The following is a 72,089-nucleotide window of genomic DNA, read 5'->3' on the forward strand; positions in this document are numbered from 1 at the left end:
ATCTTGTATGTCATGATTTTGCATGCTATCTTTGGCCCATGAGCAATCTGTTTTTGAGCATGTTATAAACTGATATAAGGCTTATTTTGAGCCCCTCTTCAATATTGGAGAAGGGCTCAACATTGTTTGGTGACTCCATGTGTCACTTGTAGTTATACCCCTCTTTTCTTCCCCTTTCTTACATGCAATGGCAGCCTACCATGCTTAGGTTTTTGGCCATTTTACAGTTCTGAAAAGGTCCTTGTTTTGGTCCATTCTTCATGTTTTGTTTAGGGTCTTTCATGTTTTGGGACCTCCATAAGCCACTTCATGTTATATCTCACTTTCGGTTCGTTTTCTTGCATGTTTTGTTAGCCTACCATGCTTAGGTTTTTGGCCATTTTACAGTTCTTGAAAAGTTCTTATTTTGGTTCATTCTACATAGTTTATCAAGGGTCTTTGGCTGTTTGGTGATTATTTTGCATACTTCATGTTATGGCACCTTTTGAGCCTTGTTTTGCATCATATTTTTAGCATATTTGTATACTGATTTTGAGGCTTCCATATACTGTAAATGTTCATATTTTTGGTCCATCTTCAGTGTTGTAGAAGGAAATTTTCCAGTTTGGGTTTTGTTTATATCACTTGCTTCATTACCTCTTGAAAATACCGTATTCTTGCATGCTATTTTTCCCTACCTATATTTGCTGTTTGGCCATTTTTATAACTGTGAAAGTGCATCTTTTGGGACTGTCTAGCTTCTGTCTTTGTATTGCATGTCCATATTGTGCATGTTTGGCATGGCTATAGGCCATTTCGGATGCCTAATGTTGCATTTCGGGACGTTTCCTTGCATTTCATGTCATTTCGCTTCATTTCGGGACTGTTTTCCCCCATATTTTAGTGCTGAAATTCCATTAGTATGCTTACATATCATTTTTGCCACATTCGCATCGCTTTTGCATCGCCTCGGTTTGCGTGCCCGTGTGCACGCATTTCGAGGCACTTCATTTTCTGCCATCGGCATCTTATGTGAGTGTGGCTGAGGCTCTCTCATGTTGGTATAAGTCCATGTTACATTTTCCATGTCATTCGCATCATTTTAGCGTCGCCTCGGTTTGCGTGCCCGTGTGCACGCATTTCGAGGCACTTCATTTTCATCAACCGGCATCCTATGTGAGCGTGGCTGAGGCTCACTCATGTTGGTATAAGCCCATTTGTCATTTCATCATATTTTTGCATCACCTCGGTTTGCGTGCCCGTGTGCACGCATTTCGAGGCACCTCATTTTCTGCTATCGGCATCCGATGTGAGTGTGGCTGAGGCTCACTCATGTTGGTATAAGCCCATTTGTCATTTCATCACATTTTATCAGTGCCTCGGTTTGCGTGCCCGCGTGCACGCATTTCGAGGCACTCCATTTTTATCCGCCGGCATCCGATGTGAGTGTGGCTGAGGCTCACTCATGTTGGTATAAGCCCATTTGTCATTTCATCACATTTTATCATTGCCTCGGTTTGCGTGCCCGCGTGCACGCATTTCGAGGCACTCCATTTTTATCCGCCGGCATCCGATGTGAGTGTGGCTGAGGCTCACTCATGTTGGTATAAGCCCACTTGTCATTTCCATGTCATTACATTGCATTCCGTCATCGCCTCGGTTTGCTTGCCGGCGCGCGCGCATTTCGAGACACATATCATTTTCTCGGTTTGCGTGCCCGTGTTCACGCACTCTGAGGCATTTCATTTTCATAGCATTCTGCCATTTTCTCGGTTTGCGTGCCCGTGTGCACGCATTTCGAGGCATCTCATTTTCATAGCTTTGAGTATGTTAGGATTGTATCTTAGTTGCATTTCATGCATATCATGCATATTGCATCATGTCCGGAATAGGAGTTAGCCCGGGCACGGGAAGCGAGGTACATTTCGTACTCCGAGTGACGGAATGTGTCTCAATTCCCCAGTCACCGACACTCCGGATTATCCATGATGGAGTTAGGTTTTAGCTGTAGTTTCATGTGCATTCATCCTATATTGAGTTGTGCATTTCGACTCCTCGGCCATCATGCCTCGGTATGCGTGATTGGTGGCACGAGGATCGAGACATGCATATATTTGTGCAAATACATTGCTATGCCCCTTTCCTGCTCTCTGTTGCAGCAAAACCAGGACTCAGCAACTTTTCGGGACTTGACACGCTTTTCAAGAATAACAGGTGTAAACAGAGGCTAATTGGGGCATTCCGGTGGATTTCCGCGCAAGACAGTCCGGACATGCATCATCCACCAGAAGCAAGGCAGTCCCTGGCTTGCACGCCAGTTTATTTGCTTTCTAGTTAATTCATTAATTAATTAGAATTCTGTAATATTTTGGACTGTAATATTCTTTTATTTTGGGGACTGTAATATTTGGACTGTATATTTATTCGGACCCTCCGAGTGAGGGCACAACTGTAATAAGTGTGCGTGAGTGTGTTGTATGTCTTCCAACCCCACGTCTTTCTCCCTTTTATTTATCCGCTTATGATGGTTAGATTAGGGCATGTTTAAATTAGCATACAGTATGACAGCATGTTTGCATTCATTCATCTGTATTGCATGCACCGGGCTTGGCGCATCATACTAACTGCATCGTACTTTCAATTCCAAATTGAATACATGATAGTTGTAGCATTTCATGTACCATCTTAGAATAGCCGAGCCTGCTATAGTTGCATTTTGCATGCGTTGCATTAGGCATTTCTGTATACTTAGGATCATGCATGATTTCTAATACAGTTTTTGTTTTGGCTTGGAGTACCCGGTAAGCTTTATGCTTTAGCATCCTTGCATGCGTGTGAATGTTGCCATGAAATAGCAGGCTTACCATGAGGCTATGTGCTTATATGATATAACTGCCTGATTGACTGTGGGTGAAGGTTGGATTATCTGAATTGGAATAAATCATCAATTGTTTCAAGCCTACCTGTGGGTAGCAAACCATTTTAAAAAACAAGCATGAGATGTTTTGTTCTAATTCAGATGACCCGGTCTATACTTGTATGCTGTGAGCATCACATAGTAACCTAGGCTAATAACCGGAATAAGAACTCACAATGTTTTCAAAAATTGATATCATGGTTAGTAGAGGCCGGTCTATGACCGGGCGAGCGAGGGTGCTCACGAAGTGACCTTCCCCAATCGTACCCAAGTTCCCGAGCCGAGGCAACTTTGGTGATGACGGACACGTGGCCTTTCGGCATCGAGTCAGGGTTTCCTAAATTTCCCAAAATAAAATATTTAGGTGGCGACTCTGTATCTGGCAAAGCAGTCCATGTTTGGCACTACTTTTTTCAAAAAAATCTGTTTCTCAAAACAATTTGCCGGATTTTGACTCTTTGGTTCAGACTTAGAACCATGACAACAAAGTCGAGTCCGAGCTGTAGCGAGGTCCCCTGCGGGCTTGTTACAGATCTCAACCTAGATAGTTAGGTCCGAGAAGAGAAGAGCTCAGCCTAAATAAGTAGATCCTAGATTTCAGAAGATAAGATCTCGGCCTAAATGATTAAGTTCAAGAAGAAAAGAGTTTGGCTTGAGTAAGCAGATCCCAGGTTCCAGAAAATAAGATCTCGGCCTAGATGATTAGGTCCGAGAAGAGAATAGCTCAATCTAAGTAAGCAGATCCTAGATCCCAGAAGACAAGAAGGAAGCACATAAGATCAGACTGAAGTTGGTCAGGTTCTACCTGTTGGCAGAAGGCCATCTATACAAAAGGGTTTTTACTGGACCTCTATTACGATATGTACATCCTTTCCAGGTTGAAGACTTTTTATACAAGGTCCACAAAAGAGTATGTGGAGGCTATGCAGAGGGCAGATCTCTTGCCCACAGAGCTATATCACAGGAATTCTTGTGGCCCTACATGCAAAAGGATGCTGAAGCCTATGTAAAAAAAGTGTGAAAATGTTGTTGAAATCACGATTATGCGATAAAACCAAAAAGTCTTATGATGATTTTTCCCTGGCGAACATGATGAATAACTTAGACTTGTCGAGATGGTAGAGTTGAACTAAGTTTGCGATGTTTCAGTATGAAACATGACGAATAACTTAGACTTACCATATAGTAGAGTTGAACTCAACTTGCATATGGTAGAGTTGAACTAAGTTGGCGATGTTTCCAAATGAAACATGACAAATAACTTAGACTTACCATATGGTAGAGTAGAACTCAATTTGCCTATGGTAGAGTTGAACTAAGTTGGCGATATTTCTGAATAAAATATAACGAATAACTTAGACTTACCATATGGTAGAGTTGAACTCAATTGGCCTATGGTAGAGTTGAACTAAGTTGGCAATGTTTCTGAATGAAACATAATGAATAACTTAGACTTGCCATAACGACAGAGTTGAACTAAGTTTGATCTAGTCAGATTAACAGAGACACCGAGGTAGAAAACCTAGGTTAAGATTTGTTTGAATTAGACTTTGACAAAATTGAAGATGCATGCTTAATGTGAACATAAGTGAAACTTAGGTTCACATTAAAGGGCAGGAAGCAGGAATAAGGAATAGGTTTGACACTTGTTGAAATTTACAAGTTAGAGTCAATCGAGGTATCTAGATGAAGGAAGCATGAATAGGCTTGACACTTGTTGAAATTTTTGAAAAAATTTACAAGTTGGAGTCAGCTGAGGTATCCAGATAAGGGGACATTCGAGTTGTTGGTTACCCGAGATCACCAACCAGGTCGTCAAACCTAGAAATGTTAGAAGGGTGAAGTCTTGATAAAAGACAACAAGTACAAGGAATCAATACTTGTTGAATGTTATTCAAAAAAGTTTTTTAAAGTGCCTGTTGGCTGAAATCACAATGAAAGGTGAACTCTGAGGTAAGTTGGACCGAGGTGACCAACTAAGGGTGCACCCGAGATAAAGTGGATCCGAGGTGGTACATGTCAAATGTGTTCTAACCCGAAGTGATTACACAGTTAAAGTATACTTAGGAGAAGTACAAAAATATTCTAAGTATGGAATCATACAAGACAGTAAAGACAGAGATAAGCATTCAACACTTAGTCAAAAAGAGGACTTGCATTTAAAAAGACAACTTGTTCAGATACAAAAGAAGGCACCATGGCCCGAAGCAAAACAAGATGTCAAGATGGAATTTGACTCCACCCTTAATGATAGATACTATAGGAAAGGACATATATGTCTCTCTAGGCATCATGGAATCCTTCTTCCTAGCCAACCTTAGATGAACGTCGGCTAGAATGGAGAATTCCTGACAGAAGTATTCTAGTTTATTGGAGGAGTCTACCCTCCATCTGAACATCCCCATGACCTCAGCTATGGCAATTTTGGCAAGAAAGGTTGTACTATGTGGGTTAAAGACCTTGGCAAAACCCTAAGGACTGTTGGGTTATCAGTTTCAGGGTTCTGAGGAAGGTTTGGGGGCAAAATTTGTTTCAGTTTTCCTAAGTGTGGATTCTAGCAAATCCCAAACCTAAGTCTATGCAAATGTACAAGATTCAAATGCAGAAATCTACTAGCAAGCAAGAACAGACAGAAGAAACAGGTCTCAAAAACATGAAACAGTGATCAAAGATTCAAAAATACAAGAAAAATAGAGCATTGATAGATCCAGGGTATGAACAAAATTGATGGAATTCGGTGACAGTGTGCCAGAAGTTATGTGTCAAATACAGAAAATGTGAAGATAGGCTTAAGAACATGAAGGACAAAATATGAGTCAAAGCAAGTGAAGGCATACAGAACAATGAGATTCGAATATGAATACAAGATAGCAATGTAGATGTAGATACAGATATCGATACCGTGTGTGATGTGTTACTGTCACGCCCCGTATTTTATTACTTGGATAACATTATCAATATTCATTAATCAAGTCCATTTACAAATGTCAATACATCATTTGATGAAATGATGAATAATTAAATATACATATTCCCTCTCGTGATACAACAATAACATTTTCATACAAATAAAAGAAATGCCCTGAGGCTTACAATAAAAGAGATGACACTACTCTTTACAAAAAAAAAAAGCACTCAGCCAAACAAACAAATGAAGTAGTACAATCCATCACTAAATTACACTTATGAAATGGTAAAACCCACTGTTTGATCTTCAAATCCGAAAAGCATTCCCTGTACACATATACAGGCAGGGGGTAAGCAACCACCAGTTCATCAAGCAATTTCATATTAAAACATTAGAAGATATGCGGGTAGCAAAATACTCATACATATACGTGAAATCATATCATGTCAAAATCATATGATTTTATTAAATAATCTCTTAAATCCAATTTATTTAATTAACCACAACAAGTTAACTTAAATAAATAAACATGTTTCAATAGCAACATGACATCCTTTTCAATTCATTTAATTATCTCATTATCAATTGAATCAAATAATTAAACAATTCATCAAATCCATTTTATACAGTCTTATGAGATGAATGCATATGCCATGTCATGCTCAAAATATTTTTCTCATCTTTTGAAAATTTTACGCACAATGCCAATTTGAAAACACATTAATCCAACAATTTCAATAAAATTCCAAGATGGTAAATACGACTCAGGTAATCCCTAGGTTGGTGTCTACAAGTAGACTATACAAGTACTACAAATTTGTCATTTTTACCAGTGTTAACTAGAAGGCTTGACACCTATCATCTACACCACATTTCAATCCCTAGGCTGGTGTCTGCAAGTAGACTATACAAGTACTACCAATTTGTCATTTTTACCAGTATTAACTGGAAGGCTCGACACCTATCATCTACACCACCTTTCAAGACTTACCACCGTATTTACCCCAAAATCATTTCATGAAAACTTGTTTCCCAATATTCCTTTTTCAATGCAAAGTTTTCAAATCATATTTCAAAGCTCATCATTCTCAAATGAATTAATATGCCAATGCAATGATTAATAATACAATACAATATTTCTTTCACTTTCAATACTTCCACACAATATTCCCATTGTGACCAAAATTCTCATTTCTCATTTCAATATAATTTCTCAAGATGAATATAAATACTTTTATTCCAATTCATCCATGGGACAACAAAATTCTCATACTTAGAGTAATCTCAACTATTTAGTCACTTCAAGACTATATCAACATTTTGAACAACAATTTCCAAAACTTCAACAATTCTCATATTCCATGAAAACCATCATTTGTATGTAAACAAATAAATAAATTTTCAAACATTATTTATTTTGGCACACAAAATAAATATAACATCTTCAAAGATTGTCAACATCTTTCTTAAAAACCCTCAATTTCTAGATTTTCTTACCAAAATCACTCATCTTCATTTATTGAAAAGTCACCAAAAACATCTCTCTTCAATCCTTATAGTTCAAAATCCTCAATTTCTATTTTAAAAGGAACAAGAAAGTAAACCCACTTTAAAAAAAAAAAAAATCCCTCATCTTCTTAAATCAACAATCAATTTTTAAAACAAATCAAAGGATGATTTCGAAAATCATCTGGATCTTGCAAAAACATATATATAACTCAAAGGAAATTCCTACTTATTAAATATTACCATTTCCATACTACTATGTCAAAAGTTATGGTATAATCTTAATAACACACTTTTAACTATAATAGATAAAACCTTTTAACCAAAATTAATTTAATCCACTAAATTAGTAAGTTTATTATATTCAAAAATTTTCAAATTAATAATATCAAACCTAACGTCATATGCCTCATCCCTCAAACATAACTATATTTCAACATAACCATTTTTCATGCCAAGCTATTTAAAGATGTAATATTTTTACCAAATTCTCTACCAATAACAATTTCACAACTTTTTCTAAAATTACTTAACCAACATGATATTTACATAAAAAATTATGAAATATGCCCAATAGTAACATTTTCAAGGTTATGAGTTTGAAAATCCACATTTCACATTTTTATTTTCATAAAAATGTACACAACTTAATCATCAACATATCATCTTTTATAAAATATCATGAACATAACACTTTTAGAGTTTTTAATCCCAAAACATCTCTATCATTCCTACTTAAGCATTTACTCCATATTCCTCAACATTAATTTATTTTTCTCAAAAATAAATTCCAAATCAAAGATAAAAAAAAAATAAATTCAACTTTATATTTCTCAAAATAAATCATTTAATCATATTATGATGTAGATACAATCCATACAACTATTAAATTCTATTTTCGGATTTCTTTCACAAAATTAACAATACAAAATGATTTTTTCAAAGTCAATCTTAAAATACCAACATTCTTAACATTTCAACATAATTTTTCTTCCAAAAATTACCAAACAAAAATCTGAAAATATATCTATATGCAATACCTCTTATAATGATATATTTTCTCAAAATAACCCTAACATAGCTTTAATGTAAAAATATGAAGAAAGACCCTACCTCAAATATGAAGAAAAACAAATCTGAAAATGTAAACATCGCCTGATCATGAATCCAAGATCACCATTGCGAAGATCACGATGAGCTCTTCGACTTTCATTTATAAAACTTTTGCAAAATTTTTCTCTAAAGACTCCCACTCTAACCTCAAAGCTTGAGCAAAAATGAAAAAAAGAGAAAGGGAGAGAGGGACGGAGAGAGAGAGAGAAAGAGAGAGGGTGAGGTGAAAGAGAGCAGAGCTCTCTGCTCAAAACAAAAAATGAAAAGTAAAAGTAGAAGAAATGAGTAGCAAGCAAGCCAGGGCCAATAGCACATGGGTTGTCACCCACCACACAGTTGTATTATTTAAAATTTGTAATAATATCTCAAAATTTTATAATATAAAATATAAAATGATATAATTTTTCTCACCACAAAATATAATATTTTTGTACACCATAAAATATAATATTTTGATCACTACGAAATATACACATTTTCATTCTTTATAAAATATATAATTTTTCGCCATATGGTACACACCATAAAATTAACTATCAAATATTTATTATAATCCTATATAATAAATAATAACAACTCCTAAAGCGGTTACTACCAAACATCTAATTAAAAAGGACCAAACAGTTAAATATGAGTCATTAAACAAATTCAAATTAAATTAAGTCTAAATCATGGGTCTTACTGATAAGTCAAACATGGTCCAATTATATACCAAAATAATCCCAACAAATTTATCTCAAATCCTGGTCCGAACACCCAAAACTCAATTTCAAATTCTGCTATAAATCAAACTGAATACCAATTAGTCCGTGAATTTTCATAAAATAAATACTCATCATTTAATTTTGAAATTTTTATCCGACGTGCTAGTCTCATATGGGAACAACATATAAAAATTTCATAATTTTCTGAGATCGGGAACTATTTTTAAAAAATACAAAACCGAACTGTTTTCGCATAGAATTTACACAGCAATCAAATTCAAAAATTTGCTCAATTAAATTATGCATTGGCTATTTTAAAAAAAAAATTGGGTAATTACAGTTACAATCCACAGAAGGAATATATTTGAAAACAGTGGTGAACTGAAGTTAAAATAAAATAAATCAAGGACTTAAAAAGCAGAGCCGAGGAAGTAAATGTCGAAATGGGATTCGCCGAAGTCAGACAATGCTCTGATCGGAACGAAACTGCTGAGTGCGCGCCAGAAGTGGTGACCAAAGTTGTAATAGGAAAAGCTTTGAAGGAATGGCAATGGAGACTTCTAGAGAGAGAGTGAACGAAATTTTGTCAAAAATATGAAAAGGCGACAAAGGCATAATGAGCTACCTTGGACGACGTGCTTGTTAGGCGGCGTGGGCAGGAATGATATGCTCTGATAGCGCATGTCGGGTATGAACCAATAGAGGAAGGACACGTATATGAAATGGTTGGAAAGACTGTGCGTGACAGCTCATGGACAATTAAGAGCTCTTGAACTTTTCGATTAATGAAACAGTAACCTCGGCTAGAGGAGCGATCTCGGCTGACATGCAAAAAGAAATCGATCCTTGATTCTTGGTTCTAGATAGAATGGGCAACTAATTCTAAGTTACATGAAGCCAACGAGTCATGATCTCAGTCAGAGAGAATAATGAATTTTAGCCGACATGCTATATTGATAAATGGTGTAAGTTCCATTACCTCAGGTTACCGAGGTAATAGAACCTAGGGGCAGTTGTGGTGACGTATTTTGTGAATGACAGCACGTGACTAAGGTGACGCCGAAGTGTTAGCCGAGGTGCCACGTGGCTTGCTCATGCGCTGAGGTGATCTCGGCTAGGCTGAGGTTATCTGCGAAGATACCAGAATTTGGGATGAGCGGATAAGGGACAAGAGTCCTACAACATGGGAGGATCTCAGTCTGGATAAAGATAAGGCTCAAGAAGAGTTTATCTCTATCTAGATGAAGGTCCAGGATGAGCATTGAGCTTGAGTTCATTGAAGTGAGGCTTCTAATGGGATTAGGTCACTGCTAGTTATAAAAGTAAGGCATCCCCGTGGGTCTAAGGAAAGTTCTTTCTTGTGAGTTTAAGTACAATTTGCTATCTTTAAGAGATATTGATTACTGACTTGATCGTCGGAGTGCCCCCGGGTGGACGAACCACCACCGGATTCTCATCTTCTTGTGCAGGTTGTTGGGCTTAATCTATTTTGTCGATACTCTCCAACTGAGTTCCCCGTTTGGTTGTGTCGTCAGAAATCAACACCCACAATAATTGATACATACCTTTTTTGTTCCTTATGTTTTGGAGGTGATTCAAGTATTTTTTGTAGTGCCTCTTGTAATCCATTATTCAAGCAAACAATTGGGTTAATCAGAAATTGATAACCACATGTTTGAATAATATTTATTTTTTTAAAAAATAAATAGTATATTATCAAAAACAATTAAATTTTTTAAGATAAATATAATCAAAGTATGTAATTACTGTAAAATGTATAGCTCAAACAACTTGATTTTTGCATCAACAATTAATTGAGAGAAATAAAAAATGAATAGTGACCCCCTCTGCTGTGCCTAAAACGGCACAGTTTCACCCCTCCCTTTTTTTTTTTCATGTTCACACTATGTTTTTTGGTATGATAAATTACACTTTGCCCCTATATTTGGTCACTTTTTTACTTTAATTCTTAATTTTTTATTTTATTTTATTTTATTTTATTTTATTTTTAGAGTTTAGGGTTTAGGAAAAAATGTAATTTATTATGCCAAAAAACATAGTGAGAACATGGAGGGAAAAAAAAAAAAAGAGAGGGTAAAACTGTGCCGTTTTAGGCACAACAAGGAGCATAGCAAGGAGGTCACAGCAGTGACCCTATGTCCATAAAAAATGTACAGACCCAAAGCAGACCTGAAATGCTCCATAATGCTCCTAACAAGACCCTTTGAAGTGAAGGAAAGCCTCCTTCAAATGTGAATTCGAACAATCTGGTTCAACTCCTTTCATTTGGTCCATTTTTTTTTTCCTAATTGGTTTATTTAGTCTTAATTGATACACGTGATTGAATTATAGTATAGATCCAAAGTTTACTCTACAAAAGTGAGTCCAATAGGCAATGATCAAACACACACACAAATGTAGCACTTTGACTGTACAGGTTTTTCAAAAGGGACAAGGCAGCAGCTGTTTTTTAAATGGGTTAGCTTTGTCACTACTGGAGGATGTTATTCAACCTCTTATAGCTCGTCATAGAAAGTCCATTTTGATCATTTGAACTGTTTATTTTGTTGAGTTTTATGTGTAGATTATTTATAAAAAAATCAAATTGATTTGATAATAATAATAACTATATATTTTTATTATATATGTTTTCAGAAAATAAACAATAATCATAATTTTAAAAATAGATGTTTTACTTTTTATAGGCAAACATAATAAAATTATATAGACATAATTATCAAGATGATTTACTTTTTTATTTTTTGTAATGATCTATACATAAAAATAGTGCTCAATTTTATGAGACCAAAGGATCAGGTCTTACTTTGCCTTGAGAGCAGAAAATTGTGAATTGATGCAAATTGTTTCGTTTATGTACAAGTTGAAATCTGTGTACCACTGTTCACATATGGTATATTAGGAAAATGTCTCGTAGCTCAAATTTTGTGGCTCAAATGGCCAAAACGACGTCGTTTTGGCCATTTTTATGTTGTTCTGTACTCAAAACGACGTCGTTTTGACCATTTGAGCCACTTTTGAGCCACAAAATTTGAGCTACGTAGCATTGTCGTGGTATATTATGTATGTTTTACCTCGAAAGTGCTAAATTTGTGTTTGAAAGGAATGGCTGGAGTTAGGCTTCAAGTTCTTATGTTGACCTAATGAGAAAAGAGTGCATGGATTACTTGTCTATATATATATATATATTTATAAAAAAAAAAGAAAAGGAAAAACTAGTGCATGGATTATTGCATTGTGCACAATTGTGTGGTTCTGTTTAGGGGGCCATTAGTTTAGTGGTTAAAACTCAGCCTATCAACTTTTAGGTTGTGAGTTCAAATATTAGGGTTATAATAATGCCAAAAGTTAGGTCTATACTTAATTTATCCCTCCTAGACCCCCATCTAAGGGGAATTAAACTGGGTGTACTTTGTTTTTTCTTGTTTGGTTCTGTTTAGTCAACTAGAATGGTTATTTAGATGAATCAAAAAGTAATGCTTGTTCTGTGAAACATATGAAACTTGATAAACTATTGGAATGAAATTCTCCACGAGTTGGTCTTTAATTGGGCAAATTAATCCTAGTCATAGGACTCATATTATAATGTCTATTGCCATATCTGGCTAGTTATATGGAAGCTTAGCCTCTAGAAAATGTAGAAATGTTTATATTGAATCATGGTAGTATAAATAAGGTTGAATTGCAGGTCCATGCTTTTTGAATATATTATTTTTCTTTCTTTTTTCTTTGGTCTGTTGCTTTTCTAGTACGTGGCTTTGGTGCTTGCTTCCTTTTTCACTTACGAAAACTTATTTGAGATTTTCATGTGAGATGCATGAAATTGTTGTGCTGCCTGACATGCAGGTGCCATAGACAAGTGCCCCACTCCTTACGAGTCCGGATCTTTTGCCGTAGTTTCTGTGGCGTCCCCTGCCATGCTCCAAAACAACGTGGTTTTGGTTAAATTTTTTTTTTTCCCGTCTCCTTTCCTCCTTTTCTTTCTACCTCATTTGCTTGAACCTACCCGTTGACAGAGGCTGAGAGGTGAAACAGAGTAGTAGGTGCAAGCATCGACTGCAACGCGAGGCGACGAGTCAGCTACGACTAAGTACATCCATTTGGGTCCCCTGCTTCGTATTCTTCGCTGAATTTTGCATCTTCTGTTTTGGGGTTTCTTCAAAAGCAAAGATCAGAAATGGGTTTTTGGTTTGTGCTTCCAAGGGCTCGGACAGTCGGCCTCTAATTGGTGTATTGTTCGAGCCATTTGAAGAGGTGAAAGAGCTCACACTCGGCCCTACTCTCCCCCACTCTTCCATTGCTCGCCCGAAATATTCCGATGAATGCGAAGATTGAAAATGCGTTTCTAGGTTTTTGGTTTACTCTCATTTTTTTTAAAAAAAAAATTTGATTGATATTCATCAGAAATACTCCAAAAAAAGAAAATAAACCCAATTTGAGACAAACCCTCTGTTGTTGTTTGGTTTGAAATCTGGGTTTGTATTTTTGATTGAAAATAATTGTTTCATTTTGTTTTGTTTTTTTATTTTTTGTGTTTGTGTGTTCCGCTGAAATAAATTGCATTCTTCTTCCCTCAAAACAGGTTGCAATCTGAATTGATGGCCTTAATGGTAAGAATCAGTCACAGAATGTCAATTTTTTTGAGCGTTGACTAGTTTCTTCGAAGTGTCCTCTGATAAACTCTCTTTCTTTTCGCAATGTAAAGATGATTGGTGATTCGCTTTCACTTCTTCTTCTTCTAGTTTGTTTTGTATTTAGGTTTCATTATTGGTTCAGATGAGAGCTCACAAACCCTTGAGAGGTCAGGGGAAAAAAAAAAAAAAAACATCAAAACGACGTCGTTTTTTAGCATGGCAGGAACCACTGCAGAGAACCATAGCAGAGGATCTGGACTCCACTCCCTACTGCTGCCCCGCAAATTCCTGCAGCGACCTTGGCAGCGTGAGTTTGAGTCATTGCATAATATGTGCAAACAATGCACCTGCACCTGCACCTGCACCTGTACCTGCTGCTGCTCCTATCTCGACAGTTACTGCCATGTGAGTATTTTTCTTCTTTGGTTAACTTGTGAAGACTGAAGAGCGTGATTTTTATTGTCTGTTTATTTAATTTGGACAATCCTTATACTGGTACCTTTGTTAATCCAATAATGTGTGTTCAACCAGACCAGAGTCTAATGTCTATGGTCAAGCGGCATCGAATTTGGTTGCTGGAAGTAACCTTGATGGAGCGGTCCAGCAAATTCTAGATATGGGTGGAGGGACTTGGGATAGAGATACTGTTCTTCGAGCTCTTCGTGCTGCTTACAACAACCCAGAAAGAGCTGTTGAATATTTATATTCTGTCAGTGTCTTCACTTGTACTTGATCTCTTTTGTGAATTTATTTTTCAAATGGGAAGTGCAGTTTGCACATCCATCAGTTGGGGAATTATTATGTCATAAAGTTGCAGTTTGGGTTCATATATCGTATACTAAATTGGGAACATGAGGTCAGGCTATTTATTTTTTGTATATGGAACACAATTGAAATCGGGGTTCACTTCTTGTTTACTGAATTTTAGTATAACATTTGCCCATCTGAATTAGAAGTGTATCAGATAAGATATTTTTATCTTGTTGCTTATGAACTCCTTTGATGTCCTTGACAATAAGATTAGAGATTCTAGGTTAGTGATTTTGCATTTAGATTGTAACTAATTTTCACATTCTATATTTATATCAGGGTATCCCCGAGCAAGCTGAAGTGCCTCTTGTGGCCCCAGCCCCAGCCCCAGCGAGTGGGCTGGCTACAAATTCTCTGGCTCAGCCTGCACAACCAGCACCTGTTCCTTCAACTGGACCATCCATTAGATCTTTTCCCCCAGGTAGCTGGTCCATAATTATTGCTAAATCAAATTTGGTGTAAATTATTTGGTGGAAAAAGGGCACTCCAATGGGAAGGTCAAAATTTGTTGTAAATTCTTTCGGTGCTGACTTATATTTTTTTTCTGACAACAGGGCCTGCCAAACATGTGTTCGAACACCGCTGGTGTAGGCACGCTGGATTTTCTTCTCAACAGTCAACAAGTATCCATGTGTGTGTCTCCCCCCTCCCCTTCCGGCCTCACTTCATAAGCATTTCAATTCAATTTCCTATTTCAGTTCCAAGCTTTGCGAGCTATGATGCAGGCCAATCCACAAATTTTGCAGGTTCTTATCCGCCACTTTGCAGCCTGTCTTTTTGTTTGTCCATCTACCATTTAAAAATGTGAACATTTTATTTTTCTTTTTTCTTCTGAAAAAAAAAACCCCACCCTAAACAGCCTTAGTTGCTCTGTTATTATTGACAGCCCATGCTTCAGGAGCTAGGGAAGGAAAACCCTCACCTGATGAGGCTTATTCAGGAGCACCAGGCTGATAGTTATGAATGTTCACGGTGTTAATTTGCTGTTAACATGTTATCAGTAATGTACTGGGACAGCTTGCCGCAGCAATGCCAGTCTGTAACAGTTACACCTAAGGAGCGTGAAGCCATAGAACGTGTAAGTATTGCCTTTTCCAAATTTTGATTTGAATTTAGATGTGTTTAGTGTGGTGGCCTTGAAATGATCTTTTGATAGGGTTTTTTTCCCAATACCTATGAAATCTATTGGATCCATAACTATACATTGGAAGACTCCTTTGGGTCTCATAGAAATATAGCCATCCCTGACCCCTCACATCAATTCCATGAGCCTCTTAATCTTCTCATTTGAGTCCAATATCTGTTGGAATTGATACTTTGGATCCAGCTAGATAATATTTTGTAAATTTTAATTTTTTGTCAATCGTCCTTTATTTAAGCCACTTCATTTATTTGCATTTTTTGGTCAAACTCATATTTTTTTTTGGTTCAAAAGTTTGGCTTTTGTATTAAATGCTTGGTCTGTTATTAGAATCTTGCGGTTTGCGATTCAGTTCACAATTCGATTTGCAATTCATGCATATATTGATACGAATCTATCGGTGAATCTTTATGAGATAGAATCTATCTTGAGAGCAGTGTTTATAGACATACGAGCCTTGCTTGGAGGTTAAGTTGTGACTGACTCATTGGAAGAATTGTGACACGTCCCAAGGGGACCTGCTTTCCCTCTCTCTACATTCAGGTTGAGTTCAGACCATGTTGACCCAACCTCAATCTGGTTGAGGTGAATCTGATTTTAAGTTGTGACTGACTCATTATTATATTTTTAGCAATGAAAATTGAACATAAGTGATTAAAACCGTACATTTAGAGCCAAATTGACACTACAAGAATTTTCACTTTTGGCGACTAAATTTTTAGTCGCCAAAAGTCAGTATTTAGTCGCCGAAGGCTTTTAGCGACAAAAATATTTGGTCGCAAGATTAGTTGTGGAAGAATTGTCGGGAAAGATCATTGGCGACTAAAATTATTTTAGTCGCCAAATGTACTACATTGCCGACTAAGTTTTTAGTCGCCAAAAGGTTTGAAATAAAATTAAATATCATATTTTTGGCAACTAATTTTTTTGTCGCTAAAAGTTCAATTATTTTTAACGGCTAAGCAATTAGTGGCGGAAAAGAGTTTTAGTTACTAAATATATTAGTGGCCATAAGTAAATAACAATGTTTTGGCTACTAAGATGTTAGTCGCCTAAAGTCAAACTTTTTTTTTGCCTAGTAAAGGTTTAGTCGCCTAAAACCTTATGTTTTTAGCTACTAAGATTTTAGTCGGCAAACATTTTGTGTTTTGGCTACTAAACATTTGGTCTCCTAAAGTCTCAAATTTTTTTTCTACTAAAGTTTTAGTCGCCAAAAGTTTTTTTATTTCTTCAGCTTATTTTTTTAGCTACGACATATTTTAGTCGCCATATGTTTGATTGTTTTTTGCTACAAAATATTTTAGTCTCCAAATGTTCGATTTTTTTTTTTTTTTTTTTTTTTGTGGCTACTAAACTTTTAGTAGCCAAAACTATTTTCTGAATTTTTTTTTAGCTACTATCAATTTAGGCGCCAAAAACATGATCTTATGTTTCATCGCAAAATTATAATTTATTCACGACCTGCCTATATTCCATACAACCTGTAATACATATATAAACAAAACAACACGTATACTATCCATCATTTCACATCTGCATCCGTATACAAAAAATGAATAACATTAAATGTCAAAGTCCATACAAACCAACTATTGTCCAAACCAAAATAATAATTCTATAAAAAATATAGAATCATACAAAAATCAAGCTCTCTGTATACAAAAAAAAACATGTACTAGCATGCGAAATAGCCATTTGGCATGGTACAAATTACCATCGTAATTTGTACCATGACAAAAGGTAATATATGTACCATGACAAAAGATGATATATGTACCATGACAGAAGGTGATGTATGTACCACGGCAGGTACTACCAGTTGGTTTCCAAAAGTTTTCTGTATCAGTAATAGTCAACTACACAAAAGCCGAGGATGACAAAAGTATTATTTGTATACAAAAGTGTAATTTCTTGTCCATACACCAAAATGGATTATTCACAAGTCCATGCAAACATCTACAAAATAAAGATAGCAATTGGTTACAAAATATCAATTGATCTAGACATAGAGAAAGGTTGTAACATGCATTTAAGGTAGAAAAATCTATAAATGCCTTCTTGGAAATAAAAGCATATATATATATATATATATATATATCATGTAATATTTATTCCAACCAATTGCACAAAAAATCTTTTCTATAATATCATCGGCCTATAAATATACAAGGGCAATTATTAGAATTTGTGGATGTTATTTTCATAAAGTTGTCAGTCTTTAAACAACAGTTGGTGAGGTTTCCTTTTTATCTACATGCCATAGTTGTGGTTGTAAATTGTAGTGGTTGTAAACATATTCTACATCATGGAGAAGCAGTTTTCCTTTGTCGTACCATTTTGAGGTTTTCCTTCTAAGCTTCATATTGTTATTTTCATAGATGACTAATGTCTCGAAACATCATATTGTTATTTTTATCTGACAGAAAATGAAAGAAATAATCTTGCTTCAATATTAAGATTATCTACGTTACTAAAGTCGGTGCCTTAGACGCATACAATATGTAATTTGTTATGTTTGACTTTGAGAGGCCAATCATCATATCATGAGGTGAACTCCTATAATGAAACCACAGAAAAGTTAAACACGTAGCAACATGCTTTTGATCAGTTTGTCATCTGGCACTTCTTGTACCTTTACAAGATGTAGCGGTGAGCACCCAACCTACGCACATTATTTACATTCCGTCTGATGTCACAGGTTCTATTTGTGATGGGGAAGCTGTTCATGACAGCCACACGGTGGTTTGGGGGTTGTTTCATAGTTTCGCACCCTTAACGCCATTTTCTAGTTAAGTTTGAGGCGTTTTTTGCTCTAACTCCCAACCTACAAGAGCAAATTACATTTCGTCTATTGTCACAGGTCCTATTTGTGATGAAGAAACTGTTCATGACAGCCACATGATGGTTTGGGGGCTATTTCATAATTTCGCCCCCTTAAAGCCCTTTTTCGGTTAAGTTTGAGATGTTTTTGGCTTTGACTCCCAACCTACAAGTGCAAATTATATTCCGTCTATTGTCACAGGTCCTATTTGTGATGGAGAAGCTGTTCGTGACAACCATATAGTGGTTCGGGGGCTGTTTCATAGTTTCGCCCCCTTAACGGTTAAGTTTGAGGTGTTTTTGGCTCTAACTCCCAGCCTACACGTGCAAATCACATTTTGTCTGTTGTCACAGGTCCTATTTGTGATGGGAAAGCTGTTCGTGACAGCCACACGGTGGTTCGGGGGCTGTTTCATAGTTGCGCTCCCTTAACGCCCTTTTTTAGTTAAGTTTGAGGCGTTTTTGGCTCTAACTCCCAATCTACAAGAGCAAATTACATTTTGTCTGTTGTCACAGGTCCTATTTGTGAATGAGAGGTTGTTTGTGACAGGTGCACGGTGGTTCAGAGGCTGTTTCATAGTTCCCCCCTCAACGCTCCTTTTTTCGGTTAAGTTTGAGGTGTTTTTGGCTCTAACTCCCAACCTACAAGCGTAAATTATATTTCGTCTGTTGTCACAGGTCCTATTTGTGATAGGGAAGCTTTTCGTGATAGGCACACGATGGTTCGGGGGATGTTTTATAGTTTTGCCTCCTTAATGCCCTTTTTCGGTTAAGTTTGAGGCGTTTTTTGCTCTAACTCCCAACCTACAAGTGCAAATTACATTTCGTTTGTTGTCACAGGTCCTATTTATGATGGGGAATCTGTTCGTGATAGCCACACTGTGGTTTGGGGGCTATTTCATAGTTTCGCCCCCTTAACACCCTTTTTCGGTTAAGTTTGAGGTGTTTTTTGCTCTAACTCGCAACCTACAAGTGCAAATTACATTCTGTCTGTTGTCACAGGTCCTATTTGTGATGGGGAAGCTATTTGTGATAGCCACATGATGGTTCGGGGGCTGTTTCATAGTTTCGCCCCCTTAACGCCCTCTTTCGGTTAAGTTTGAGGCGTTTTTGGCTCTGACTCCTAACCTACAAGTGCAAATTATATTTTGTTTGTTGTCACATGTCTTATTTATGATGGGGCAGCTGTTCGTGACAACCACATAGTGGTTTGGGGGCTGTTTCATAGTTTTGCCCTCTTAACGCCTTTTTTCAGTTAAGTTTGAGCTGTTTTTGGCTCTAACTCCCAACCGACGAGTAAAAATTATATTCTGTCTGTTGTCACAGGTCCTATTTGTGATGGGAAGCTATTTGTGATAGCAACATGGTGGTTCAGGGGCTGTTTCATAGTTTTGCCCCCTTGACTCCCTTTTTCGGTTAAGTTTGAGGCGTTTTTTGCTCTAACTCCCAACCTACAAGTGAAAATTACATTTTGTCTGCTGCATAGGTCCTATTTGTTATGGGGAAACTGTTTGTGATAGCCACACGGTGGTTTTGGGGTTGTTTTTATAGTTTTGCCCCTTAACGCCCCCTTTTTCGGTTAAGTTTGAGGTGTTTTTGGCTCTAACTCCCAACTTACAATTGCAAATTACATTCTATCTGTTGTCACAGGTTCTATTTGTGATGGGGAAGCTGTTTGTGATAGCTACATGGTAGTTCGAGGGCTGTTTCAAATTTCGCTCCCTTAACGCCCTTTTTCGGTTAAATTTGAGGCTCTAACTTCCAAATTACAAGTGTAAATTATATTTCATCTGTTGTCACATGTCTTATTTGTGATGGGAAAGCTGTTTGTAATAGCCACACGGTGGTTCGGGAGCTGTTTCATAGTTTCGTGCCCTTAACGCCATTTTTTGGTTAAGTTTGAGGTGTTTTTAGCTCTAACTCCCAACCTACAAGTGAAAATTATATTCCGTCTGTTGTCACATGTACTATTTGTGATGGGGAAGCTATTTGTGATAGCAACACGGTGGTTCAGGGGCTGTTTCATAGTTTCGTCCCCTTAACGCCCTTTTTCAGTTAAGTTTGAGGCGTTTTTGGCTCTAACTCCCAACCTACAAGTGAAAATTACATTTCGTTTGTTGTTGCAGGTTCTATTTGTGATGAGGAAGATGTTTGTGATAGCCATAAGGTGGTTCGGGGACTGTTTCATAGTTTCGCCCCTTAACGCCCTTTTTCGATTAAGTTTGAGGCATTTTTTGCTCTAACTCCCAACCTATAAGTGCAAATTACATTCCGTCTATTGTCATAGGTCCTATTTGTGATAAGGAAGTTGTTCGTGGCAGCCACACGGTGGTTCGAGGGCTCTTTCATAGTTTTGCCCCCCTTTGCGCCCTTTTTCGGTTAAGTTTGAGGTATTTTTTGCTCCAACTCCCAACCTATAAATGTAAATTACATTTCGTCTGTTGTCACAGGTCCTATTTGTGATGGGGAAGCTATTCGTGACAGCCACGCGTTGGTTCGGGGTCTATTTCATAGTTTCGCCCCCTTAACGCCATTTTTCAGTTAAATTTGAGGTGTTTTAGGCTCTGACTCCCAACCTACAACACCACGGCTCACCGATATCAGCCCAAGATTTTTGAGACCTCAGCCTAAACATCAAAATGAGTCGTCATCTTCTTAGGCGTTTGAAAATCTGGAACCTTTGGTAACAAGAACCTTTGGTAACTTTTTTTTATATGAGTTGAAATTCTTTTAAGTTTTTGACTTTTTGAATGACTTTGACAATTGTTTTTACTAAAACAGCCCGTTGTCAAAGCAGATTCTAACTTTTAAGTATATTTTTTTAAAACAAATTATTTATTTTTAAATAAATACATATAAGAAGAATAAAATCGACTATTTAAACCACTGGAATAAGATTTGTGATGAGCTCTATCGGCCCAATTGCACATTCAATCCACATGAAAATGGATTCCAAAGAAGCTTGTTTCATGTGAATATAATTGATTTTTTTAATAGGAAATATAAAAATAAAAATAAAAAGTTTGTTTAACTTTTATCCCATAAATTATTATTATTATTATTATTATTATTATTATTATTATTATTATTTCACCCTTAAGTTATCACTTTCATTTATTTATTTATTAGTATTTTTTATGTCAACTTATGTGGTACAATTGAAGACAACTATCTAAATTAGTAACTTTTAAAGCTTAATTTTACAAACAAAAAAGTCCTTGTAAAATTTGAACAATACGTAAATGATAGTAGAGAAAGAGTAGGACTTGGTAAAATTCAAATCTAAGGATTCATACTTCCCAGTTAATGAGGATGAGGTAAATTACATTTCACTTTAATTTTCGTAATTTCAATTAGAACTATTTAAACCTCATACTTTCAATTTTAGTGCAATGTGATTAGATCATTATGTGTTGTTAACATTTTTGAAAGGGAAAATATCACATAAGGGTGCAACTTGGGCAGGCTCAACCTAACCAACCTACCTGAACCCGGCTCGAATTTTTTTAGGGCTTTGACAAGATATTTTCAAATTTGGTACAAGTTTGGAAAAAAAATCAAAAGCCTGAATTAAATTTAGGCGAGCTTGGACAAAGACGTCAAACAACTCGAGCAACCCGAAACTCAAATTATACATATATAGATATATAAAAATATTAAATATACATATAAATTAGTAGTCATTACATGATATTAAAGTAATTTAGATTATTAAATCATATTGAACAACATATATTTTCTATACAAATAATATAAAATCTTACTTTTTTTTTTAATATTTTTACTCAAATTGTTAGGACTACTATAGCTATATCTCTCTTACACTATATAAATTATTTGTTTTGATGGTATTAATGATTTTCTATAAATAAATAAAAATGTAAATAGAGTGGTTGGTTTGTTACGATTTGGGTTAGAAACAAAATACATATATAATTAATAACAATTCGTGACTAAATATTTTAGTCGCTAATTACTTTGATAATCCCTCCAAAATTTGAAATCTCCCTCCAAATATTTTAGTTTTTTGGCGACTAAAATATTCTTTTGTCATTGAAAATATACTTTTGGCGACCAAAAGATAAAAAATAATTTTTTTTTCGTTTCATTCGGCTACTAAACAATTTTAGTAACTAAAACTAATTATACGGCTACTAAAATATTCTTTTGTCACTGAAAATATACTTTTGGCGACCAAACTTTTGGTTGCCAAAGATTTTTTTTTTTTTTTTTTTTCTTTTCATTCAGCTACTAAACAATTTTAGTAGCTAAGAGCATCTCCAACCCATCCTCCATATCTTCAAATATGGAGGATTTGCTCCTCCAACCCACCCTTCAAATTCATCTCCATTTGGGAGGAGAATGAGTTCATCCTCCATATTTGTAGGGAGGATGAAAAAATAGAGTATCCTCCAAAATACTATTCATTTATAAATTTGTTATTATATTACAAATAACTTTTAATTTATAAATTTAATTTTTATAAAATTGACATCATTAAAAAGTATAAAATCATACCTTTAAAATGAGTATAATATTAAATATATTTTACAAAAAATTTAAAATTAAATATTTATTAATGAATAAAAATTACTTTTTGAATAGAGTTTGAATGAAGGAAATGAAAGTTTGTGGTTGGAGTTTGAATGAATAGTAACCTCCTCTTTACTTACTTTTTGAATAAAAAATATTATTTTCATCCTCTTAGTGAGAGTATTGCATTGGAGATGCTCTAAGGTTACTAAAATATTTTTTTTCTTGTTTTCTTACTGAAGACATTATAGTCAATTGATTGAGGCGTCAATTTTCAATGCAATACTGATTCTATTGTTTATTAAAATTAGTAGAATCATCGTTCTATCTGGTACATGATTCAAATTATTATTTTTTATTTTCTTGATTTCTGTAGATGGACTTAGGTGATAGGTTGTAGCCTCGATTTGAAGATGACTGTTATTTCATTTCAACTGCCAATTTATAAGTTGGGGCATTTTCTTTTTGTTGACAATGGGTTTTTTCGTTTTAACTTTTTCTCCAGCTAGAGGCAATGGGTTTTGATCGAGCACTCGTATTGGAGGTGTTCTTTGCATGCAACAAAACGAGGAGCTGGCTGCCAACTACCTTTTAGATCACATGCATGAGTTCGAAGATTGATGTTTTTATGATCAACAATGATTCATCCCACTAAAAACATCACCACTAATAGCACTAATGCATTAAAAAAGTAAAAAAAAAAAAAAAAAATACAACTTGTAAAAGCGCCCGCGTGGGCGGCCTCGTGCTACAGTTCGGACTCGATTTGTGTCACGGTTCTTAATCTGAACCAAAGAGTCCAAATCTGGCAAATCGTTTTGAGAAACAGATTTTTGAAAAAGTAGTGCCAAACATGGACTGCTTTGCCAGATACAGAGTCGCCACCTAAATATTTTTTTATGGGAGAATTCAGGAAAACCTGACTCGGTGCCGAAGGCCACATGTCCGTCATCACCGGAGTTGTCTCGGCTCGGGAGCTTGGGTACGATCGGGGAAGGTCAGCTATGGGCACCCCCTTTCGCCCGGTCCGAAGACCGGCCTCTACTAACCGTGATATCCAATTTTGAAAACGTTATGCGTTCTTTAAACCAATTGTTAGCCTAGAATTACTATGTTATGCGCGCAGCAAACAAGTATAGACCGAATCGCCCAAATTGGAAATAAAACATTTTATGTTCGTTTTGAAAAATGGTTTGCTACTCGTAAGTAGGCTAAAATGCAGGTTTTGCCACCTTCAAGTGGGCTTTTGGAAAAGATGGTTTTGCCACTATCTAGGGGGCTTAAAAATCGCAGTTTTAACGCATTATCCCAATTTAAGCAATTTGACCTCCACCCACAGGCATTCAAACAATTTATCTCATGTAAGCACTTAGCCGCATGGCAAGTATACTGTCATGGCAACACTCACACGCATGCTGGATGCTAAAGCAAAAATACTTACATCGTACTCCGTGCCAAAACAGTAAACTAGTTAGCAAACATGCATGTCCTAGTTCATGTTAAAAGTGGCTAATGCATCACATGCAAAATGCGATCTAGGCAGGCTCGGTTAACCTAGATATGGCATACGATATGCAACCAACGAATTCATGTATTCAATTTTGGAATTTGAAAATACGAATGCGGTTAGCATGATGTACCGAGCCCGGTGCATGTTAACAGATGCATGAATGCACGCATGCATATCATAAGGTATGCTAATTTCAAAAATGCCCTAATCTACCATCATAAGCTGGTAAATAAAAGGGAAGAAAGAAATGGGGATTGGAAGACATACACACACTCACCCACACTTATTACATGTTTACCCTCACTCAGAGGGTTCGAATTAATATTACAGTCCCAAAATAATGAACAAATAAAATTATTACAAAATTTCCTAATTAATTAAAAAAAGGAAGCAAAAGAATGAAGAGGGTGGCCACAGCCTCTGCCTCGGGGCGCGCGGATGATGCATGCTCGAATCCGTCCTGCCCGGAAAACCCGTACTATACTCTTGTCGCCTCTGTTTGTACTGCCTTGTCTTTCTGAAAATTTCCAAAGTACTGGAACAAGCTCTCTGCATCCTGCAGAGCACCACCGGCCAGACAGAATTGCCACCGGCACTTCAAAATTCTCATCGGCACTTTATCGGATCCATCGGCACTCTAGATAGTGCCGGTCGGCAGAAACTTCCTGCAGAAGACAATCTGACAGCAAACAGAGAACAGACAGTGCATAGCATGGAGTTTTTGGACACATGTAAGCATGGTCCTACTTCTTATCATATTTTGAACTCAAAGAAGCATGACTTTCGATCCTTGAACCATCAATGGTACATGGTGGGTCAAAGGATCGAATTTGCCATTTGATATGAAAATGCATGCAACAAACAACATGAAAACCGGGGCCTTATCAAGTAGGAGTCAAAGGTCCCGATGACCGGGGATCAAGGCACATTACATCACTTGAAGTATGAATGGTCCTTGACTCCCGCACTTGGTTTGACACCCCAAACCAAGTAAATGCAATGCATGTAATGCTCACAAGCCTCAAATGTGTCATGCCACCAAGGTGGAAAACACAACAAGCAATATGCAACTATCATGACAAAAATGTATGATACCAAGCACACAAGATACAAACATGATGCAAACATGGAGCAAATTGACCATGGAATTGATGTGCTACAAAGCTTAATGGAACAAATATGCGACAAACATGGAGCAAGCATGCAAGAGGGCTTGAAGTGGCAAAGGGGCAGGCCCTCACCCTTCTCAAAACAGTGGCCAAAAGCGCTTAAAATGATAGAAAATCAACTCATGTTAACAAGCAAACTTATGGTCCCAAAGCTAAGGCACTAAAGGAGACAACTTACCCCCACCAACATGGCCATTCATGGCATGATTAAAACAAGTAAAAACAGAATTTATGCATGCAAGATAGGACCCCAAAAACTCCTAATATGGCAACTAAAATAAACCCCATGAAACAAATACACCAAGGCTCATTCTTAGGCATAGGAAGACACAACCTCAAGATATGGAAAAGACCATGCATGCACACATGTAGGCATGATTTTTGGACTAAAATGGCATGGCAAACAACCTCCACTCATCAAAGTAGACCAACCAAAGCACTTATGACTCATATACTTGAGGGCTCACAAGCCAAAATACATAGCAACCATAACAAATATGCCAAACATGACCAAGTTGATAACCAACAGATTTTAAGCATGGAAAAACAATGCTAAATGCTTCATGGAACCAAGCCAACACACACAAAAATCATGGCCTAATCATGGGATGTATTTCTAAGCAAGATGGAGCAATACAAAGCAAGTATTACAAGCATACAAGAGGGCCCAAATCCGACCAAAAACAGAGATTATGTAAGACCTAAGATGCCTAAAAAAGTACTGAAATGAAGCCAAGAAACAACAAGCACACATGCTATCCTTTTGAGCCCAAAAAGCAAGGAAACAAAACCATAAAGGGAGAGGGGTGTCCCTCCCCTATGCAAGACTTCAAACCAACTTTTTTGACACTAAAATACACTGATTTTTGGTGATCAAAAGATCAAAATGCTGAAGTGAACCGAACCTTATCAAAATGGCACCAAAATAGGCCAAACAAGGCCTATGAGGGTGAGTTTGCAATCTAACCACAAAGTGACCTTAATGAAAGTGTTAGAGCAGGAAAATATGAGCCTTTTTTATGTTATACACAAGAGCCAAAACAATAAACAAAATAGGTAGAAAACCAATGCAAGTTTGGGGAATAAAAGGGAAGATGCTCACCCTTGAAGAACCCTTGAAGAACAAATGGCCTAACCTCCTTCTTTGGATCAAAACCAGTCCAAAACTCAAGAAACAAATCCCCCAAGTCCCTCAATATCGGACTAAGGTGTAATGGTGTGTGTAATGGTGCAAAAGTAAGGTAAAACACACCTTTTGGGCCAAGAAACACACACAAGAAGGGAGAGGGAGAGAGGTATAGAGATAATATGTATCTATATCTCTAAAGGCTGATTTTGCTTCTGTTTTTCTAACCTAGAACCAAGAGGAAAGCCTCTCTCTTATAAGGATCCCTCTTGCAAAGCTTATTCAACAAGCTTGGCTAGAGGGAAATCCCTCCATACACGTGTATGGAGGGGAAAGGAGTTGGTGCCAGCTATCACAGCTGGCACAAAATATCTCCATAAAGTGGAGGAACAGTGGTCGGTTGCCCAAAAAAGCTATTCCGGCAAAAAACAGTGCCGACCGGCAACATATTATGCCGACCGGCAATAAAGTGTGCCGACCGGCAAACAAAATTGCCGATGGAAGAAAAAGACCAGCCGGTGGCCTCCAGCCACTGCCGGTGGTGTATGGGGATGTCTCACAAGGCATTCCCTGCCCCTCTAAGGCAAAACAAAAGTGTTCGGCGCAAAACCAGACACTAAACAGTCAAGTTCGGGGATCCTGAGGTAAGGCGCGCGAGGCGAGACCTCCGGGAACTCCAAACGAACACAATCATGGAAGATCACCGTGTGTTCAAACAGTGACATCCAAGTCTTGAGGACGGTCAAAAATGGGGTGTCTACACAACTCCAAGACCAAAACATCACATCATTAATGACGGGACCCACCGCCACCTAATTAGTGGGAGCACTAATTAGTGCTCCCAAGCATTTTTCTTTTATGATTGATGATTTGACCATTATCTTCCCTTGTCTATCTTTCTTCGTGTAAGAATTAATGTATAGAGAAAGAGAGAATAAATTATGTATTATTGATTGTATATATGTTTTGATGTATTGTATGTACATTATATAGGAGATGTGAAGTGGAGGTGGAGTGGTGGAGTAGGTGAAGTGGAGGTGGTAGTGGTGTAGTGGGTTAGGTTTAGTGGAGTAGGTTTAGGTGTACATTAACAGCCCCCCTCAAACTCAAGGAGGATAGGAACTAACCAACTTGAATTTGAAGAGAGTAACAAAACAGGAAAGCAAACTGATAAATAAAATAAAACAGGATAGGAGACACGGTATGGTCGTGTCAGACCGATGTAGCAGACAGTTTATGGGGTCATGTCGGACCGTTGTAGCAGACAGTTTACGGGGTCATGTCGGACCGTTGTAGCAGACACTGTGTGGTCGTGTCAGACCGATGTAGAAGACAGTTTATGGGGTCATGTCGGACCGATGTAGAAGACAGTTTACGGGGTCATGTCGGACCGATGTAGAAGCTGACCGGAATCAATGTCGGGACAGTTTACGGGGTCATGTCGGACCGTTGTAGAAGACAGTTTACGGGGTCATGTCGGACCGCTGTAGAAGACAGTTTACGGGGTCATGTCGGACCATCGTAGAAGACAGTTTATGGGGTCATGTCGGACCGTTGTAGCAGCTGACCGGAATCAATGTCGGGACAGTTTATGGGGTCATGCCGGACCGTTGTAGAAGCTTGTGGTGGTGCACCAAGGGGGCGACTTAGGGAGTGCGCCATGGGGTGGCTTGGGTGGTTCCCATGGTGTGTAACCATGCTCACCATGATACATGATATATGTATAACCCCCCCTCAAACTCAAATAGGTGTGAAGATAGAAACCTATTTGAGGTTGAAACAAAGGGAGCGAGAAAGCGGACCGTTGTAGAAGACACTGTATGAGTGTGTAGATAGGCTGCCCAAAAGATATACATGTAGATAGATATATCGAGCCCTCAAAAGTCGTGCCCTCAAAAGGTGTGCCCAATCTTTCAAAAGGCGTGCCATCAAAAGGCGTGCCCAATTCATAAAAAGGTGTGCCATCAAAAGGCGCGCCATCAAAAGGTGCGCACATGTTGTCGTCGAGTGTCAAGTGGCGCGCGATGCGCGTGGCTGCCTCGGCTATTTAACCAAGACGGAGGCTGAGGCCGAGGCAGAGGCTGAGACAAAAAACCTGCGAAAATCCTTTGAAAAACTCGTCTGTTTCTGAGAGAGAAACTCTGTAACACTCTGGTGCCCAGAAAATTTTGTTGAAAGAGATACTCTGTAACACTCTAGTGCCCAGAAAATGGCTTCGTCTTCTCGTGGTCTGCTCACTCTCTTTCCCGACCTCAACGAGTCAACAAGAGAGATAACTGGTACAGTGGCCAGTGAACCTCAACCAAACACCTCTGGGTTTGCTCCATTGAACTTTCCGATGCGGTCTGTGGAGCAAAAAATGGCGGTGCAAACTGATATTGAGGCCAATCAGTATACTTTGAAGTCATGTGTGGAGACCATGACGGCGGTCACAAACCTGTCGCACCGACTGCAAAGTAGGACAAATGAGGTGCAGCAGTTAAACGCCCAACTGGCTCTGCTCCAGCGCATGTATAAGGATGCGCGAGCAGAGATAAGTGTGCTAAAGGCGGAAAATAAGGAGCTGAAGCGGAAGGCCACCGTTATGTTCCGATGTGGAGGGCCGCCATATGTTGCAGTGGAGGAGCAGGGAGTAGTGATCGTGCCCAGTGGAGTGGGAAACACGGAGGCAGCACCGTCAAGGGTTGCCCAGGACGGAGGCAAGAAGAAGAGACCGGCGGAAGAGGCGAAGAAGTGAGGTCGGTGGGTGGCCGTCTGCAGAAAAGAAAACAAATCTGTTGTTGTTGTGATGTTTTTTTTTTTTTTTTTTTTTTTTGTTTGTTTGTTTGTTTGTTGTTTTTTTGTTTTTTGTTTTTTTTTTTGTGTAAAATGTGGATCGGGGTTGATCCCGATATGAATAAAATGAGTGTATTGTGCAAATCCGAATGTCGTGAAGGTACAAGACGGAGCAGAAAAAAGTAGATGGAATGAATAGAAGGTTTTTTTTTTTTTTATTTGTTTGTTTGTTTGTGTAGTTTGTATTTTGTATGTATTTATTTTATTGATTTATTTATGTTGTGTTGTTTTTAAAGAAAATATAAAAAGTTGAGGTTCAAGGAAAAATGGGGCGGTGGAAAGAAGAAAAAGAAAAAAAAAACAATATATATATATATATATATATAAGATAAAGAATGTTTAGGCGGTGGAAAATGTGATGATGGTGTGGGGTGGAAAATACGTGAAAAGGGAAAAGTATATATATAATAATAAGAATAGGGAATTGGGTGGCCCGAGGAGGTTCAATGCATTTGCTGATTGATTTATTTATTTTATTTGTTTGTGGTAGAGTGGATCACATGGGGTGAGCAGTGATAAGAAAAACAATGTGGTTATCCGAGGAGGTTCAATTCATTTGCTGATTGATTTATTTATTTTATTTGTTTGTGGTAGAGTGGATCACATGGGGTGAGTAATGAGAAGAAAAACAATGTGGTTATCACCGAGGGAGTGAGAGGGGCCGCGGAGGGAGAGAAGAATCTGAGAGAGATTTCTAGCTGTTTCCAGCCGAGCAAGACATGAAGATCCCTATTTCCGTTGCCGTGAACGCGCCGTCCTGCTGGCGTAGCCGAAGAGGCGCGCGTTAGCCACATTGGCTCCTCCGGCTGTGAGCGTCGGATCGTTCCCCGAAGCCATATGGTAGCCTCTCGAGAAGCTTCGAGCGCCGATCAATTTTTTTTTGTTGCAGAGTTTAGTGCTGAAATCGGAAGCCAACTCGCACTCTCCTCGCCACCGTGAAGGAACATCCGGCATACCAGAATCATCAAAACTCTTCGATTCCGGCCAAACTCCGGTGGTGATTTTGAACGCCACAGTGGAACTGGACGAGGAAGTGATTTCAAACGTGAAGGAGCTGGTCGAAGAAACTGGGGAACAACAACTGATGAAATTGCTCAAGTGACCGAGGAAATTGTCAATGAAGGTGAGACAAATCAGGGTGCTGAGAAGCCTCAGGAGGATGCAACAGATGTCAACAAGGAGAACACTGCAAATGAGGCTGGAGGAAAAGAACCTGAGGATAAGGAGATGACACTTGAAGAGTATGAGAAGGTGCTGGAAGAGAAGAGGAAAGCGAAGGTATGTGTAGAGAATTTTAGCAGACTAGGTTGAGGTCCGGCAGGCGGCCAAGGTGAGGTTGCCGCCCGCAGGTGAAGCGAAAATACTAGGTTCTAAACCTGCTCTGATACCATGTAAGAATTAATGTATAGAGAAAGAGAGAATAAATTATGTATTATTGATTGTATATATGTTTTGATGTATTGTATGTACATTATATAGGAGATGTGAAGTGGAGGTGGAGTGGTGGAGTAGGTGAAGTGGAGGTGGTAGTGGTGTAGTGAGTTAGGTTTAGTGGAGTAGGTTTAGGTGTACATTAACACTTCGGACCCGGCATTTAATTTGTTTTTGCTTTTGTTTTTGTTGTTTTCTTTGTTTTCTCTTTCTCCTCTGGCTATTATTAATTGTCTATTTGGCTCTACTTTTGGGTTTGGTGGCGTTAAATATTTATTGTATTCATGCATATTTGCTTTATAAGTTACTACATATCACCCGTTCTATACACGGATTATATTTATAATTATCTATATATATAAATTGTAATTTTTAAATATATATATATTTTTTTTAAAATGTCTTTTTTTTTATATTATATTAAAGTTTAATATTTCGATAATAATCATATTTGTTAGACTTTTTAAGGAATTCATATGTGTTGGATTTCAAAGAATTTTTTTATGCTTGTTCTTAATGCATTAAAGTGTTATTATGAGAGTAAGACTTGTAGATTGGGAGAAGTTAATAAATATTAAGGTTTTTTTTTTTTAAATCAAAAAATTAGGAAATTTAGATTAGGAGATTGGAGCTCCCACAAAGCTTGGGGTTAAAAACTCTCTTTTGCTTAATATATAATATAGATTTGGAATAATTTAAAATAAAGGAAAATGTTTGGTAGCTCAAAATTTTGTGACTCAAATGGCTCAAATTTGTCAAAACGACGTCGTTTTACACTCAAAATTTGTCAAAACGACGTCGTTTTGAGTGATTTGAGCCATTTGAGTCACAAAATTTTGAGTTACCTAGCATTGCTATAAAATAAAATAGTACTGATAATCAGTTCCGTACTGAATTTATTTGATGGTTTTTATTTTTTATTTTGGGTGGGTTTCAGGCATAACATGGTTCTTCTCGGTCCTCTTATGACCTTTTTGTTTGGTAGAAATTTGAATAGGGCTTCCATGTCTTTTTTAGCATATGGAAGGCCAAGTGAGTAAAGATTTGCAAGTGGAATAAAAAAAATCTATAATAATTTTGTCCTTCAAAATCACCATTAGTAATTTTTTGATTTTTTAGTTAAAATATAAGATAAAAAAATTAGTCTGTTTAGAATATTTTTTAATTTTTTATAAAAAGATGTGTAAAAAGTAGAGAGAATAGAGAATTTTTGACTTTTTGATAAAAGTTGTTGGTTTTTTAATTTTTTTAATTTTTATGCTAAAATAGTGAGTTAATAAACGAGGCCCTAAAAATTGAAAAATCATCTTATAATTTTCATTTGGGAATTTTGCTCTTCGTGAACTATGACGTGGATAAATTTTTATATATATGTACTATATGATTTAAATAATGGAAAATTATCCTCATCTTTATTGAGATTTGAAAAAAATACATTAACCTTTGCCGATTTGACATAATTACAAGGTAAAGTATATATATTTTTGTGTAAAAGAGATAATATTATTTTTTTATTCATATAAATAATACATTATTGATAAAAATGAAATTAAGTATTATATGAATTAAAATTTTAAGATAGCTCAATATAATTATACTAAAATTGTGAGATTTATTGTATTTTCTCTAAACATGAAGGGAAGTCAGAGTAATTTAACCTATATATGCAAAAATCATTATTTTCAGGGTTGTAATCAAACACAATAAAAACATCTTTTTACAAAAAAATAATTTTACTAAAACAACCAAAGGGTAAGGGAAAATGACATGCACTAATTTTTGTGTTTGTAGTAAGAATTTCATATCCAACCCTGTGATATTAATTTTACAAAAGACGGAAAGAAAATTGGTTTGGAAAAATTATAATGAAAGATTGGTCTCTAAGAAAAAACGTAAATTACATTGACCTCCTTAAGATTAAGAGAAAATATAACAAGTTTTATAATTTTGAAATAATTATCATAATTTTTATTTTTATAAGTTTAAAACTAAAAACAATCATATGATAGAAAAATGTGTGAACTCAGTTCGTGTGTTAGCTGTCTCTTAGGAAAATCCATAATTAATTCAAAATTTGCGTCAACGTTGATGTAATTGGTGACTTTTTATTTTATTTATTTTATCAAAAAAACTTCAATCACATATAATTGAAAGAAAGACAATCATCAAGTAATTCGTGACTTAGTTTTGGATTATTATGCATATTGGCATGGCCCTTTATGATTCAAATTTATTACATATATAAATTTTATATTATATAATTTAATTTTCACCACAAAACTATTTATTTAGAAAAATCTAAATAAATAAGGATTTTTTTTTTTTTTTTTTTTTGGAACAATAACTAAATAAGTTTAGATTCCCAAACTTATTGGTAAGTGGGACACTCTCCAGAAAATTCTCTTCTGGCGGGATACGCATGCCCACTTGACAGTTGCATGGGAATAAGAAAAGGGAGAATCACACTTCAGTGTATTATTAATAGTAAAATTTATAAATATTAATAATTAAATTTTTTTTTTTCATTAATTTATAAATATTTTTTCAAAACTCACCGGTGCGTAGTTTCCCCCATAAGAGAATGGAGCGTGTACTGGCGGATCATATTTATCGGACTTATCTATTAATAAGTTTTATTCTAATTTTCTATATTTTTTTTGTTAGATAAATTACATCCTTATATTTTTTCACTTATATCATTTTAGTCTCTATTGCCCTCGTTTGTAAAGTAGGTTAGTTTTTTGATATTTTAGTTAACTTGTGACTAAAAAGTTTTGTTTGGGATAAAATTTTTTATTTTTTTAATTTTTGTGAGAGAAAAAATATAATGATTATAATTTAGATGTGACATTTTGTCTTATTTGACTAAAATAACCAATTTTGTCTTATATGATTATTAGCCTATCATCCGTGCTATGCACGAAATAATTATAGATATTTATATTTGTTTTAATTTTTTTTAATATATAAATTATGTTTTTTAAGATTTTTTATAAAAATAATTTAACAATTTTATCACTAATCATAGTGTACAGGAGAAATTAAAAAAGCTACTCTAGTAAATATGCACGGACTGTATCTATAATAATTTATATGAGAGGATTTTATATGCTAATCATGGATTTTGACCAAATCAATAAATGCAAGCATGTGGATTGGAAAAAGTTAATAAATGCTGATCAGGGGATTTTGACCAAATCAATAAATGCTGAGGTTTTTTTTTTAAATCAAAAATTTAGAAAATTAAGATTGAGAGATTGGAGCTCCCACAAGGCTTGGGGTCTAGAAACCTCCTTTTCTTTAATATATTTATAATTATCTATATATGTGAATTGCGATTTTTAAATGTCTTTTTTTTATACTTTTAAATGTCTTCTTTTTTCCTTTTTTATATTATATTAAAGTTTAATATTTTGATAATAATCATATGTGTTGGACTTTTCAAAGAATTAAATGTCTTCTTTTTTTTTATTATATTATATTAAAGTTTAATATTTTGATAATAATCATATGTGTTGGACTTTTAAAGAAATTTTTTTTTTTGCTTGTTCTTAATGCATTAAAGTGTTATTATGAAGGATAATAATCATATGTGTTGGGAATTTTCAAGGAATTCATATGTGTTGTATTTCAAAGAATTTTTTTATATTTGTTCTTAATGCATTAAAGTGTTGTTATGAGGGTAAGACTTGGGGATTGGGAGAAGTTAATAAATGCTAAGTTTTTTTTTTTTTAATCAAAAAATCAGGAAATTTAGATTGGGATATTTGAGCTCCCACAAGGCTTTGGGATAAAAACCCCCTTTTGCTTAATATATAGTATAGATTTTAGCCCAAATGGGCATGCCAAACAAGTTTCATTGACTCAATTGACCCATAATTTTAGATTTTGCGTCAATTTGGTCCAATTAATAACAACGTTAGGATTTTTGACAGAAAATTTTCACCGAATTCATTGAGGTTAAATCACTAAATTGATCAAGTTTATAATTTTGCTTCTAAAAGTATGATACATGCCGTTTATGTACACATTTGTTATAGAAAAATGCTAACCATTGAAATCAATTAAATCAATTTGAGACAAAGTCAACAAATTCAGGGTTAAAATCGATTCAATTGAAATTATAAGAATCAAAATGACATAAGAACCAAAATATAGGGACTAGTGGTGCAATTTTTTTAATACCAAATAATAGGATATTAGTGGGTTAATAAATTAGATTATAACGAAAATGTTGTAATCGCTTCATCAATTTGAATCATGCACATTTTGACATTCTTACTGTCCCAAAAAATAACTAAATAAATCACTAAACCAATTGCCCTATTCTAAAATTGAAATACTTAAGGAAAACTTATCACTATAATTTTTTTGTACTCTTTATATTGTGACGATAGTTCAGTGATCTGGTGGTGAATAGTGGTGGTGGTTGTGTGGTTCTGGCAACAATGGTGGTTATATGGTGATAAGATAGTGATAGTGATGACGACGATAGTAATGTCATTCTGATTGTGGTGGTAAGATACTTGTGCTAGTGATTGTATGAGGTTGGATGAAGTTAGTGATTAGATAATGAGAATGATGACCATGGTAGTAATGTCATGGTGATTGTGATAGTAAGATAGTTATGCTAGTGATTGTGTGAGGTAGGATAAAGTTAGTGAAGATGGTGATATATAAAACATATAATTTTTTTGCTCATCACAAAAAAAAAAAAAAAAAGAAATAATTTTTCGCTCATCACAAAAAAATATAAAAAAATATAACTTTTGCCACGAAAAGCGTAACTTTTCCACTCATAACTTTAAATGAGTACATCATAATTTTGTCATTCATTACTTTCATTACAACATTCCTAACTATTTTTATGATGTATATCTTTTTAGAAGTACACATTATAATATTTTTCCATTTAAAATTTTAAATAATACAAATTATAATTATCAAACATACTTAATATTTTAATAAGGGTATGTATTGTAAAAACTCCCTTATTTTCATTAGGAATAATTACATCCCGATAAAATTTTGAAAAGATATTAAAAAAAAAAAAATTATAATTATAATTATTAATATTTATAAAAAAAAATTCATTAATTTATAATTATTTTTTTCAAAACTAATTTGATATTTTCGCTTTTCGTTACATACATTCCTTTTTAAGTAGTAATGCATAACACTACGGAACAAAATACAATGAATGAGAGACATGATATACAATTTCAATAACATCAAACTTGTCTAAAAGATTGTAGTAGTCGTGGGCATGTGTTTTGAATTTTTAGGGCTGGTCCCAAAAATTATTGAAATTAATCCAACCTTATTGAAATTATTATCTCTTTATTGTCCCACTTGTTTTTCATCTTATTTTCGTCTTTCCTTTCCCGTCCAATTCAATTGGAATTTCTTGAGGCAAACTTTGTTGGAATTCCACTTTGATGAGAATCTAGTGGCCATGATTATGAATTGTGTTAATAGTGTGAGTACAGCTATCTTATGGAATGGGGAACCCCTTGATGAGTTCAAACCTGCCAAAGGCCTTCATCAAGGGGACCCTCTTTCCCCGTATCTTTTTGTGTTATGCATGGAAAGACTTTCTGCCATGATTACGCAAAAAGTGCAAGATAAAGATTGGACAGGACTGTCTTTGGCTAAGGGTGGTCCTACTATATCACACTTATTCTTTGCGGATGATTTGATCTTATTTGCTAAGGCAAATGATCGTAATTGTCACACCATTTTGCAAGTCCTGACTGAATTTAGTGCCATTTCTGGACTGAAGGTTAATTTACATAAATCCCATCTTTTTGTGTCCCCTAATATTGATATGAGGAGAGCTATGCAGCTGAGTAATTTGAGTACTATTCCCTTAACTCAAAATTTGGGGAAATATATTGGGGTTCCTTTACTCCATGATAGAGTTAGCAAAAGTCATTTTTTGAATATCTTGGAAAAGCTTAAGAATAAACTAACAGTGTGGAAATTTGGAATGCTATCCCTGGCTAGGAGGGCAACCTTGATTCAGTCTGTTACTAGTGTTATACCAGCATATACCATGCACACTATGGCACTCCCGAGGAAAGTTTGTGATGAGATTGATAAGATTAATAGAAACTTTCTTTGGGGTGATACCCTTGCGAAAAGGAAAGTACATCTTGTGAATTGGGAACAAGTCTGTAAGATGTAAAAAGATGGGGGGCTTGGGCTTCGGAAGGCTAGAGATCACAATCTAGCCCTTCTATCTAAATTGGGATGGAAAATGGTAAAGGAGAATAATACTCTTTGGGTGGAAGTGCTCAAAAACAAATATTTAGGACAACAGTCCTTTCTATCCAAGAGAAAAGGCAAGAAAATATCACATATCTAGAAAGGTATTTTGAGTACCAGGGATCTCCTAATCAAGAGGATTAGATGGAAGTTGGGGAACGGATCTAAAGTGAGAGTTTGGAAGGATTGGTGGTGTGGTGATGGGACACTTGAAAATTTTTTGCAAGTACCCACCAATCAAATTCCAAATTTTGAGGATATCACTATGGATTCACTGCTAGATGATAATGGTGAATGGGATTTGCATTCTATGCGTACTTCCTTACCTTCGAATATGGTTGCTGGCATTTTACAAGTACAACCCCCCCAAACCAAGGATGGAGAAGACACTCCCAGATGGATTAAATCCTCTGATGGAGAGTTTTCTACATCAAGTGCGTATGATTTAATTGTTGATCAACAAAATCATATGGGGGATTGGGGTTGGATCTGGAAACTTAAGGTTCCTTCCAAACTTAAGAGTTTTTTGTGGCTTGTTCTTCACGACAAGCTCCTCACTAATCATAAGAGAGCCATGAGGGGGCTCACAAATGACCCCAAATGCCCGTACTGTGTGAATATCGAAACCATTGAACACTTGCTTAGGATGTGTCCTCAAGCTCTCCACATATGGTATCAAGTCTTTGGCAGGGAATGGTATTCTAACATGCTATCTCCTACCTTGGCAAGAGTGGATCACTCAAAATATGAAAGAGAAGCACAAAAATCCTAACTTATTCCTCATTTCATTGTGGACTATTTGGAAAAATCGTAACAAAAGGGTTTTTGAACATAAAGTTATGAACATTTATGAGAGTGTGAAATCCATTTTAGATTATAGAAAAGAGATTTTTCATGCTTTTAAACTTGATGTCACAGCTCATATTAAAATTAAGAGTCTAACTAGGTGGTCTTGCCCAAATGTAGGAAAAATTAAGTTGAACACAGACGGTAGCACTCGCAGGTCTGGCGGTGGTGGCGGATTTGGTGGAGTATTTCGTGATGAAAGAGGGTCATGGATCAGTGGGTTTTACGGCAAGTTGGAGATATGCACTAGCCTTGAAGCAGAACTTTGGGCGGTATACAAAGGGCTCACCATCATTCTTCAGAGAGGATTCAATCAGGTGATTATCGAAACGAATGCGGAGCAAGTGGTTCAGCTGTTAAGTGAAGACATAGGAGAGAGATGCCCTTTTCGGGGCATTGTGGAAGATGCTCGTATTATCATGCGCGGTTGTGACTCACCATCCAGCATATTCGCAGGGACGCCAACATTTGTGCGGATGCAATGGCGAAATTAGGCGACTATCAACCGGCGGAGTTGCTTATTGTTCAAGACCCACCTGCAGAACTTCGGCCATTGTTAGTCGAGGACATTGCTCACCTCTCTATGGAGGGATCTAGGATGTAGGTGTGTTTCTTTTATCTTCCGATGTACCTAAAAAAAAAAAAAAATTTATTATCTCTTTATTGTCCCACTTGTTTTTCATTTCATTTTCGTCTTTCCTTTCCAGTCCAATTCGTGGTCATACAAGAATCGTCAATTGTCACTACAAAAGCTTTTACATGAATTAAGAGAGAAATGTTAGAGGCACTTATTAACAATTTTATTAATATATTTTCATAGAAATTTTACCTCAAAAAAATATTTAAAATAAATATTATGTGATTGAGATTCATTTTAAATGTAGGTCTCACTATGTAAAAATTGAATTTGAAACATCATAATTGGAATAAGTTTCTTAATAATTTTTTTTTTCTATATTTATGATATTTATATTTTTTTTGTGGGTCTCATATTCATGGTGTTTTCTATCAAGATTTGTAAGTGTGTTTATGAAATCATTAGTAAATTTCTAATTACCTAATATTTGTTGTAAATTAATTTTATAGATAATACACTTGCGAATAATTTTTATATAATTTTATACACCTTTTATACATTTTAATATAATTCTTATACACTTACTCTGACCTTCTCCTCACTATACCCTAAGGTATGGCTACAAGATGACTGAGCCAAACCCAAGGTCTAACTTTACTATCAAACTTACACACTACAATATTGGGGGAAAAAAATATTAATAACGTCTATATACACAAATTTCTTGTGTGCAAAAATAAAGACAGAAAAATAGAGTAACAAAATATAAATTTATTGATTTTAAATAAAATGAGTACAATTTCTGATGAAATTTCTAATTAAAGAAAATCATCTAATTTTTATCCTCAATAAATTAATTCGAGGGCTTGATAACTCATTTCTGAATTAAGCGGCGAAATCTCCTTCAAGAAATGTAAAGAAGATGGCGAATTTATAGAATTTTGATTTGAGAACTTGACAACTTATTCTCAACTCAAATTTATAGAATCCCCTCCAATTTAGTAGAAGATATAGATTTGCAGAATTGAATGACAAACTTTGATTTGAATTTCTCAACTTTATACTTTATAGCAATTGATCGGCTTTGGTGAAGAGACCTTCGAGGCTTTAGAGGCTTGAATCCGATGAAACTTTCTCTTACTTGATGTAGATTTTCTGATTTTATGTATCTAGAATTGTGTTCTAGAATTTTGTGTAAAATTTTAAAATTTTGGTGGAGATCACCCCTATTTATAGGAATGGATGGAAGAGAGTCTTAATAGACTTTAACTTCTTTGATAATTATCTTTGATTTATTTAGAGATAAATACCAAAATATCACCTTAATGGTGTGCCATAATTTTATTGGCTTGACCATCTCAATGTAACAAGTGACTTAATTTGATTAGCCAAAGACTTATTTGTTGCGTCACCATGACTTAATTTAATTAGCCAAAAACTTACTGCATCATTTTAACTCGCGGTAATATTTAATTTGACCACCATACAATATTGATTTGAGTCCAATTAAAGACATAACAAGATTTGAATTGTTAATAATTATATCATATTTTGTGGGTCTTTATAATACTTGACAATTTGTAATTAGTTGAAATTTTACCTGCTTATACGGTCTTAAATGCTTTTTCAACATTTTACTAATAAATAACAATAATAATAATAATAAGAGTGGTGCTACATGCACTATTTAGTATACTAACTAGTGTACCAACGCTAGTTATGACCTTATTATTGACCACACTCACTATACAAATTATAAATACCAAAAATATCTTAAATTATATCATATCATCAATTGGTATACTAATTAGTGTATATAGAATTACTCTAATAATAATACAGGCAAGATGTCATCCAATCAGGCCAATGATGGATGGGTGGCTTGTTCTATATATAGGTTAAAAGCTAATTTTTTTAGTTTTGTAATTTTTTTAAAAAAAATTGTGTAAAAAAGTAGAGAGGTAATATGATTTAAAAAAAATCAAAAATCAAAAAATTAATTTTTAACTACCTTGCAAAATAGGCTATTTTTTTAGGTAATACAATTGTATTATTAATTTTTTCACCCTTCATGTTATATTATCGGAATCCGTATGTATAACTTATTAATTCTTAAACAATAAACTTTAATCATAGAAGAAAGCTACAGCTCACTTAAGTTTTTATTATTTATTTATTTATATTTATTTTTATATTTTTAGGGTAAGTTACACTTTGTCCCTTTTTATGTTTAGTTGTTTTTCTACTTTGATCTTCATCTTTTTTCTCTTTTTTTTTTTTTTTTTTTTGTCTCAATTTATTTCTAAAAGTAACTTCTGTTCAAAATTAGATAGAAAATGTCACAATACCTATCACATAACATAAAAAAATATTATTATATTAGAATTTAAGTTTATATGAGTCATATATAATAAAATATTTTTATAATACGTGATTGTCAATATGTCATTTTTTTTATCTAATTTTTAACAAAAGTTAATTTTAGGAGAAATTCTTGAAATATGAAGAGCTAAAGTGAGGAAAAATAAAATTTAAGAACAAAGTGAAAAAGTGACCAAACATACGACAATGTGTTATTTATCCTTTTTTTTAATTTTTATATATCAATATTCTAATAAGAGATAGACATAAATAATTAAAATGTGAATATGAAAGAAATCTAATCCTGTTATAAGAAAAAGCCATTGAAGGTTGCTTGTCCCTTCCCCATGAGAGGGCCCCAAAACATAAGGTCACGAGTGGTATGTGTAATGCCCCTAAAATATAACAGCAAACCATCTCACAATATTTACCAGTTAACAATAGATTTCAAAATGTGATATCTTTACATCCATATAATCTAATTGTACAAAAGATCTTATATGCAACTATACATTCATAAGTCCTAACCCTGAATCTATAGCATGTGTCATAAGTAAGAGATATGAAATAAGAGTTAAACAGATAAATGAATGCCTTAATGGCTACAACTTTCCAAGTCGATACTTGGTTACAACAAAAGTAAAATTTAAAACTCAATACAAATAAAATCATAGGCTTGTGCAAAATAAATACAACAAAAATAAAACAAGAAGCTCTCGGCTCCAAGTCCTCTCAAGCTACGGCCTTAGCGGAGGCATATCATTAACACTAGAAAGGAAAATGTCTTGTAGCTCAAATTTTGTGGCTCAAAAGTGGCTCAAATGGCCAAAACGACGTCGTTTTGAGTACAGAACAACATAAAAATGGCCAAAACGACGTCGTTTTGGCCATTTGAGCCACTTTTGAGCCACAAAATTTGAGCTACGTAACATTGTCGCACTAGAAAATGGTTTTCTACATAGGGTAAGCCAAAGCATAGTAAAGATGCTCTAACATATTGTATGAATCTTAACAAAGTTATAAGGTGAATGTATGTGCAATACTCATGTCAAAACATATATCTCTTTCCAAAAACCATGTAATGCTAGGTTTATATCACAATTCATGAAATCATTTTCTTTACAATGGAAAATAGAGTAGTGGATGCAACACTGAGAATCTTTAGGATGTGTCTACAAGTAGGCTAAAAGCACTACCAATTGTCTTTTAACTGGTACTAACTGGAAGGCTTGGCACCTATTAGCACGGGTTTCTGGACTTTCACCAAGGACACACAGGCCAACTTAATATCACAACTACACTCTCTATCCAGATTCACCAAGGTATTCACCAATTTTTTTCAAAACTATAAACATTTTCAATGTGTTAAATATGTTACAATACTCAATGCAAATATATGAGCAATTAGTTTCAGTTCATCTAATTCTCATGCAATTTCTACAAAAATCATATATCCTCCACTGATAGCCCTAAACAGATATCTCTAAACAGATAAATAATTTCCAATAAAGATATACTTTCTAACTTTTCAAGATAAGAGTGATAATTCACATCAAACTCGACCACCACCACCATCATCATTCCAGTTTCATAAAACCAACATCAATTTCATTTTCTCTTGACAAAATCAAATATTTACAATTTAAGGCAAAATCCATTTTTCTTCATAAATCAATTCCAATGTAAAATTCACCATTTTATCACAACTTAGCCGCATTTACAAACCTATATTCATATTCAAGAACCAATATTGAAAAGTCCTCTTTTGATTTCAAACCAAAACCCTAGCTTTGTTAAAAAAATCCCTAATATCAAGATTTCTTTAAAAAGACAAATAACCAAATTAAAAACCATACTAAAGTGCAGAGAAATCTCTACCTCCAAGACAAGGACCAAGAAAAACAAGAGTTGAAACTCGACGAAGCCGAAAATGAACTTTGTTTGGATCAAATGGAAGCTCTAGGTGAGCTCTATCTTTTTCTCCAAAAGATAAGGGTTGAGAAAACCACTAGATCAAGGTGTATTTGAGGTTTAAAAATGTTTTCTAGAGAGAGAGAGAGGGAGAAGATCTGAGATTTTGAAATGTTTAGAGAAAGAGAGGGAGATGAAAAAGTGATCGAAAAAGTGACTTTTACAATATGATGTACGTGCAGGCCGTTCGAGTGACTAAAACACTGCTTGAGCGACCAAACAGAAAAAAAAAAAGACCGCTCAAGCGAACAAAGTACCGCTCGAGTGAAGAACACTTTGATGTCCTAGGTCTTGGGCTTGAATAGTTTTGTGTAATAGGGTAGTATACTTTTCGTTCGGTGTTTGGTTTATCATATCGAGTCGTTAAGATGCTCTTTCTACTCCTACTTAACCTTTCTTAACTTTTCCAGGTTGAAAATTTTGAGTTTTGAGCATTGGAACTTGTTTTGGATTGTAAAATCAAACTCTGGATTTTTGGGCAAAACCGCCTATGTGAAATTGGAAACCACCCAAGTAGATCATCACAGAGTCTTCTGGGCTAAAAATCGCTCAAGCAGATTTTGGTGAATTTTTCTAGGCAGCTCTCTGGAGTAATCAGCCTGCGGGGCAAAATTTTATGCTCGTGCGGATTGGAAATTCCGCTCGTGCAGAATTGAAACTGCATGGGTGGATTTTGGTTGTTCTGTCTCAAAATTCGTGCTCTTTTTCTCAAAATTGATGCCAAAAAGTGTTTTGCACAGTTTTTTCTCATCTCTCTCTCTTTCTCTCTCTCTCTCTCTGTGTATATATATATATATTCATTTTTTCTCTCCATTCTCTCTAAAAACACACCCAAATCCAACTTCTCTATAACATTTAGCTCAAATCTTCAAGAGTTTGAGGGTTTTCTTTTTTCTTTTTACACCAAATCGAAAAGGGTGAAGAGGGCTACATTTGTAACCGATTAGATTGTGTTTTCGTCAACTTTTATTTTTAGGATTTTCTTCCTCTTTATCTCCCAAGCTTAAGGTAGGGATAATCTTTGAGTTATATATATATATATATATATATATTTGCAAGATGGTGTTTGTTTGGAGCATTATCATATGTTTGAGTTATGATTTTGGGTTGTTAAACCCTAGATGATGTTAGAAGATGATTTTATCTGTTTTTCCCAAAACGTTTGAGAATGTGAGTTATGTTCTAAGGTGTGGGTGTTGTTTTGGAAAAATCTTTTCAAAAATGGAATAAAAATCTTATTTTGGTAGAAACCCTAGAATTTGGAGATTTTGGGAAAAAATTGATGTATTGTGAAAATTATGCTTGGTAAATTGTTATGTGAAGAAATGATGAAGAAATTCCTATGATTGTATCTCATGAGGGAATTTCATGAAGGAAATGAGAATACATGAATGTTGATATTGTTATATTGTTTTTTAGAAATATATATTACGATATTATATTGATAAGAGATGTAAAATTTGATCACAATGGAGGATTATGTGGATGAATTGAGAAATTGAGAAATTTCAAGGCATTGATATAGAAATATATTACATTGGCACTTGATTTCATTATTATCACCTTTCGAATTGGCATTGTTGAGATATTTAAATGGAATTTTACTATTGCATTGGACATTTGCATCGCCATTCCATTTTGTCATTAATGCAATTGATTTTGAATATTGCATTGGAAAAATTATTGCTTGAGAAAGGAAATTGTTTTGTGAAACAAGATCATATTGATTTGTTTTTAAGGTAAATATTGCATTGTAGTTGGTATTGGTTAAGTTGGCTGGAGTGTCCATAGTGAAAGACCAAAAACACGTGCGGAAGAGGTACCACGTGCCTTCAGTTAGCAACTGGTAAATGGGGGATTGGTAGTGCTTATTATGTCTACGTGCATACACCAATCTAGGGATTACCTGAATCTTATTTACAACCCTTTGAACTCCATTGAAAGTATTGAATTGTTAAATTCTCAAGATTTTATAGTGCACAAAAGTTTTCAAAAGATAAATATATATGTTTTGAACATGTCATAGCATATGCATTCATTTAAGGAGATTGTATAAAATATATATATACTTTGTTAAGATTTTCCTACTGGGTTTTGTGCTCACCCTATGGGATTTTATGCAGGAAATGATGTGGTGATCCTGTCAAGTTAGAGGCGTGGAATATATTTTGAGAGCACAAGACTCTATTTTTTTATTGTAATTATTTTGACAAGCCAAGGGCTTTACACGTATAGGTTCGAAAACTATTTTTTGTGTAACTAGGCTTAAGCCTTGAAATTTGTAGCCCTTGGGAGCATTAATTTATACTTGACTTATTATGCCACATGCTATAAATTCATGTTTTAGAAATGTTGAATTTATATTCGCATGTGAAATATCTTTTGTAAATCTCTTGATGGTTAATGAATACAAATGTTAGAGATTTGAGGATAATGCCAATATTGAGAATTTATTTTTGTGTACATTAAACAATAGAAGTGATGAATTTATATTGTGTTAATTTTTGGGGTGTGACAAACGCCACCCTTCTAATACTTTTGCAGGCCTGCAAAAGTACTGAGAGTTCTAAAAGACCGCTTAAGCGCAAGAAGGATTGCTCGAGCCAAGACCGCTCAAGCACAAGAGACACTGCTCGAGCTAAGAATGCGATACTCCTAGTAGTTTTGTAGACCTGTAAAAGTATTGGAAGTTCTCAAAGTTCACTCGAGTGAACAAGCTAAAATCTGGGTAGCAACAGTTTTGAAAAACTAACTCCCAACCTATTTCAAACACAACCAAGACACTTCAATAACCAAACTCAACAAGGAATAAGATGAAAGAAGGCATGAACAAGCATCAAGACAAGAAATCCCGAATCCAAAACAATGAACGGGTCGGGTTTAAACCAGAATCGCTATAATCCCCTCCCTTAAGGAATTTCGTCCCCGAAATTTTAAAATCTAATAACCACTATATTTAAATCAACAAAACAAAGATCCAACCATCCTCATAACCATGACCCATCCACCAGTTATTCATTCTCATAACAACAATAAACAAGGTTCTCAACATTGAACATACAATTCACTTGTTTCAAAAGATACGAAATGTTTTACATTTAATCAACATAACAAAATTTTCCTTACAAGTTTCAAACATCAACAAAAAGGTCCAGATACTTCCCATAGACTTTCGCCTCACGTTCCCAAGTCACCTCCTCAACCCCGTGGTGTCGCCACAACATTTTTACCAAAGGAATTGTCTTGCCTCGCAAGACTTGGTTTTGTGTATTTAGAACTCTAACCGGTCTCTCCTCATACGAGGCATCCTCATCTACCTCTAACTCTGTCCAGTCCAACACATGAGACGAATCCGACTCATACTTCTTGAGCATACAAATATGAAATACGTCATGAACCCCAAAAAGCTATGAGGGCAAGGCCAAATGATAAGCTACCTGCCCAATGCGCTCTAGGATCTTAGAAGGCCCAATATATCTAGGAGACAACTTTCCGCTCTTCCCAAACCTTATCAAACCCGTCTAGGTGATATTTTCAAGAAAACGTGATCTCCTACCTCAAATGATAACAGTTTTCTCCTACGATCGACATAATTTTTCTGACGACTCTGAGCTAAAATCAACCTTTTACGGATAAGTGCAACCTTCTTCGTTGTTTTCCAAACTAACTCAGGACTTAACATAGGTGCGTCACTCATTTTGGCCCACAGGAGATCTACACGGTCGACTATACAAGGCCTTAAACGATTCCATGCCAATACTCGCCTAGAAGCTATTGTTGTAGGCAAACTCCACTAAAGGCAAGTGTCTCTCGCACGACCCCTTAAAGTCAAGAACATAACCTCGAAGCATATCTTCGAGGATCTGAATGGTAGGCTCTGATTGCTCGCCAATCTGAGGATGATAAGCAATGCTAAATGTCAATCTAGTGCCCAAGGCATTCTGAAGGCTCTGCCACAACCGAGCTGTGAAATGAAAATCTCTATCTGAAATAATAGTCACAAGGACCCCATGAAATCGCACTATGTCCGTAATATAAAAGTCGGCAAGGTAATCTATCGAGTCACTCATGCGCATAAGTATAAAGTGTGCTGACTTAGTTAACTGGTCAACTATCACCCATACGACATCATTGCTCCGTTGAGTCCTCAAAAGACTCACAACAAAATCCATCATGATATGCACCTACTTTCACTCGGCTATAGACAAGGGTTGTAACAAACCCGCTGGCTTCTGATATTCGACCTTCAGTTGTTGACAAGTAAGGCACCTCGATACAAACAAGGCTACGTCTCTCTTTATCCCACTCCACCAAAACTAGCGACTAAGGTCGAGATACATCTTTGTGCCTCTTGGATGTACCACAAGGTGTGAAAGATGGAACTCTCGAAGTACTTCCACCCTACAAGATTCCGATACAAAAAGACAGTAAAGGTATCTAACGCTTGAGTCAAAATACACGTTCAAGCCCTTCTTTACATTTCCACTAGATATCTTCTCTCAGAGGGTTTTTACTTCATGAGTACCTCGATGTGCTTCCATAACTCGGCTCACAAGTGTAGGTTGCGCAACCATAGTAAACAAAGTTGCCGACTTAACAAACTCACCAAGATGCAAGTAAAACTCACCAATAGCGCCCAGTATCTCCCATTTCCAGATGGCAATACTAGCTGCACTGCTAATGGATTTCCTACTCAAGGCGTTGGCCACTAGCCTTCCCCGGATGATAGTGTAACTCAAAGTTATAATCTTCCATAAATTCCATTCACCTTCTTTGCCTCAAATTCAAATCCTTCTATGAAAACAAATACTTCAAACTCTTGTGATTAGAAAAGACCTCAAATCTCTTACCATACAAATAATGTCTCCAAATATTCAAGACAAAGATCACTGCTACTAGCTCTAAGTCGTGAGTAGGATAGTTTCTCTCGTGTGTTTTCAACTGCCGTAAGCCATATACAACCTTCCCTTCTTGCATCAAGACACAACCTAAACCTTCCCGAGATGCATCACAATACACTGAATAGCCCAAACCTTCTTTGCCTCAAAGATCATTGCTACTAGCTCTAAGTCGTGAGTAAGATAGTTTCTCTTGTGTGTTTTTAACTGCCATAAGCCATATGCAACCTTCCCTTCTTGCATCAAGACACAACCCAAACCTTCCTGAGATGCGTCACAATACACTGAATAGCTCAAAGTCATAACCTTCCATAAATTCCATTCACCTTCTTTGCCTCAAATTCAAATCCTTTTGTGAAAACAAATACTTCAAACTCTTATGATCAAAAAAGACCTAAAATCTCTCACCATACAAGTAATGTCTCAAAATCTTCAAGACAAAGATCACTGCTACTAGCTCTAAGTCGTGAGTATGATAGTTTCTCTCGTGTGTTTTCAACTGTCGTAAGCCATATGTAACATTTCCTTCTTTCATCAAGACACAATCCAAACCTTTCCGAGATGCATCACAATACACTGAATAGCCCAAACCCATCTCCAGAATAATCAACACTAGGGTAGTGTTACGTCTAACCTTAAGTTCTTAAAACAATTTCTCACAAGTATCATACAAACTTAATTCTATTCCTCGTCAGCCTAGTCAATGGTGAGACTAATCTAGAGAAATCCTTCACAAAACAACGGTAATACCCAGCTAACCCCAAGAAACTCTGGATCTCAAAGGCATTCTTAGGTTATTTCCAATCTTGCACTACCTCAATCTTAGAGGAATCTACAGTCACCCATTCCTCGGATACCACATGGCCTAAGAATTTTACTTCTTTCAACTAGAACTCATACTTCCAGAACTTAGCATACAATTTATGAGCTCTAAGTAACTCAAGCACAACTCGCAAATGGTCCTCGTGTTCCTCCTCAAAGGGTGAGTAAATCAAAATGACATCAATGAAGACAACCAAGAAACAGTATAGGAACTCATGAAAGATTCGATTGATCAAATTCATAAACAAGGCCGGTGCGGTGGTTAGCCCAAAAGACATCACTAAGAACTCATAATGGCCATACCACGTACAAAATGTCATCTACTATATATCCTCTTCTTTCACTCTCAATTGGTGATAACCCAATCTCAAGTCTATATTAGAGAAGCAACAATACCCCTTCAACTGGTCAAACAAGTCATTTATACGAGGCAATGGGCACTTGTTCTTAACAGTTACCCGATTTAACTTCCGGTAATCAACACAAAGTCACAATGTGTCATCGTTCTTCTTGACAAGGAGAGCTGGTGCTCCTCAAGGTGAAGTACTAGGGCAGATAAAGCTCTTATCTAGCAATTCTTAGAGTTGAATATTCAACTCACTTAACTCAGCGGATGCAAATTTATACGGTGCCATAGAAGTCGGTACCGTGCCAAGCACTAAGTCAATAAAGAATTCAATCTCACGGTGAGGTGGTAAACTAATGAGATCCTCAAGAAAGACATCCGGGTATTCACAAACTACCCTCAGTAACTCAACTCGGACCACATCACTCTCAACACCCAAGAATGTAGCAAGAAGGAGACTAAGCTCTCCCCGATCACACAGATCATACATTGGGGGTGTTTAGGAAGAACGTTTTTTAGCTTTTTTGGATAAAATAGCACTAAAAAACAAAATAGGCTAAAATAGCCAATAAGACAAAATGTCACATCAAACCCATAATCGTTTCACTTTTTCTCTCATAAATATCACATCCAACTACAAAAAAATCTAACTATCTTCTCAAATACAAAAATTTTAGCCTTCTAAAATAGCCAAAAACTAAAATAGCCTACTAAAATAGCAATTTTCCAGACATCCACATCGGCAACATGGCTCTATGAACTCTGTCCCCTAGGAAATAAAAACAATCACCACTCGAGGTACACATCGTAACTCTCTGACGGTAACAGTCTATAATGGCCCGATAGGATAACAACCAATCCATGCCCAAAATAACATAAAAACTCGACATATCAATCAATACAAAAGCAAAAAGAAGTTGACGACCGACAACCTCTATCTCATTACCTCGAAACCCCAACAGGTGATTTTACCCTGAGTAGAGATGCTAACTGAGCTACTTTTAACCCCAATGCTGATGCGAGTGCAGACGAAATAAAAGAATGTGATGCACCAGTATTAATCAACACATTGGCAATAAAATTACACAACAAGAAGTTACCTCTTACTACCAAAAGTGTTGGCAACAAATCAGGCATGGTAACAGCATACACACGCCCTGTAGGTCTCTGCTCCACCTGTTCACCCCTCAGAGCATGAGTTTGATACACTAACTGAGCCGAAGAGGCTTCCTAATTGGCCTTTGAGGCCTGAGCTAATGGTGTAGATTGATGACTCTGTGTCTGCCTTGAACTAGACGCACCAGATGTGCCAGCCGCTTGAGGGCAAAATCTTCTCAAATGCCCTGACTGCCTACACTGATAACAGTAGGCGGTTGCCTTCTCCTCTGACTCTAGCTCTAAGAACGAGTTGAAAACGGTGTAGCAAAATCTTCTCAAATGCCCTGACTGCCTACACTGATAACAGTAGGCGGTTGCCTTCTCCTCTAACTCTCGCTCTAAGAATGAGTTGAAGACGGTGCAGAATGCTGCCCTTCTCCCCTTTATAGGCAAACTACAGTCTTGTGGCCCAGCTGACCACACTTAAAATAAGCGATCCCTTCCTGGCCACCTATCCCAAGACCAGAACTCGATACTAGGAAAGTAGACCTAGACTGTGCTCATTGGGACTGCTGTGGGGTGGAACCCCTCTGCCTCTTACTGTCCCGAGTCTCCCCTTGAACCTCCTGATTCCTTTACTTGGAGCCCTTCATCTTCTTCTCCTCAATTTGAATCACGGTCTCTAAATGAGCCGTCGCCTTCACCAGATGACCTCAATCGCTGATCATGGATGCGACCACCTTGAAAAAGAGTTTGGTCCTCAACCTCTTTTCAAACTCCAAACAACGACGTTCCTCCATTGCTACAAGCTCAGGTGCAAACCTCGATAAACTGGTAAAGACAGCCTCAAACTTGGCCACCGGTGTGTTAAGCTGATTGAGCTTTAGAAACTGCTCTCTCAACTTCTCCCTAGCAATGGGAGGCAAAAACTTGTCCTCGGAGGCGTTGACAAAATCCTCCCAAGTTACCCCAATGCGCCTATGCACATTCTTCCACTAGTAACCCGCATCTCCCTTCAGCTCGAAGGATGCCAAGGTCACTCTTAGTCCATCGTCTGCGATGACAAGCATCTCGAACGTCTTTACTATCTGCTTCAACCACTCATCCACCTTTAGTGGTTCGTTTGGATCCCCTAAAAACTCATCCTAATTCAACTCGAAAAACTCTTTCTTCAAAAATGACGGACCTGTCTCAGCTACTTAGGCCTGGACTTGATTCTCAGTTTTAAGAATGTCTATGGATTCCCGTAAAGCTCCGGCTATCTCACGGGCTAAAGCACCCATAGTCGACTGACAGAGTGGTTCAACCACATTGGCATGACCAACCCCTTCCTTTTGTGTTGGAATATCATCCGGTAACGACATCTCCTATCGTCTAGGCCTACCACGCCTACCACCACCACGTCCACGTCTTGACATCCTAATAAAGGTAACACTAGAGATTAGCACATTTACAAATGTACCAAAGCTAACTCACTCATGACCTAATGCGATGGACAACAATTAATTCACTCCACATAAGCATATAGTCACATAAACACATACGAATTTCCTTTCTGGATAATAATCGTCCCGCGACATTGCCAGAGTTCCAATTAGAAATAGCAGTGATCAAGTGCTCTTCTAACAAAACTTCTAGAAACTCATAGACTCAATCAATATCTTAGAAATTAAATTTCATATCCACTTAGTCACATAAGCATGTTATCACATAGGATACCAGGTTTATTCCTAATATCATCTAGTAAGGGAACGTATTGTGGTAATAACCACTCCCCATGATCCCAAAGTATTCAAACGCAGTAGCTTTGATATCAAGTTTGAAATTCAATACAAATAAAGCCTTAGACTTGTACAAAATAAATACAACAAAAACAAAACAGCGAGCTCTCAGCTCTAAGTCCTTCCAAGTTACGGCCTTGGTAGAGGCTTATCATCAGCACCTGAAAATGGTTTTCTATATAGGGTGATCCAAAGCCCAGTAAAGATACTCTAATTGTCATGCCCCAAAAATTTTCATAACAAAGAGACGCCAATGACGTTAGCTTGCGGTACACACAAATAAATCCCAATATTAATTTCATCCCTAACTTCCAACATTTACATTCATAATCGCTAAGAGATTTACAAAGAAGGCCCCACATGTGAGTATACATTCAACAACCTTAGTACATGAATCTATAGCATGTGGCATAACAATCAAGTGCAATTAAATGCCCCTCAAGGGCTATAAGTCCAAGGTTTAAGCCCAGTTATACAAAAGTGGTTGCTTGAACCCACATACATCTAGCCCTTAGCTTACACACACACACACAAAATAAAAATAAAAAATGATTACAACAAAAACAAGAGCCTTGTACTCTTCAACATATAACCCACGTCTTTAATTCGGTAGAATTACCATATCTTTTCCTGCACAAAATCCCATAGGTTGAACACAAAGTCCAGTAGAAAATTTTTATCAAAATATATACATTTTATACAATTCTCATGAGATGAAATGCATATATCATGTCATGTTCAAAGATAAAATAAAAATAAAAATAAAAAAACCCGCATCTTTGTCTTTTGAAAACCTTCATGCACAATGAAACTTTAAAAATTCAACCATTTAATAGTTTCAATAAAGTTCAAGGGGTGGTAAATATGACGCAAGTAATCCCTAAGTTGGTGTCTACAAGTAGGCATAACCAGCACTACCAAATCCTTACTTTATCAGTAGCTAACCAGAAGGCACATGGTATCTCATTCGCGCTTGTTTTCGGTCTTTCACCCTGGGCACTCAGGCCAACTTAATCAATACTAATCTAACTTACCAAACATATTTATTATAACAACAATTTAATATGATCTTGTCTCATAAAAAATTTCTTTCTCAATGCAATAGTTTTCAAATCTAAATTCGAAATTCATAATAATCAAATGAAATGGAATGCCAATGTAACATGTATCAATGCATTACATAAATGTTTCCATTTTCATTTCCTCTACACAATCTTCCATTGTGATCAAAATTTCCATTTCTCTTCTCAATGTAATTTCACGAAATATATATACATATATATATATCGAGAAGTAAAGAACATTTCCACATTTCATGCATTCTTTTCAACTTAGTTATTTCAAGACTATATCAACATTGTTAAACAATAAGCTTCAAAACTAATCATTTCTCATATTCCATGGAATTTCTCATTTTACAAACAACAATATGAAATTCCCAATCATTCATTCACCTTGACTCTATAACAAGCAAGAAACTCATGATATCTCAACATCTCTCTAAAATTTTCAAATTTCTAGGTTTTTACCAAAACCTAGACATTTTTCCATTTTTGAAAGAATTTTTCCAAAGCAACATCCCTCCTTAACAATGTAGTTCAAAAGCCTCAAGAGTTTTTAGAAAACAAGGAGTGAACCCACTTTTAAAATCATCAAACACTCTTGAGCCAAAATCAAAATTCAATACCACAAGAGGGAGTTCCAAAATCAACATGATTTGGCAAATATATATATATATATATATATATAACTCTAAAAAAAATCCTACCTCAAGTTTTTCAAGTAAAGAGAGAAGAAAGCTCCAAAATCAGCGGTATCAAAACTCGATCCCCACTGCATACAACATAGCCCTCGGAGAGTTCTCCAACTTTGATGAAGGAACTAGGGTCAAAACTTTAATGGAATTGGAGAAATCAAGGATTTAATGAGGTTTAGTGAAGGAAAAGTAGAGAGAAGTGGGAGAAAACGTGTTTTTAGAGAAGAGAGAGAGACGAGAAAAAAGTGATATACACTCAGCCCAAGGAGGAGAAAAGGAAAAGAAATTTGGACTCAGCAGTTCCCGCACGTGCGGCATGCCCTTCACCGCACGTGTGGCCTCTTCTCCCGTACGTGCGGCCCACACCCCGCACCTGCGATTGCTTGTCTAATTAAAGCAGTCTTGCACCTTCGACAGACCCTCCTCACCGCACATGCAGCCTCACTTTTTGTAAGTGTGGCCCCTCTTTTGCATGTGCGGTCCAAGCCCCCACACGTGTGGTTCTGCCTTCCAGCCAGATATTTCACCAGCTGAACCCGAGACACCCCAGATCCAACCTCATGCCTTCTGAAACAAGCAAAACTTAACTCTGGAGCAAAATAAAAACAAAACAAAATAATTCCGAGAAAAGTTTCAAGGATGGTAAACCCAAACAGTCGATGAGGCCTTAGATTAATTCCCAACACTCCTAACACAAGTAAGATAAACACAATTAAAGGATAACAAGACGGGTTGTATACCTGGGCATCACACTAACACAGTGTATGAATTTTAATAGAGTTATAAGGTGAATGCATATGCAATGCTCATGTCAAAACATTTTATATCTCTTTTCAAAAACCATATAATGCCAGGTTTGTATCACAATTCATGAAATCATTTCCTTTACAATAGAAAATAAGGTAGTGGATACAACACTAAGAATCTCTAAGATTTCTTTAAAAAGACAAATAACCAAGTTAAAAACCATACTAAAGTGTAGAGAAATCCCTACCTCAAAGATAAGGACCAAGAAGAACAAGAGTTAAAACTTGACGAAATTGAAAACAGACTTTGTTCCAATCAAATGGAAGCTCTAGGTGAGCTTTTTCTTTTCTACAAAAGACAAGGGTTGAGAAACCACTAGATCAAGGTGTTTTTGAGGTTTAAAGATGTTTTCTAGAGAGAGAGGGAGAAGATCTGAGATTTTGAAATGTTTAGAGAAAAAGAGAGATGAAAAAGTGATCTAAAAAGTGACTTTTATAATCTAATATACGCGCAAACCGCTTGAGCAACCAAAACACCACTCGAGCGACTAGACACAAAAAAAGAGACCGCTCGAGCGAACAAAATACCACTCTAGCGAAGAACACAAACCTTCTAGTACTTTTGTAGATCTGCAAAAGTTCTAAGAGTTCCAAAACACCGCTCGAGCTAAGAATGCCATACTCCTAGTACTTTTGTAGACTTGTAAAAATACTAGAAGTTCTCAAAGTTTGCTTGAGCGCAAGAAAGTTCGCTCGAGTGAATAAGCCAAAATCTGAGCAATAACAATTTTGAAAAACTAACTCTCAATCTGTTTCAAACACAACCAAGGCACTCCAATAACCAAACTCAATAAGGAATCAGATGAAAGAAGACATGAACAACCATCAAGATAAGAAATCCTGGATCCAAAACAATGAATGGATTGGGTTTAAACCAAAATCGTTGTAGTATGGCTCAAGGGCAAAAGGTATTCCTATCATGACCAAAATTAGGGTTTTTTTGAGTTCCAAGCCATACTCAAGATAAGACCCCCTATACCTCCCCCAAAAATTAAGTAAAAGGGTAAATGCCCATAATTTTTTATTTGTTTATTAATACCCACAAAATTCGTTTTATATATAATTACTAAAACTTACTTACATAAATTAAGATATGTGAAATCATTATAAAACTCGAAGATAATATATTGTCTTCTTGTTACGTAATTTAGCAAGATTCAATTTACAAGAAGAAAAAAATATTAAATAAAATCTGAAGTTGTAATACCCAAAATATATATAACACGGCTCCTAACTATTTCAAATATTAAGCAATAACATCAATTCTATTGATTTGATATGCAAATGTTAATTATTTGTTTTTCATTATACAAATCGTGGAGATTGATTATTTTTTTTTTAAATGTAAATTATATTAACTAATAAAATACCTTAAAATAATAGTCAAATAAATTATATATTATGATCTAAATTATATGTTCTAGAAATTGTATGAATAATTGAAATAAATAATAATAAAATAATTAATATAAATTTATTGATTAATCAATCATTAAGTCAATTTACAGTTTTTAATGATATCAAAAATATATTTTAATTAATTTTATTGTTATGTGAAGGTAGTTATAAATTTTATTTTTATTATTAATTTTTTTAAATGACAAATTTTATCAAAAGATATTTATAACTTATAGAACAATAGGATGCAATCTATATTTTAAATAAATCTTAAGAAGTATATTTACAATTTATCTTAACTTGGTTTCTCCTAAGCTTTCATTTGGCATATGAGGTTTTTGGAGTTTTTTTTGACTAAAATAGCCATAAAAAAACAAAATAGACTTTTTAGGTCAATAAGACAAAATGATATATCTAAATCATAATTATTTTATTTTTTCTCTCACTAAAGTAAAAAAAAATCAAAAAACCTATCTCAAATGAGGCTTTTTAGCTCTAAGTTAAATAGTTAAAAAATCAAAAAGTCAACCTACATCTCAAACGAAGCCTAAGTAAATTTTTTTTACTTAGTCTCTAAAACTAATCATGAGCATCTAGATGGACGGTTTTACAATTAATCATTTTTTGCCTGGACTAGACCACTTTATGTCTACACCTTTCATTAGGGGTGATTGCAGATCGGGTTGAGTCGAGTGGCACTTCATCCGCAATCCATTTGAAACTAGGTGGGTCGAAAAAAATCACTCTGCATCAGTCCACCGATTTGGCACATGCAGATTGAACGAGCCGTGTAGATTAGCAGATAGATGCGATCAATTTGGCAGTTTGAACGTTACAAATTTTGGGATTTTTTTCGAGTTATAATTCATTACTCTTACAATCTCCAATAACTAGTAATTTGAAAAAATATGTATTATTTGTTTATAATAGACCATGGCACTATGCATGCATATTCTTAAGGTATTCTTTTATATTTTCACAAAAATATATAATTTATTATTTCTACTCTATGTTATTACTTGTTAGCAATTCATTTTTTATTTTTGTTTTGAACTTTGTTTATGAGTGTATCGGGTTCATACAAGTGCGAAATAGTTGATCCGCTATCCAAACTGTATTAGTAGATTTTGAAAAATTTCATGCACATTCATCTTCCAAAAGACATGCATTCGTCCTAAGGGTGAGCAGCGGAAATACCGATCCGCTCAAACCGAACCGATCCGCTACATTTTAGACGGATGTGTAATGACGAGCAGACAGTTGCAGATTGATTTTTTTCAATTTGCCTAGTTTTAGACGAATGGCGGATTTGAGGTTCCTTTGGCTGCAACCAAACTGCCAAACCGCGAATACCCCTAGTAATTTGTAAAATTTTGTGTTTTTGATTTGTTTATATATTCTATTTATATTTTCAATTGAAAAAGAGTTTAAATATTCTGTTGAATATATTTTGTTGATAAAGAGTTTTCAACTTGAATATATTTTTTGAATTGAAAAAAAAATTAATGTATTATTTATCTGTATTTTTTACTTTTTAAATCTAATTCTAAAAATAATAAATAAAAAAGATGATATATGCTGGTTTGTTTTTGTTTTCAAAAATAGATATAGATGTAACAATACAGAAGCATATAATCTCTACTACTACTCTGTTCATGGTTTTAGTAGTTTGAATTATTTTTATATTTTAAGAACCACATATTGTAATACTTTATGTGGATGAGATATGCTGTGATGGTAATATGTGGATGAGGTATGCAATGATTGTAATATTCTAAAGTTTCAAACTTTCTTTCTTTAGATGAGACTTGCAGTGATTTTAATACTTTTTTAAGTCATTAACTGTAATATTTATTTATTTATTTATTTTTGAGGAAGTGCACAAATGCACAAATTGAATTATGTTGAAAATTTATAAAATTTTAAACCGTCAAACCGATTTGCATTCATGTATCAATCCATCAATCCGCTCAATCTACATCCACTAGATTGGCAGACGGATGCGGATTGATTTTCTTCAATCTACTAATTTGACGGACGAATGACGGATTAGAGATTCTTTAATCGCAATCAACTTGCGCCCACTCCTAATTCGTCCAAAATCAATTGAATTATATCAAATTAACAAAATTGAGCGGATCAGAGGGATCTTTAATCACTCCTACCATTCATTTCGATTTGTCTCATCCAATTCAATTCAGACTTTTCAACACTTCAAACCTTCCAAATCCACAAAACTTTACATCTCATAAGATTACAACTTTAGCCGGACAACTTTACAATCAATCATTTTCTGCCATTTTCTTCCTGGACCAGAGCACTTTATGTACACGCCATTCATTTTGACTGTGTTTGATTGGGAATTTAGAAAGAAATTTGAAAAGTAAAAAAAAAAAAAAAGTTAAAATATGAATAAAATATATTTATATTTTATTTAATTTCACATACTTTGGGTTCATTTGGTTTGTATTTCTGAAAAAATTTTGGGAAATTTTCTTTACAAATAAATTTTTAAAAGTAATCAAACCAAACAAATTTTTCCAAAAAAAATTCTCAAAATTTGTAAACCAAACAAGTTTTCCAAACAAATCTCTCTCTCACACACATCAAATCAATCACTTTTTCCAAAACTCTCTCTCAAAATAATTTTTCAAAACATCTTTTGAAAAAAATCAAACCAAACAACTTTTCGTACTTTTTATCTCTAAAACACATCTCTCAAACACAAACCAAACATACATTTTATCTCTTTTTCTTTTCAAATCTCTCAACTAAATGTAGCGTTAAATTTGTCTCATCCAATTCAATTCATTCATTAAGGATCACGCAATGGTGAAGAGCCCTTCGCAAAGACACATAACCCTTAATAAGGCCTACAACCGTTTGGTTCAAGTGCCCTCCAAGACAAATATTTTGTTGATATTCAAAATAGACTTAAATTCTTTCACATCATTTAATAATATTCTAAAAAAATTTAGAAAGTTTTAAAATATATTAAAACAATCTGTTAATGGAATATTGGAAAAGTTCTAAAGATTTTAGAACGATTTAGAGTATTCTAGAAAAAAATATAAAACTTTACTATGAACTAAAATAGTTTAGAAAATTAGACTATAATTGAAAGATGAAATATCCTAATTACTCTAAAAAAAAAAAAAGATTAATGATTGAGGCCTCAAATTTTTTGGCTCAAATTTGGCTCAAATTTTTTTTTTTTTTTTTTTTTTTGCTGGGTTGATGCTTTGCTTGTTGTTATTATTATTATTTTTATTTATTTTTTTCTGCAATGTATTAGCCCAGAAAAAAAAAAAAAATGCATTCGAGGCAATTTCGAACCTCATTTTCGAGGCCTCAATCACAGTTGAAAAAAAAATTTAAGATGATTATTTGAAAATTTTAATAATGACTATTGAATCAAATTAATCATAACCATCCATTAAAGAAGTGGAAGACTGTATAAAGAGAATACCTCTTATTTTGGATAATAGTCAAAGTATTGATTAGTATTTTGGATTTGATGATCTTCTGCTATAATATAAAATAGATTTTTCTTAGATATGTTTGGACTCCGCTATGTGCATACTCTTTTTGATTAATTCGAATTGATTAAAGGATTAGATATAATTGTCTCATATAGTGCCATTTTTTCTTGAGTTTCACACCCCTGTGATGTGAGCAATGATGGACCCAAAAATAATACAGAGGAAATGAGGGATCAAAGTAAAATTATTAATTTTCTTAGGGCTTAAAATGAAATTGTATATAAATGTTGGGAGGGTCAAAATGGTATGCTCAAAATTGTATAGTTATTAAGTTTTTGTGAAGTTTGAAAGGTTGAAGTAATGTTATATTGGATTTGGAGAGTTAAAATGTAATTTTTTTTTTATTATTATTATTTTAATAAATACTTAAATTACATAACCTTAATCAATATTTTGAAAATTTTGGAAGTGGCAATGATTTTTAACTTTCTCAATACTACGAGAAAGTTATATCTAATTTTATAATTTAGGTATAAATAAAAGAACTAATACATATCTTTTTTTATCCTTTCTAATATATTAATTCTTTTATGATCGATGATGAAGGAACTGAATAATATATCATTTACTTGTATCTGTCGATAAACAAAAGAATTGATACATACCTTTTTAGATCCTTATGTTTTGGAGGTGATTCTAGTACTTTTTTAGTGCCTCCCGTAATCCATTATTCAAGCAAACAATTGGGTTAATCAGAAATCGATAATCACATGTTTGAAAAATATTTATCTTTTAAAAAAATAAATAGCATATTATCAAAAATAATTTATTTTTTTAAGATAAATACAATCAAAATATGTAATTACTATGAAATGTATAGCTCAAACAACTTGATTTTTGCATCAACAATTTATTGGGAGAAATAAAAAATGTACAAACCGAAAGTAGACCTGAAATGGTCCACAATGCTCCCAACAAGACCCTTTAAGCGGAGGAAAGCCTCCTTCAAATGTAAATTCAAATAATCTGGATTCAACTCCTTTCATTTGGTCTTTCTTTTTTTTTTTCTTTTTTTTTTTTTTTTTTTGATTGGTTCATTTAGTCTTAATTGATACACATGATTTAATTATAGTATGTATCCAAAGTTTATTTTACAAAAGTGAGTCCAATATTAGTTACTTTCGGAAAAACAAGACCGGATTTTCTAAAGCAAACAAAACAAAAACTAAAAAATACGAAAACGGAAAACTGTAAATAAACTTATAGAATAGAAAACAATAGAATGAATAAATAAAAACGGATCAAGACTGGTGTTGGACACTATCCCTCAAACCTAGAATTTGTCTCTAACTACGGTGTTATGCAATTGATGGAAGTATGCCTCCAAGGATGCAATGATCAAACACACACAAATGTAGGATGTTATTAGGCCTCAGTATAGCTTGCCATAGAGAGCTCGTTTTGACGATTTGAGCCGTTTATTTTGTCGAGTTTTATGTGTAAATTATTCATATAAAAAAATAAATAAATTGATCTAATAATCATAACTATATTTTTTTTATTATATTTGTTTTCAGAAAATAAACGATAGTAATATTTTTAAAAATAAATGAATTAATTTTTTTATAGACAAACATAATAAAATTATATAAGCATAATTATCAGATCAATTTAATTTTTCTTTTATAATGATCTATACATAAAATTCAATAATATAAATAATTTAAATTATCGAAACAAAGGCCATAACACTATCCAATCAACACAAGCCTCTCCATTTTCAAAACTAGTTACAATTCTTTGATCAATGAAGTGACAATCTTTAATGTCAATTGTCATTTATTTTTTTAATCATTTTGAGCAAACTAAAATTCCACGTTCATCTACACACTAAGGTAAACATGTTGCACGGCGACATCGCCGCAACCAACGTGTGAAACCCACTATAATTCTAGTTTTTTTTTTTTTTTTTTTGAACAACACTATAATTTTTAGTTCAAAGTTAACAATAAAAAAAAAGGTAAAGTATAAATATATCTCTTGAGATTTACTTAAAATATAGATTGTTCCATGTGGTTTGAAAAATTACAAATACCCCCTTATTATAATTTTTTTATTTAACAGAATTAATTACTAAAAAAATAAAATTCATAATTGTTTTTCTATACATAATAAAATTATCTAAATTATTAATTGAAACATATTTTTAACATTATTAAAAACTGTTAATTAACTTAATGATTTATTAACAAATCAAGGAGTGTATTTATAATTTATCCTAAAAAAACTATTTTACATTCTAAGACCTACTTCAAAGAGATGACTTGTAAAAACAATAAAAATAAAAGATCTCGTGGGCGAGCAAAACAAACCTACTTTCGAATCATGGAAGATTTTATTATGAAGGAGAGATTATAATTCAGTCTAAATGATCAAAAATATTTATACAAAACATGAAGTCTAATTTTTTTTTGGTATAAAAAACTCACAGAAAGAAATGCATGCATCCAACCTTCTTTTTGTGAAAGGTAGGACAAGTGGATGGGCGGCCCAGTAGCGGAGGAAAGTGCCTGTTTGGTACAGCTTATTTTCAACTTAAATCAACTTATAGCTTAAAATAAGTGATTTTGGAGTGTTTGGGATAACTTAATGGGTGTAAATTATAACTTTTTATAAGTGGAAAATGAGCTTTTTGGTTGAGTGGGGAAGGGATGCTTAATTTTTAGCTTAAGTGGCAAGCTGCATGCGAAAGACTTAAATGTCCTTCAAACTTTGAAGTAATTACAAGTGAACCAGATATATAAATAAAATACACTCATTTTCTCCCTCTCACGAAAGAAGAGAGGTGATTTCTAGTGGACAGAAGCGATTTCCGGCGACGGAAGGAGCGATGATGAGGGGTCAACACAGCACAGCATCCATATCTACTCCGCCGTGACCTCTCTTCTCTCTCTCTCTCTCTCTCTCTCTCTCTCGCGATCGAGTAGAAACCCTAGCGCCGTTGTGACCTCGATCTGCTTTGTCATGATCGCGATCTGCTCCGTCGCTCTCTCTCTCTCTCTCGCACGAACCAAAGGAAACCCTAGTGCTGCCGCTATCGCGATCTGCCCCATCGTGATTGCAATCTCTTCTCTCTCTCTCTATCGCACGAACCAGAGGCGATGAAACCTTAGCTCCTCGATCTGAAACACTAACCATTGTCTCTAATTCGTCGTTTCGCCGTTTTGCCACTGGCAACATACAGACGAAGAGGAGAAGGAGCAAATTTTAATTGGTACTAATTAATAAATTAAGAAAATTAACAATTTTTATATTGGTATCAATATTAATTGGTATTATTTATTAATAAATACTAATTAATAACAATTGTTGATTATTAATATTAATCAATACTAATTATATTTTTTGTAATGAATTAATTATTAATTGATACTAATTAATAACAATTGTTGATTATTAATATTAATTGATACTAATTAATAATTTCAGTATTAATTGAGACTATTTAAGCCATTAATTCGTACTAATTAATAATTTTAGTATTAATTGATACTAATTAAGCAATTAATTGATACTAATTAATTTATAATGGAAAAAGTTTGTTACAATAATACTTTCATTACATTTTTATCAAATGTATCAATTTCTATATTAATTGATACTAATTAATAATAATTATATTAACTTTTATTAATGAAATAATTTTTTTAAATTAAAACTGAAAAAATGACAAAATTATCATTTTTATATCATATAAGGGCAACAAGGACAATTATATAGTAAAAAGTTATTTTACAGCTTATCAACCAAACACTATTTTCCTGCTTAAATCCATAATCACATGCTGCACTAAACAGGTTAACAGCTTATATTCACAGTTATAAGTTATAATCTGTTAAGTTATAATCTATAATCACTTTCTCACAGTTCTATCAAACGGAGCTAAAGTTGGATAGGGAAGGAAGCAGACAAAAAGAATGCCTCTGATAGGTTATATGGTGCAGAAATTATTACATGAAAAATGTGTGCGTGCAATGAAATTATATCATTTATATATAATTCGCTTGCTTTTAGTGTTATGTAATTATTAGACTCTCTTTTACTAAAATTTTGTTAAAACCTTTCTATTAGACTTTTGTTGAGTGAAAATGATATCTTTATTTACTTTGTTTCATAAATTCTCAAGAGCACATAATTGAGTAAAGATAAAATAAGATTTTTTTTTCTTAGATTATATTATAAGTAACATGTTACTGCAAACTAGAGTAATATATTATTAAAAGACAAAGTAATATGTTACTGTTTATATTAATTTCGACTGTAATAATTTTCTTTTTAAAGAATTTCATAGTTAACATGAATCTTATTTAATAGATCTTAATGAGAGAATTTTAAAAATACTAATTTTATATAAAAAAAAATTAACATTTAGATTAAAAGTTATATTATTTTAAAAATTAATATTTTGATAATAATGATACATGTTAAATTTTTGAAGAAAATTTTTCATATTTATTTTTAATACATTAAAATTTTATTATGAGAATATTTTGACCAAATCTCCCATTAATAATTGAATACACTATCGATATGAAATTTCTAAACGGAAAAATATGTAACTTAAGTCGGCCGTAGGGGAGATTTAAAATTAGTATTTTTAATTATTCGTTTGGATGCTTTGTGTCATCGCTTACCTCCTTTCAAAACAAACAAACTTTTGTACAGTAGTGGACAATTATGTAACTTAAGTCGGCCGTGGGGGAGATTTAAAATTTTTTGTAAAGCTAACATATTTAAAATTTTAAATTACAATCAACAACTATGTTGAAAAATAATGATTTTTTTTTACAATTTTAATTTGAAAATAAAATGGGATTCAACCGTCGATTGAGATGTGTTTGAGTGATTCTGAATTCTCTTAAGTAAAAAGATTGCAACACAAAAATAATGAGTCGAAACTATTGAGTTATGAATGAGAATTGTTTCATAAAGTGGACATTAGTAAAGTTGGGTTTAGATTTGAACTTAGTTTTGGTTTGGATTGTACCTAGACTTGTACTTGTGCATGTGCCGAGTTTGGTCTTAAACTTGGATTTGAACCTAGTCTTAAGCTTTGGATTAAGCTCTGCTGAGCTTAGTTTGTGCATGAGTTTGAGATTGGGCTTGGATCTGATTGTGACCCAACACCTGTATCCATTTTGAAATCCATTTAGTTTAATTCTTAAAACTTACACATTATATACATATTATGATTTATATAATGGCTTTGTAGTTTTGAATCTTTGTAACTCTACCCCTAATGGCTAGAGTTTATGACATTTGATAACCCCATTGATATTAGCCTTCATAGCTAAGGCTCTCCCCTACTAGTCTGAATAGAGGTCTTTCTCATTCAACTTAGTAGGTTGTTTTAAAGAGGTTTTGTGATGAAAAATGAGATGGTATTTTGAGATAAAAAGTTGGAGATGACTTTTTACACCAAAAAAAACTTTTCTTATTTTCTTTTGTTAGTCTCTTCTTTAGTTCTTGTTAGAGAGAATGCACCCATTGTCAAGTTCGTCAAAACTATTTAGAATGTGCTTCTATTAGCTGGTTTTGACCGTCGTATCCTAGGAGATAGATGTCGACATACCTCTAGCATCCATCGGGAGGCGGTAAATCTGTTTTAAGGAAACTGTCTAATGCAAGCTTTGGTTTGCTTCTTATCTTATCATTTGTTCTTAAATTTTTCAATATTTAGTTTACAAATATGAGTTCTAATATTTAGTTATTTATGTTAATAATTTGTTCTATTAGTAATGTATTTTAATTTATTTTTATATTTTTAGTTGTGTCGTTTATTTTGTGTTTAATCCTTTTAATAAAAAATAAAAAAATTATTTTGTCATTTCTATTTAATTTATTTTATATATTTTTCATATATTATTATGGAAAAATACCAACAAACTATACTCTATTTTTAACTATGACACGTGGAATTTTACAATTAGGTTAGTTGGTTTCGACATAAAATATTTTTATGTAAATTTTTTTTTATAAATTGATTTTATATAGAAAAAATATTTTTATTTTTATTTTTATTTTTTAACGTTTAATTGATAATTGAAACAAAAGTATTTTATTGTCTAAAAGAAAATTTTCGATTCAATAAAGTGTCATTTATGACTTTTTAGTGAGTTAAGATATTTATTTGAAAACGTTAAACGTGTTGAAAAAGTAGTAAGTTTGAGTCAACTTTGTAAAAATTGACTTACGAAATTTTTAAAAGTAAGTCATTTTTAAAAAAATAATGCAAAAATATTTTATTTTAAAAAAAAATTATTTGCTTTTTGTTTAACCAAACAACAGCAAACGAAAATATTTTATTTCAAAACAAATAGAAGTTTATTGCCAAATTTTTTGTGCGTATTTTGATGTAGTATTTAAAAAATGGTGTGTATGTATTTTATTTATTTATTATTTTCCTAGTCTATGTTACGTATTTATCTCATCAATATTACAGAATTTTTTAATAAAATTACAATAATTTTGATTGAAATTATGTATTTTGTGATAATGTTATTTACTTTTATGGAAATATTTTACATCCATCAAAACATTTTTAGACTATAAAATGAGTAATATTACAACAAAAATAAATAAATTCATTTTTAAGTAATAAATTGTCATAATATTATCAAAAAATTATGTAATTTTATCACAAAAATGCAGAACATATAATAAAATAAAATACATATGATTCACACTTTATGCAGGGTTTCTATCAACTTTGGCCCAGTTTGGAAAGTGGATTTTTAGCCCCTTTTTTTTTCAGAGTTAAAATTCACAGAAAGATAAAAATAGGCTAAAATAACGAATAAGATAAAATGTCACATCAAATTCATAATCATTTCACTTTTTTTTTTCTTACAAATATCACATCTAATTATAAAAAAATTTAATTATCTTTCTAAATATAAAAATTTTAATCTACTAAAATAAATAACATTCCAAACGAGACCTCTAACGAATGCATAGTTGTTAATACTGTAAAAGAAAGAAAGTCTGGTGACTCATTATACTTGTTTTTTTGGATCATCGAGTGTTTGGACCAGTTTATATATATCTTAATTAATCTTGGGATCCATGTAAAGTGTTCCCTCCATGTAGATCAAGTAAATTTCGGACAAAACCTACAAGCATGCCCCTAAGGAGTTGATATAGTGGGAGTAGAACCTGAGACCCTAATCTCCACCTAATAGAAAACAATTGACACCGCTCCAGAATTCTTGAACTGTAATGGCACCGTGATGTCCAGTAGCAATAGCAAAATTGAATTGATATCTAGAAAAATAAAAAGTTTGCAGAAACAATAGATAATTGAGAGATATTATAAATATTGTGCTTGGGTTGCAGTGTATATATTTCATGGCTGGAAATCACAAAGATATAGAAAAGTATACGTTAGAAACTGTCTTCCTAAAAATCAGATTGTGGGGATTGTTTTATGCACTCATATTTGTATATACGTTAGAAAATAGATTTCCTATAAATCAGATTGTGGATTTATTTCACTCACCCAAATCTTCAACCATTTATCCATATTATGACCACTCCTTTTTATTAAGAGATAATAACCACACTACCCTCACCCACATACATATCTCATACTAGTAGGAAAACACTTAATTGTGGTTTGACCAAATCAAACTGCTTAGTCAACTTGGTCAATCACACCCATTATCTTTTCTGTAAATAAAATAAAAAATTAAACAATAAAATGTTAGTCAAATAGTAATAAATTAAAACATTATATACATGAACAAATTGCTATTAATAAATAAAATATTGAGGGCTATTTGGCCACTCAATCCAACACCACCCACTAAGCCAACCCCTTGGAGTTTTACACAATATTTTTTTAAATAATTAGGTGTCTAGAATCAACCATGTAGTCAAAAGTTTTATAAGAAAGACATGTTAATTCACCTTTATTAGATAGTTAAGAAATCAAAAATTCTATATTGTGATTTCTTACTAATTATAAATACCAAATAAATAATGTTATTACTCCCCAATTATTTAAAAGATTTTAGCACCTTAATTCACTTCTAAAACTTTATAAAATGTTTCCTCCCACAAAGAAAGACAATAAAATATCTATATTTTACACAAATAAATCTCTATATGCATTTTTTTACACATTTTTATGGTATGTATTACATATCAAAAATAGTAAATATTATGTAATCTTTTGATAGAATTTATGATAATTTATGATTGAAAAATAAAGTGACATATTATGTGATAATATTAAGCATTTTGTGATAATGTTATATATTTTTTTATCAAAAATTTTGAACCACAAAATGTGTAATTTTATCACAAAAATACTTAACACTACCACAAAAATTCCGTAATTTCATTACTGAACAACAAATTATCTTAATTTAGCCAAGAAATTATATAATATTTATCACAAAATATGTAATATATATCAAAAAAATGTATAACAAATGTGCATATGGTAAGTTGTGTACCAAAGAGCTTCCTTTTGTACAATCACGAGCAAATACCATAATAAATTGTTCTCATTTGTATAATTAAATAATAGAAATAGATTCATAAAGCAATGTAAATCGTAGAAAAGAAAGCTGGTGGAAATTATATGTTGAACATAAATTCATAACAAAATAAAATGGCAAAAAGAAGCAAACCAAAGCCTACACAGAAGAAATTTCCTTAAAATAGATTTTCGCTGCCGCATGGATCGAGTGCTTGAGGAATTGTCGGCGTCTGTCTCCTAGGATACGACGGTCAAGGACCAGCTACGGCAGAAGTGGCTACACTCTCTCACTATAGGATATTTCTGGCAAACTGACTGGATAATGGAAGCAACATCAGATCTTCAAGTTTTCTATTTTCTTCTTTTAGACTTGGCAGAGGATCTCAATTTATATATGTATAGGGAAGAGGGGAAAACTGACAGCCTTCAAGGTTGCCACTAATGCACTATTAAACTCTGCAATATTACAGGAGTTACAAATCCCACTATTGCACCATTAGACTCTGCAATATTGCAGGAGTTACAAACCTATTATACACGTGTATAATAATCCTAAAGCAGCCATACACAAACCGTAGGTCTGGAAAAAACCAATAGAGTTTGGTGGATACCTCTTTCATGAAGCTAACTTCACGAGGCAATTTCTCATTCAAATCTCAATGGTTTTTGGGCATTTTTTTGTGGTGTAAAGATCTCATTGCAAAGAATCTAAACTCACTTTACTCCACCTCAATTAAGGATTGGCACCCACTTTAATATTGCATTAAAGTTATCAAAAACCATTATTTTTCCAACAATACCCCACATGAATAAAAATTGACCGAATAACAACAAATGGACAATGCTTAATAACAAAGACTCAGAGAGAGTGCAACGGAGTAACCCCGACATCGGAAAAGGTTGCTTTTGGCTTTGAACCCCTCCTAGTGAAGTCTATCAGATTTACTGGCTGTCTAGTGAACACGAAGTCTTGAACTATTCTGCCGTTTATATAAACCAAGACAACAGACCTCACACAGGAATTACTCTAATCATCGTTCTATTCTCATTGGTGTGCCCTGTATGGCCCTGAACACTAGCCTGGTTCTATGAGTGGTTTAAAGAATCCCTGTCAGTTTTTATAGAAGCGAACCCATTTCATACTCACATAGGTGACTCTACTTGAGTATCTTGCTATACTCAGCTCAACAACTTAATACACTAGAGTCATTAAAAGCTCAGCTTAACCTTTGCACTTGCAAGTATCACTAATAAAAGGAATGGCTAGAGGTTTAACCTCCTCAATGACATACCACCATTACACACAATTAGGTTGTCCCATTGAACCTAGATCTTGGGATCTGCGGTCAACTAGGTTGGGTTTTCATTCCAGTAACACCTTACACTAAAGGCCTTAACCCCATTCCTTCTGACGACTTTTCTACTAACACTCGATTTAACCATTTGGTTAGCGAATTGGCAATGTTGTCCTGAGACTTTACATAGTCTAAAGTGACAACTCTGTTCGAGAGTAGTTGTCATATGGAATTATATCTACGACGAATATGTCTAGACTTTCTATTATACATGTTATTTTATGCCCGTCCAATCACCGATTGGCTGTTATAATGAATGCAGATGGCTGGCGTAGGTTTTGACCAACGTGGAATATCCTCAACGAATTGGTGAAGCCATTCAGCTTCTTCAATTGCTTTATTCAAAGCAATAAACTCAGATTCCCTCGTTGATCTTGATATACACGTTTTCTTGGAAGATTTCCAAGACACGGCTGCCCCTCCGAAGGTAAACACACAACCACTAGTGGATTTAGAGTCTTTTATATCAGATATCCAATTAGCGTCACTATACCATTCTAGTACTGCTGGGTATCTAGCATAATGTAGCCCATAACCCTGGGTGTCGTGTAGATAACCTAACATCCACATAATGCCTCTCTAATGAGTAGCATTAGGATTACTTGTGTATCTACTAAGCCTGCTAACCGAGTATGCTATATCCGACCTTGTATAGCTTATCAGATACATCAAACTTCCAATGAATCGAGAATATTCTAGCTGAGAAGCACTATCACCATTATTCTTGGTTAAATGTAGACTCACGTCTACAGGTATCCTAGACACACTTGTATCTGATTTACCAAATTTCTCAAGTATCTTCTCAACATAGTGAGATTGAGAAAATACAATACCATCAGATGTTCTAGTAATCTTAACACCCAGAATGACATCTGCAAAGCCCATATCTTTCATGTCAAACTTAGAGTTTAACAATCTCTTGGTAGTTCGAATCATTTCATCATTACTACCAACAATGAGTATGTCATCTATATATAGACACAAAATGACATTACCTCTGTCACTGTCTTTGACATACATGCATTTGTCACACTTATTGATTTTAAACCCATTTGACAACATAACGTTGTCAAACTTCTCATGCCATTGCTTGGGAGCTTGTTCAAACCATACAATGATTTGACAAACTTACAGACTTTCTTATTTTGTCTTAGAGTTGAGAACCCCTTGGGTTGCTCCGTGTAGATTTCTTCATCTAAATCTCCATTTAAGAAAGTTGTCTTTACATCAATCTGATGTATCTCCTGACCACGTAAAGCTGCTATCGCAATCACCATGCGAATGGATGTAATCCTTGTCACAGGTGAATACGTATCAAAATAATCCAGGCCTTCGCCCTGCATGTATCCTTTGATAACCAGTCTAGTTCTATCTTATGTATCTCCAGACCACGTAAAGCTGTTGTCGCAATCACCATGCGAATGGATGTAATCCTTGTCATAGGTGAATACGTATCAAAATAATCCAGGCCTTCGCGCTACCTATATCCTTTGATAACTGGTCTAGTTTTATACTTATCAATTGACCCATCAGCTTTCATCTTTTTTTTAAAGATCCACTTACTCCCCAAGGCCTTACTGTCTGGGGGTAGATTAACCAATTACCAAGTGTGGTTTTCCAAGATGAAGTCAATCTCACTCTTAATTGTTTCTTTCCACAAAGGACTTTCAGGTAAAGTCACAGCTTCATGGAAAGTTCGAGGTTCTCTCTCTAACAAATAAGTCAAGAATCGGAACCAAAAGAGTTTGCAGTCCTAGCCCTCTTACTCCTTCTTGGCTCATTTACATCCTCAGTTTGATCATCAACATGATCATCTGTTTGATCATCTATGTGATCATTGTCACTTTCAATATCTTTCATGGAACTCTGAATCCCCTCTTGGAGATGACACGGAAATACATTTTCAAAAAAAGATGCATTTCTTGATTCATGATAGTATTTTTGTGTATATCTGGAATACCAGACCTATACATAAGAAATCGATATGCACAGCTATCATGTGCATAGCCAATGAATATACAGTCCACGGATTCCGGGCCTATCCTAACCCGTTTGGGTGTAGGTATCGCCACCTTTGCAAGACACCCCCACATTTGTAAGAATTTATAAGAAGGCTTGATGCCTTTCCATAACTCATACGGGGTATTGTCCACCTTCTTCCTAGGTACTTTATTCAGAATATAATTCGCGAAGAGAATTGCTTCCCCCTCACATGTTCTGTGGCAATCCAGAACTTATCAACATTTCATTCATCATCTTTTTTAGCATCCTATTCTTTTGCTTAGCAATCGCATTTGACTGAGAAGAATAAGGCACCGTGATTTGGTGGATAATCCTGGATTGAACACAAATTTCAATAAACAGTGATTCATACTCACCACTATGATCATTTTTTAAAGCCTTAATCTTACGTCCTAATTGATTCTCAACTTCATTCTTATAAAGAACAAACTTGTCAATAGTCTCATCTTTGTTTTTGAGCAAATAAACATAACAATACTTAGTGCAATCATCAACAAAAGTGATGAAGTACTTATTGCCACCACGTGATTGTATAAACTTTAAGTCACACACATCACTATGCACTAAGTCCAATAGCTCTGAACTTCTTTCAATAGAATGAAAC

At 34.6% G+C, this 72,089-nt stretch overlaps 1 long non-coding RNA gene and 1 pseudogene across 1 annotated transcript; one reads left to right on the top strand and one right to left on the bottom strand.

Annotated features, from left to right (window-relative positions):
- Nucleotides 1-5,828: 5,828 nt before the first annotated feature.
- On the bottom strand, nt 5,829-8,830 carry LOC145801376 (uncharacterized). Its single transcript, XR_014342761.1, has 2 exons — nt 8,424-8,830; nt 5,829-6,130 (listed from the first exon to the last, which is right to left on the bottom strand). It is a non-coding gene; the product is annotated as an uncharacterized LOC145801376 (long non-coding RNA).
- A 4,492-nt stretch (nt 8,831-13,322) lies between these two features.
- On the top strand, nt 13,323-23,704 carry LOC114260823 (ubiquitin receptor RAD23d-like; annotated as a pseudogene).
- The last annotated feature ends 48,385 nt before the right edge of the window (nt 23,705-72,089 follow it).

The sequence above is a fragment of the Camellia sinensis genome, chromosome 10 (assembly GCF_055761805.1).
Source record: "Camellia sinensis isolate YWXY chromosome 10, ASM5576180v1, whole genome shotgun sequence".
Classification (NCBI taxonomy): Eukaryota; Viridiplantae; Streptophyta; class Magnoliopsida; order Ericales; family Theaceae; genus Camellia; species Camellia sinensis.